A 72,089-nucleotide genomic window follows, 5' to 3' on the forward strand; every position below is an offset into this window, starting at 1 on the left:
GTATATACATACACACACATATACATACATAGTTATATATATATATATATATATATATATAGAAGAGTATATATATATATATATATATAATATATATATATATATATATATATATATATCTCATATATGGACATTTACTATTCTCTAAAAATTCAAATACAAGCTACCACCCTGTTTAAAAGCTTTCAGGTCTGCAGGTTCACTTTTGATTCGGGCCATATTTATTTATGAAAGGTAGAATTTTGGCACCTCTTGGGCCTGAGGAGCCTGCGGTTTATTTTTATCTTACAGAAGTGGGCAGTCTTCTTGACCTTTAAAATCCCATGACATGTTGATCGTCAGAATGCAGCTGCTCTGCTCATACCTTGTTGTGTGTGTCTGAAAGCCTACTAGAATGGAAACAAGTCCTCTTAGGTGAGTATTACTAAGGTCCTTCTAATTATATGAATATATAGTATACATACATACATATATATATATATAGAGAGATATATATATATATATATATATATATATATATACATACACATATAAATTTAAATATATATATATATATATTTATATGTGTATATATATGTAATATATATATATATATATATATATATATATATATATATATATATAAGAATATATATATATATATATATATATAGGTATATATATATATATATATATATATAGATATATATATATATATATATATATATATTATTATTATATATATATATATATATATATATATATATATATCACTGTCATAGAGGACCTCAACAATACAGGAGGTTGGAAGGGAAGATTCCTTATTTACAATCTTCCGGAGGCCAGTCGGCCTCCATCTTGAAGGGTCCGAATTTGGTCCCTTCAAAATGGAGGCCGACGGGCCTCCGGAAGCTTGGAAATAAAGAATCTCCTTTTTTGAGCCTTCTGCAGGACTGAGACCCTTTATGGAAGTAATAACACTTTAAACATTTTCTTTGTATATTTTATATTATATAATTTGTATTTTCTATATTGTATATTTTATATTTTATAGATATATTATATATATATATATATATATATATATATATATATATATATATATATATATATATATATATATATATATATATATATATATATATATATATATATATGAGAATTCTCTGTAGATAGAGGTGAATGGCGCAGTGTGTATAAATGGGGTATAGTTGCTGTTGATGGCCATGTGTGTAGGTTTATGAATAGGCTAATATTTTATAAGTTTTATTGCCCTGGGGGATCCATCCTTGAAACAGCAGGTAACCTATAAGTGTGGCAGTGACCAATGTGTTCCTTCTTCTGGGACCACCTATGCTAGAGGAAATATATATATATATATATATATATATATATATATATATATATATATATATATATATATATATATATATATATATATATGACAAAGTTACTGACGAGAAGTGAGGCCACTTCGCGTGGCTTAAATTATGGCCAATGCATTGTACTTGACGTCAGCGTTGACTTGAGGGAGGGTGGAGAAAGCACTGACCTCAAGCAGTTTGCAAAGTCCGTGGTTCGATCCCCACCGGCTGGTTCGATCCTGGCTGGCCAGTCGACCTAGCTATGAATGAGCCTTTGCCCTTGTTGGGGTCAAAGAAAGGGGCGTATAGAAACTTGCTGAGAACGGGAAGGCTTTTCCCTTCTGGCACTACCCCCTCCAAAGAGGAAAAGGGCATGTGGTAGTATGTATATATATATATATATATATATATATATATATAGAGAGAGAGAGAGAGAGAGAGAGAGAGAGAGAGAGAGAGAGAGAGAGAGAGAGAGAGAGAGAGAGATATCATTTGTCCATTCCTCAACCTTTTTCAGTTTCTGTTCCCTTGTGATGTATAAAAAGAATTACATGTTTTTTTAAAGAAAATTATATTGGTAACGTCCTGCCCTGCCAAGCTTACAGTCCGTGGGGCCCATTATTCGTTTTCCGAAAAATGAAATTTGTAGCGTATCAATCAGAAATTGTTCAACTCCCTAACTGTTTAATAATGTGACCCATGCAGGGACAGCGCCACAAGTCAAGCTACCTATCAGAAGTGCCTGATTTGTAGCCGTATCTGTTGCTGAGACAGATCAGCTGAACATTAAGGTATGACGTTTACCATTTAGAAAGAAGATATTGATAACCTAGAAACTTGAAAACCCGAATGATCTGAGAGAAGGTTACTATGTAAATGTTTGATAGCTGGCAAAGGAGAAGCGAAAGAGTGACTGTACTGCAGTGTGTGTTTCCCAGGGTTCGACGTGCTGCTGCTGGGCCGTGTCCGTACGTTATTAAGAGGTTAATGTGAAAGCCCTTTGCACAGGGTTAATTCATGAGCCAGTAGTTTAAAAGAATATGAATGCAGCGATGATCGTTGTTTTATGTTTTATCTGGAACCCCCTCCCCCAAACACATACACGCATAAACACATATAATTTATATTTAAATTTATATGCACTATATATACCCGTTCCAGTGTGTGTTCTTTCCATATATATATATATATATATATATATATATATATATATATATATATATATATATATATATATCTTCTTGTGTGTGGTTCTTTTGAAAGTTTAGCAGCCATTTAGTACAGAGGGAGTTTGCTGACAAGAGGAAATATGAGGCAAATGAAATATTGATATTGCCTCGAACTGGCCCCTTCCGCCGATTTAAAAGTGATAAAAAGATAAAAGGATTGTATGAAACACCTTTTGATCGGCGAATTGCCTTCCCTATATGCAAGTATGGCGGCGCCCATCGAATATAGGTCAGAGTATTGAAGGAAAAAAGCGCAAAACGGAAGTTGCTAACCAGAATCCAGTCGTGTCTGCAAAATTATTTTTTTCTTCTAGATACGTCTTGGCTTTGTATCTATCATATCAGTAATTCAATTATCAGTATATTTATGATATAAAATGAAAGGAAAACTAAGACGTTTCGTTGAGATCAAGTGCGGTATATTTTTGTAGGTGGCAATGTTTTCTTCTTCTTGCGTTTGCTCGTTGGACATCGTCGTCTCGTATCTGTCCCAACTGTGTTATGGAGTTTTTTTTTTCTTTTTGCCAAATTTGCCCTTCAGAAATGTGCCTAGAATAAAAACAGTTAGATATTATCGGAGATCTTTCGGTTTGCATCGTTGTCCTCTTGGAATTAACTTGCAAATATGTATTTGACAGGTTGAAGTTATGTAAGAAAAGTTGAATGAAGTTGCAGAATCCATTTAATGGCCCCAGAAAAACGACGAACTTTGATAAGATATTCCATTTTTATTAGTTTTTCGTCAGAGTGCATTCCTCATGATGGTGGCTGCTATTCACGTGTTAATAAAAAGATTTTGTCGAATTAGTTTTTCTCTTCAAACATTATGTAAAAATTACTTACATGCACTTTTCATTAATTTATTTTCATTATTTGCATAATGTTGCCTATATTGTATTACATGTGCAATGTAAAAACTTTCAAAACAATAATAAAACATTCATTTATGGTGACAAGAACATTAATCCTAACAAATTGCTACGAAATAAAAAAAATCCCAAAATCTTTCTTAGGTAGGCTTAGTGAAAATCTCGTTTTCTATTGGTAATTATACATAAATTAAGTTGTAATTTGCCATTATTTATCTGAATGCCTTATATCTTGCCATGCATAGTGCTTATGAGATTGAAACTACGGTAAAATGCTACAAATTAAGGAAATATTCCCCAAAATCCATTCCGAAAATTCCCGTTTTCTGTTGAGATGTGGTTTTGCCGGCAGCCGCGTTTCATACTCTTCATTGTTGACTATGAGGGAGAGACACCAAGTGAGAGACAACAAATTTGTATTTCGTCGGTTTTGGATCATTTGCGATATAGTTTGAAGTGTGAAAGAGCCCTAGGGAGGGACCTACTATCATGAAGTGATGGAGGATCGTGAATGCACGCCGAAATGTCTTTGGGTAAGTCTAAAATAAGGCTAATAAGTACTCGAATCGATGCTCCGTTGGGTCAGGGGAGTTGGTAAACATTACGCTCATCCCTTCCATTATTTCGCTCGCCATTTCTTTTCCGAGCTGCTTATTTACAACTCTGTGGTCTGAGCATGCTCCCAGAAGAATGCCATTGGAGATGTGAGGGGAGAAAATGGCGTTGAATGCGCTGTTTCGACAAAATTAAGGTGATATCGTTATAGGTCGGGAAATTTTGTTTGCTTGGACGTAATGGACGTGGTGGGGGTGAAGAGATGCCCGGGGCCTCACTATCATCTTTTTCCATTTTTCTTTCAATTGGTCTTCCAGTGCGGGCCGCTTGGGCGTCGCCATGTATGATTTAGGTGTGAAAATGGCCTTTTGGTGGCCAAATTTAGGTGTAACAAGCGTCAGACATGAAGTAACCTGGCTGTCTTGCCTTTCAATTTCTCTCCCCCATTTCTCGACGTCGGATGATTCCCACTATCCCACACCATGTCCATCTATATCTCTCTCTCTCTCGATTTCTCTCTCTCCCCCCCTCACACTTTATTTCCTATGCCTGCCGTTTTTACCGAAGGGATTTAACGGTCATGGCGTGAAACACAGAAATAACAATGAAATTTGATTGGTTGTTTGACATTTGGCAAAGTGTCAAATGATAGATTGTCATTAACTTTGGAAATGCCCAGGATGAAGAATTGAATGATGGATAGGCCTGGATGAAAAGGATAATTTAGAGGGTCTGGAAGATAATGTTGTGAAAACGTCAGACTTTCATTGTTTGGGTAGGACTAACTTGCTTGTGGGTGTTTATGAAAACTAGAGTTGATCAGTGTCCTGAACACAGTTATAATATATTTTAAATTTTTCTTATTTTCTCTAAGAATGAAAGTCCAGGTTTTATCCATGGTACAGCCTTTGTGATTTATCATAATCTTAAAAATGTTCTTCCAATTTTATTTAATAGGGCTTTCTCAGTTTGTTTTTGACAGACTAGTCACATTAAATAGCATAAACTAAGGATTTTTACATAATTTCAATCTATTATAGACTAGGAAATAGCCCAGAAAACCAATTTATCCTCTAAGATAGGTAAATAATAGCCACACTTGGGTGTTTGTAACCTAACAGTTGACAGCAAACTATTTGACATAGCTGAAAATTTACCAGGAGAGATTAATTTAAAAATAAATATGTTTGCAGTACAGTTTGCTAAATATTCTTGTTATACTGTAAGTTAATGATAGGCCAAGTGGAAATGCTTCTTAAGTTCCTGCATTTTACATTTCTCTCCTCTGCTGTTTATTTTATAGGTATATAATGACATTACTGTATTACATCCTGAGACACTACTAGGACTCTTCTGAAGGATTCATCCAAAAATGAGAACTCTTACTTACCTGACAGTTTTCTAAATTTGTTATGCCCCAATTTGCTTTTCTCATTTAGAGATGGTTCCTTCTGTTAATCTTAACAAGTAAGAGGTGCAACATGGGTGGATTAGTCTTAAGGCCACAGTAGTTATGGCAAAATGAGGTTTCCATTATAGCTAGATGATGTAACAGTTTTCTGCGTGAAATGTAATTGGTAACCTAACTTAGCATCAACAAAAACAATGCTTCAAACTTTTTTTATATATGTAGTAACAGTGACAATAACTGTACAGTATTTCAATATAAAAATGAGTTGAATCTCAGTGTCAGTCTACCTGGGTGTTGTTGTCCGTAATTTCTGTGATATAAATTGAGCAACTGGTAAATCTTGCAAGTTCAAATAGGTCTGTGGAAATCTGTTTTAATAAATGTGTGGTACTGTATACTGTTGATCTGTCAAGGAACATAGACATTATTGTGCATCCTAGGTTAACTTTCAATTTGCTTTTCTTATTTGTAATTTGTATGAAGTCTATTCTGTGAATACATAGACATCAAAAGTTGACGTGCATTTTGCGTGAATTGTTTTGGTAACACGTTATATGAATTGTTATGGTAATTCTACAAAATAGGGCCACACAAAGATTTACGTACTGAAGTTTAAGAAACAAGAAGTAAACATTGATTTGCGTATGTGCATAAAAAATGATAAATCCCTTAAAACCATCCAACATCTTAATTAAACATCACATAATCCCCACGTACACAACAATCTTGGGGACCACACTGGGAAACTTAGGTTTTTGGTAGAAAACCGAAATTAGAATGCAGTGCTTAAGTCAGAATGGTAAGAAATGCATTAGTATTAACACAGTCAATCAGAATAATACATAGCCCACGAAACAGTTTATAAAGCATGAAAATATAAATGACAGTTATGTAGCTGCATCGTAACAAACTGGGTAGAAATGAGCCATTTTCCCCTTAAATTATAGTTCTGACCTAATAAAATTAGTGTCTACTTTAACTTTTTCTATACATTTGCTGTACCATGCAAAACAGAAACCGTGAGGTTTGGACTACTGATATATTTGTAAAGATGCATCCCTGGTATCAAATATTCATAAGGTCCATCACGTGCCATAGCTAATATGCACAATTAATTGACAAAGAAAGACCCATCTCCTCTTGAACTGAAAACAGTATTCCTCCCATTTTTATCCTTGGCAACCTTGTCTGGTAACATGATTGGTCAGGTGATGGGAAACAAAATGAACGAAAGCCGATTTTTCATGGACTTGACGACACAATAGATCTAAATTCAAGAGTCTGAAAAAGAGCAAACACATAACTCCATGGGTAATAAAGTGTCAGTTTGCCAATTGACATAGAAAAGCATCACTAATATGGGAGGCAAGTATTTTGTGATTGATTTTTCAGGTCATTTTGATTTCTGGAAATTATGTAACTTCTGTCATTCTTGTTCAAATTCTCTGAAGTACTGTTAGATAAAAAAAAGTCTTCAATGTTGTACCTTCATGGAGACCTTTCTGTTGAATTACCATTGTTTCATGTTTTACTAATTATTTAGGAATTAAAAGGTAAATTTTTTCATTTCTTTTTTATTTTTCTTCTTGTTATTCCATGCATTATTACTATTTTAATAAAACACCCATTGTATAATGTATGTGCATGCTTATATTGTTTTGAGGAATTTGCTTATTTGCAGTACTACCACAATGCATTAGGCATACCAATTCTGTATTAGCCTAGTTTAGAATTATGTATATATTAGAGTATCATTTTATCACATTCATGTATGGGACCTCAGAAACTCTTTAAGAGTTGTGCAAAAGATGTAAGTCTGTGTAAAAAGAAAGTTTCACATGAAAGGTTGATGATGATTGTATGAAACGTGTGAATCCTGCTGTATACTGATAGTTTCCCCATTGGGGATTTTGACTATAGGGCTTCCTGGCCCTACTCATTACCCCCATTTGTTGTTCATTTTCTGATGCTGTTAACATTTATGAAGGTTGGGGTGTGTGTGTTGCTAATTATTAGTTTTCACATGCTAAGTAGCCACAGTGGAGTACAGTACTTATGATTGAATTAAATATATGAGATGCTACTAATTAGATGATGGTTACTTCATGTCATATTGGGCATTGTAATACTTCACAGTGAAACCTTGTGTTTTGTGAGAACTTTGCCATATTTCTCAATTACAGACTCATAACTGTCCTGCACACCCTATGGCTTTTGGCCCCTCTGTGATGTAAATGACAATATTTGATCCTATTCATGTATATGGAATGGGTCATGTATAACTACTGTACTGTGGAAATGCAGGTTAGAACTTCACTTGAGGATTCATATTTGTAGTGAGTGCAGTGACCATCCTGAACTATTTACTGTATGTTCATATTCCTTGTCTGTTTTTTTGTTACAGTACCAGATTAAGCTATGATTTTGAAAAAAAAGATTGCAGAAGGAACTTACAAAATTCTCATATTGAAGAACAGTTGTTGAGAGTGCTGCTGTGTTGACTGATCTTTTAGACATTTTAATCTCAGTAGCTTTTGTACTTTATGGCATTAATGTTGTTATTACACTATAAGTTCTTCATTCCATAGGTTACTATTATTGTTTCCTTTTGCAGGTGCGGTGACTGGCATTAAGATGGAGCAGTTCAGTGTCCTGGATCCTCGTAAACAAGAGCTCCTGGAAGCGCGGATTGGAGGAGGCAGGGTAATGGACCCCCATTTTTTGCTTTCATCAGAGCGTAACGAGCATGTGGAAAATGTGAAAATTGGCTCTTGTAATACCCAAATTACACCTCATAGTAGTTCAAGTGCATTAGGAAGCACACCTGTCATGAAGGAAGATCCTAACTCTCCTGCATTGAGGTTAGAATCCTCCTCATGTGGGTCTGGTTCACAGACCCACTGTGCCTCTGTGCCAAGTAGCTTAGGCATTGGGTATACTGCTCAGCCCCAGGACAGTGTGCAGCTTACATCTTTGTCAGAACCTCGTTTAGGCCCTAGTGATTCCGCGTGTAATTCCAAAGTTAATTCTACGGCTGGGGCAACCCATGGTCTTCCAGGGCAGCGGCATCAGCAGCAACAGAAGCAGCATCATCATCATCATCCGATGTATGTGATGGGAGCAGAAAATCCCCCCGGCACTCAAGAGGTAACTCATGCCATCCCTGAAAGTGGCTACAGAAACATTGAGGCCTTAGGCACTGGTGCCCCACAGTGCAGTGTACCTGACAGTGAAGGCCATCATTCCCTTGAAGCGGTCAAGGCCCGTTTGCCTCAGCCGTATGATATTCATTCTATCTCATATAATTTTTGTGAATCCCAGAATAAGTGTCCTGTGGTAGGAATGGTTGACTTGGATCAATCAGACAACAACCTCTCAAAGCTGCAACAAAGGAAGACATCAAAAGCCATGTGGTCCCTTACACCTCCCAGGGGTGGTGGTCGAGGGGGTTCCAGGGTGACTGGGGAAGTGGCGAGGTTAGGAGCCAGGGCAGACCTCCCTGCACACCTGAATCTAGAGGCAGGGAGACTAGAGAAGGTTAGACATGTGGTTCATTGAGAAAAAAAAAAGTAAAGAAAGAAATTTGAATTTGATTGGTTCAGTGAAACTGGTGAGGACAGATGTTTCAATTGATTTCTTTTATATTATGTTTTAAATTTTGTATGTGCTTTTGTAAATCATTTAAGTGAATTGTTTGAAGGTCTCTGTCCTCACTGTCACTTGGACTGACCCAATAGTTCTATCTGATTGGTAGTCATGTAGGTGTTGTGTAAAACCATTGGCATTTTGAAAGACCAGTTACTTGAGCTCTCTTGAGTTGAAATGGAAAGTTATGGCACTTAACATGAACTTGCATAAAGATTCAGAAGGTGGGAGGGATGGATGGCCCTGGATCTTGTAACTGCTGCCTTGATTGGTCCTTTGGAAAACTTTTTTTTGTGTTGCTGTCATTCAGTTTTGGTATACCCATAGTAAATTGCATTCATGATGTTCATTTTTAATGTCCTCTGATACAGTCATATAATAAAAGTGGTAATGTTAAAATTAGACATGCCCCCAGTGGATTTTGTGATTGCTTAGAAGTATAGGTTAAAGCCATCAGTTGTGTTGTGGTTGCCAACTTTGTTTTAGTCATGGTGGTGTGCCCTTTTGAATGCAAAGCTTTGGGGATAATTTTTCAAAATGGTGTACTTTTTATGGGTTTCCTTGTGAAATCATGAAAATAAGTTATTTAAACATTTTAATTTTTTAGGTTCAAGTAAGAGTGATAAATATTTCTGGGAGTGTTGATGCTTGAATCAGTGTGGTGAAACAATGATAATTATGAATTTTTTGCCAGGTATTTAAGTGTTCATGCACAGTAAATAGTATGATACGAGACATAATAAGGAAGAAAAATGTTGCTGAAAGGTAGCTCACATGTTGATATTCTTGGCAACTATGATATGCTCCATAATAGATGAACTTACAAAGGATACATTGCTGAGTGCAGACACCCTAGTTTTCCACTGGACCAATTTCAGATGGCAGAGACTTGCCTCTGCCGTATTTTCTCTAAGCACATTTTAAGGATGTTGTAGCTCTGAGGAGGAAAAATAATGTTCCGACTGTCAAGATATTTTTTTTATCATGCTGGGTTTGTGTACACTATATGTATGCATACAAACATATAACCTTTATACCTCTATATAGTCAGCAGGGTTGTGTCAGGGAGGTTGGCAATGGCAATAACATTTCTTTTCAACTGTAAGAATGCTGATTTTCCATAATATATGTAATGTATTGAGTATTTTTGTTTTTTATAATCTTGCTGCCTTCAAGTACTGTATCTAATGTATTCTCTCTCTCTCTCTCTCTCTCTCTCTCTCTCTCTCTCTCTCTCTCTCTCTCTCTCTCTCTCTCTCTTTGTTGTGTCTTATTTCTCTTATGAAAATGTGAGACATTCAGTAAGCTTGTAAGCTTGTGTCATTCAGGTTCTTTCCATAATTTTATTTTTTCAAAGGGTTACTTTTTCATGGTAGACATTTGTTGCTTTGCAGTTACAGTTGATTATTTGTATCTTTGCCTTCCTACAGTTTGTCTTTGATCTAAATTTTCCTATTATTTTTCAAACATTTTATTATGTGCATTTTGTTTTCATCTGTGTGATTAATCATTCATCCTCTCCATATTTATTATATATTTCAACAGTTACACAGTGTATATTTTTTCAGTTAATTTAGTGTATCATATTGTCAGTGACAGTTTTTTTTTTACATTTTGATGAATACTTTTTTCATCAGGTCCATGTTAACTGCTTATAATCCATGAAGTTTATATGTTGAATTGTTGGGATTTAGATGTTTTTAATTTAGAACATTCGGTTTTAGTGAACTTTATCCCAGGTATAGAAACACTACCAAATAGTGTACCTGGAAAATCTGTCTAGATTAATTGAGGTGAGCTTTATCTTCCATCATTTGAGGACCTCTTAGCTCAATGGCTTTTATAGCTATTCATGATCTGGGTATATATGCTGTTTAAACTTTTTATGTAGAAGAAATCATAGTAAAAATATGAAATGAATTTCAAAGAAAGATTTTTTTATATTAAGATGTAGAAACATTTCTACAGCTTTGTTAATTGAGAGGGATTTCAAAAACAACTCAAATTGGGGGAATCTGGTCACAACCATTGTCTGCAGCTGTTATTTTTGTCATTTTTTCATGCTCAACATTTTCTATCATGTTATCATTGGAAAGAAATCTTGATGTTTTTATTACTTTCTCTACTTGTACATTGTGTATCCTACCACAGACTATGTTCCTATTTTCACATTTTTCCCACCACAGACTTTGTTCCTATTTTCATGGTGTATTACTACCTCCACCAGAAGTTTACTGGTGTGCATCCACTCCACCAGAAGTTCATATTTTCATGGTGTATCATTTTCATGGTGTATCACCACCTCCACCAGAAGTTCCTATTTTCATGGTGTATTACTACCTCCACCAGAAGTTCATATTTTCATGGTGTATTACTACCTCCACCAGAAGTTCATATTTTCATAGTGTATTACTACCTCCACCAGAAGTTCATATTTTCATGGTGTATCACTACCTCCACCAGAAGTTCCTATTTTCATGGTGTATTACTACCTCCACCAGAAGTTCCTATTTTCATGGTTTATTACTACCTCCACCAGAACTTTGTACATTGTTAGCTATTGTTCTCCCTCACCTGTTCTCTTTGGTGTCTTCCCTCAAGTTGCTCAACATACTGTGCTAAACTTGTTCTCGCTGTAGGTTTCGCTCCCATGTTCAGGAATTTCCTTTTCAGCCTATGCCTTTTGAGTATAGAAGATTAGCATATTGGTCTAATGGAACTGCATTTGTTCCTTTGGGAATACAAGCTCCCACCTTTTATGTATGTGTATTCCTCAGTGCGAACTAGAATCAGTTGTTGAAATTTGGTAACAAGTTTGTTGACTGGTGGTAGGTGGGGAACCCCCACTCCCTTGCTGTAACCAAGCACTTTTTCCTATGGCTGCCATCGAGTGAGGACATCTTGCTGTGCTTTTGCCAACTGCTGAGTTGAAACTTACTTTCGTCATTTTTAGTGTATGGGTGTGTTTATGTTTTTGTTGACAGATTCCAGTAAGGAAAGTAAGCAGGTGTTTAGCTTTTTTATGTCTTTGGTGGTAGTGTAGCAGTTTTTTTTTGTTTTGTATTGCTGCTGGGAGTGTTCTGGTTGGTCTCCTTTGCAGAGGATAGGTTCAGCAACAGCACGGGAAGGCCAAAAGGTGTTTATTAGTTGTTTGGAAGGGGATCACTCTGCCTTTGATACTGCCAAATATTTTCTGCTCCTTCTTCCTGGACAGACTGCCCTCACTCTGTCTCTCCCTTGTGCAAGGGAGTTATGTTCGTAAGTTAAGTGACTAGCTGTGCTCACTGATAGTAATAACCAAGGTGCATGTGGTTTGCCATCTACTACCAGTACTTTACTGGGGGCTTTGCTGGAGTACTGGCAGATATTTTCACTCATTATTGTGAGTGATCTGTCTTTTGCTGCTGTTTCTACTAAGGAACTCGGTACTTTTGAGCCTCCTGTAGCCTCATGACTTGTGGTGATACCCGGATGGTATCAAGTAGAGGCCATACTCCGTTGATGCTGCTTTCTAGGAAGAGTAAAACTTGTGGACAGATTGAAGTGAAGAACGCAGTGGCATATCTTCCTCTTCCTCCCCATCATCATCATCTCCCTCTTCTCCCTTTGTTGGAAGAAGAAGCCCTTTCACAAGGAGTTCTGTCAGACTTTGGGGGATGGCAGTGGTATTTGCTCTTCTGTCCTGATATCCTTGGTAGGTAAGGGTGACAAGTTGAGATGGATAAGAGGCATTCTGATTGCCAGGACACCTTGATCAGCCATGTAGTATCTTTCCAGTTCTATGGAGCAACAAAGGGAACCATTGCCAGGACTTTAGGGGCAGCCTCTCTTTCCATGTCAGGTGGCGGGACGATCCTTCCCTCTCTCCCAGACCTTCCTCTAGAAAAAGCCCAGCACCTTCCCAGCCCCTGCAGTCTTGTGTCCCCAGGATGTACAGACTACCTTTCAAGGAATGACTCCCCAGACCTACCTTCCAGGATTGCTGAAAGCGCAGATGTTTAGCAGATGGTGAAGAATAGCACACTGGAAGTTGTAATTGAACACACTTTCTTGTAGAGGAAATGGCTGGTGACTGGAGACTAGTTGTTGATCTGTCAAAACTGCACATTCATTGGTGGGTGCCATCGCAGAGAGTAACTTCATGCATTCAGTATGTCTGAAAGATGGGTAATTTCAGGTGGCACCCATCATTTCTTCAGGAAGTACTTCCTTTTTCCAGTGAGATCACCTGTTTAAAGCCCCGTACTTGAGACTGTCAACAGTCCCCATGTGTTCATGTGAGTGTTCCCCCTGGTGTTGGCTTTCAGGGTATGTGCTTGCTGCGTTACTTGGACGACTGGCTAGTTCTGGTATCCTCGAAGACACAGTTGCTATAAAACGAGAATGCTGCCTTGCATTTTATTGCTCCCCGGTGATTGTGATAAACTGGGAGAAGTCATTGCTTGTGTTCAAGCAGCAGACAAAGCACATGGGTATGCCGATAGATACGGCAGGATTGAGTGTTTATCAGACTTTTTCAGTAGCTTAGGGGAGTTTCAGCATCGTTCCTTTTTGCAGTAGGAATTACCCTCAGCTTACTTCAGTGGTAACTGAAGCAAGCAGCATTAGTCAGTTCAAAGTGACACTCCCTCCTAGTTTGTTCCTTGGAGCAAGGAGGTCAGGGAGAGCCTTGCTTGATGGCAGGATGACAGGAACCTCTTTTTGGAAGTTCCCTTGAACTCCATCTTCCTGAGATGCTTCTGTTTTTGGATGCATCAGCAGAGGGGAGGGCACACACCTGTGTAGTCTGTCTGCCTCAGGCATATAGACTGAGGACAAGCCTCATTTGCTCATCAACATCTTGGAAATGCAAGTGGTGCTACTAGTCCTGCAAGCATTCTGGTATTCTGTGATGGGTCACTCTGTAGTCATGATGAACAACAACACAACCATAGTGGTTTACACCAACAAACAGGGTTATGATTTCCCTTTACTCCTGTCAGTTGGCAAAGCAGATGCATTAGTGGGTGTTTTACCTTGGTGTCAAGCTGTCAGCCTAGACAGGAAGTTTTAGTGAACCAGGTCAAATTCCAGGGCTGGTTAGTCATGATAGATTGGTCCATAATTTCTGGCAAAAAGTTATTAAAAGTTTCTGTGTACTTCAGTTATTTACCACTTGGTTACAAGAATCCCCTAGTGATCTGTTCCTTTGTTTCAGACCTCAGGCTGCCTTGGAAAGCACCTTCCAGCAGTCAGTAGGACATCTGATTGTCATTGCTTTTCCTCCTCTCAGTATGATTTGCTGAGTAATCATATGAGGTTTGTCACCATTATGCTAAATCTTGTGGTCAAGGTGCGCAATAATTCCTTGTGGCCCACTCTTGTGTTCTCTCTCTAGTTGGAGATACTTTGCGGCATGCCACAGACTTACTCATCCATCTTTGTCAAGACAGGCTCTTCTCAGTCCCTTTGGTGAAATGTATTGCTCTGCCTTAAGCCAGGTCTGACTGAAGGGCTTGGACCTCTCTTTCCTGGTAAGAGTGCCTAATCATGCTCATAGGAGACTTGAACAATCTTGACCATCTTGTAAGCTTAACCCTTCAAAGTAGGATGTGACTCTCCAAAGTCTGAATGAGGCATCAAAGAGCCCTTGGAAGAGACTTCAAATGGAGATCTCACCCTCAAGACTTGTTTTGCAAGCCTTAGCAATGTCATAGCCTTTTGAAAAGCTAGTGTTTTTACGTGGTTTTTAAGAGCTGGAGATTACTCTTATTCTGATCAAGAGTTTGTGGCAAACTTAGAACAGTCGTCACTTTCTGACAAGAGACTAGCAACTCGTGGTCCCCTACTTCACAGAGTTTGTGAGTAGAGAGCCTGGTGCGAGTCTACAGCACCGTCTTTTAAGAACCTTGACCTCTTAGGCCAGAGTGTCAGGATCTCTTTGTATCAACAGCAGGTACAAGAAGGTGGGGTTCAGAACACCCTTTTTTTTCTGGCTTTGTGAAATAATCAAGCAGCCATACTGTTCATCCTGTGAGGGGATGCTTTTCCAGCCTTGGTGAGAACTCCTGGAGGCAGTGGCCTTAGCCGGTTCCCAGCCATTAATAGAACATTTCACTTCTATTGCATGAGGGTGTATGGTAGCACAAGATTACCTTTTACCTTGTTTTCCACTTTTTTAATGACTTCACCCACAAAGCCCTGGACTCTTCGCTTCTTCCTTCCTCTACAAGGCAGTGGTCTTAGCCTGTTCCTAGCCATTCAGAACATTTCACTCACTGGTAATGAGGGCAGGTGTATGGTAGCACAACACCACCTTTACCTTGTTTTACCCCAAGGGACTTCACCCACAAGTCCTTGGACTCACTCAATCTCTCCTTCATTTCTTCATTCCTCTACAAGGCAGAAGTCAGACCAAGTACATGAAGGATAGGCCACAATGTAGGTAGACTTCACAATTGGACCTCCCAACCATGAATTTCTACTCATGAGGTGTGACTCCCTCTGCCTTCCCTTTTGATAAGGGGGATATGGTTGGTAAAGCTGTTATCTGAACTCATCAGTCTATGATTGACCCCAGATTAGCTCCCCTCCAACCTGTACTACCCTATCTTAAGGGTAATGCTTGGTAATCTGTTTACTTAGAGTGATAGTTCAGATACATCTCACTATGGCTCAAATGTCCTATCACTCTTACATCCTGGCGTGAGATTTTATAGGTCCCAAGGGTCATTACTCCTCTGCTCATGGTCTTCACTAGGAGCTTGTCATTTCTTGGTAGAGATTCAATAAGCCAGTTATTTGCAAAATTATCTTTACTATCTTCCTCTTAAGGAGTGAATCTATTACATGAAGGTAGTTGCTTTTATTCCCATAGGAACAAGTCACAAATTTTTTAAAGTATTTTTCTTAGGTATACAAACCAGGGCCTTTTATCATCCCACCTCAATCCTGGGTTAAGTGACCGATTCCAACTCATGCTGAGGAATTAAAATTGCATAAAAGGCTGTGATTTGCATATCCAGGAAAAATACAAATATAAAAATTTTGATACAAATTTTAAAGACAGTTTTCATGTGTGTTGCTATTTTAGGGTATCCAGTCATGTATGCACAAAGCAGTTGACTTTTCGTATACACTTGGTGATTGTGTTAGGAGTAAACATAAACAGTAGTTTATATATTTTTTAACTATAATTTGTAGGTGCTTTTATACTATGAAGGCTGTGTTTTCTACATCCCCTAGCTTAGCCCTCTACTATTTAATTAATAATGGTATTATAGGGAATAAAAATGCCAAACTGGGCGGCTAGTATGTATGCTGTTTAGATTGACCAGAATTCAAAGGTTGTATGTTGCAAAATGAAAATACATGATCCATGGATCCATGAGATGAAATGCTTTAAAATCTGAGCAGTTATTGAGGCATTAGAAGGAAGTCATTGATCTTGTTAAAATTTGTAGCTGTTAATTTTACCACTTAGGAAAAGTAACTTTAATTTTACCAAGATCATTAAACATGAATTTAATTATCATTTCTAAATCTAGTCGTTTTAGGATTGCCACTTGCAGAGTGGGGATGTGTAAGGAGGAGGCTTAAATGAAAAACAAATAATTTGAAACTAATTTTTTAATGAAAGATAGATATAGCTAGATGGAAGTAATGTATGTACTTTGTAGATTTATTCAGAGATTTGTATAGTGTTCTCGTTTATTTTTCTGGTATGTAGTGATTGGTCTAAGTCTATTAATAGGGAGGTTGGATGTGAATGTTCAGTATCTTTTTACATCATATCTCAGGGTCAGTTTTCGGAGATAAGCTACATTAGTTTTATATATTGTATAGAAAAAATTGTTGATACTGTGTAGTTACAGCACTGAAGATTGTGGATAATACACTTAACCCTACCTTTTTTTTTTTAAAAAAAGCCTTTTCCCCTTGCAGAGGACCTGGGGAATTCTTTAATCTTCAGGTAGTTGTGGGGGATAGATTTTTCCTAGTTAGAAGAGGAATTTTCTGCATTCCTTACTCTGTAGAGACAAGTGCAATATTTTTGTTCTTGCCTTACAAGGCAGAGGCTCCTCTCCCAACTGTTTCCTGTCAAGCAGTATCGTCCCAGAGTCATTAATGTTTTGTATGGCTCCTCTATAGCATTCAGGATGATTTCTTTCACTCATCCTCTGAAAGGAATGAAAACTCATCCAAAAGTCATCAGATTTTGCAAAATTTATCCTTTCCAATGTCTCAGCTGTGTTAGCTTGACTTTATGAATAGACTGTCATTATTCCATTCACATTCTGCTCTCCAAGACTGTGACGAACTCCCTTACCCCCTTTTTTGTGAAGTTGTAAGACTTTCTGTCATCTCTTCTGGTGGTGGTTCAACCTATTCTTTTGTGGAAGACAGACATAGAACAACCTGAATTTGTGGTTTTTGTTTCCTCCTCAGTGCCTCTGTCAGGTCGTATGTGTTGTCCAACTAGAATGGGAACTTGGCACCTTCCTTTCTGACCCCATGTCTGTTTCGAGTGGAATCTCTAGACTTTTTGCAAGGGACAAACCTGGATTCCACTTGTTTTTTGGTACACAAAGTTTGGAGTTATACTATTCCAATTGAGAAGTAACTGTGGGTTTAGGTATTGAGAGCAGGATCTTGACTGACACGGTTCCCTCTTCTTATAAGGGAACGTCTATAGACCCCTGGCCTTCTTTTTTTTTTCTGGTCCTAAGGTAGATGCTTAAGCATTATATAGCTTTCATGCTCCTGACAGGCTTGCATTCTGCCTGAGGTGTATTGCTTAGCAAATTTGCACATTTGGTATCAGGTCTGCTCTATTAGCCTTTTGAATCCCTATGTCAGGTTGTCTGAGATTACAAATGTCAGCTTTCTCCTGCATAGGTAAATGACTGGGAATCTGACTTTTCTTAGTGAGAGTTTGACTGTTACCTGTAGGTGAGTGGGCAGCACCTCGCCCTTCACCTATCTGCCAGCAATTAACTGCCATGTTACCAGGCTTCAGTTACTGTTTCCAGCTGCTGTTAGGAATACCCCTGTATACAAGGCATCATGTTTGGTTATGTAGGAAAAATACAGATTATCTTCAAAATGTCTTAAAAAAAAAATAGTGCTTTATTGAACACCTTCTTATATGTTTTTTTAGGGAATGTAGGTTTTAATGTAGGCCCATGATTTTTAAAACATTTATTTGATTATCTATTTTAGTGTCCTTTTTTTTTCTGTGATTTCGGGGAATGTTATATACTTAAAGTTTTGCACCAGTGCAACCCTTGCCATCTCTAAAATTACACCATATATTGTAAGGTTTGACAGTTTACTTTGCCATCTAATGCCTCCTTGACTTTTTGGAATAAATGCAACAAATCTAAAATTCTCTTTTTATATTTTCAAGTGCATTTGAGGGTGGTGAGCTTCACAGGAGAGAATTTTTTGGTAAATCCTGCACACAATGTAGTCTCTTTCTTTAGACAGAAAATATGCTGTGGGATGATGCTTTATGTTTGTCCTAGGAAGTTACATACATGACTATTTATATAATAGCATTGGAGAATTTTAATGATCTACAGGTCTTACTAAGAACATAGCCATCATTTATGTATTGTGTTGTATTGTCTTTGATTTACCATTTTGTGTTATTAAGAAATTAAGTAACCTGCATTGCAGAAGCTTCATGTAAAGTAAAAGTACAGTATGGAAAAGATCTTTACACTTATAATGTCTGTTTTATGTTTCCATTTAGGCAAGTATTTGCTGGTTGAAATTATTGTTCTTGAAACATTTATTCACTTCGATCACAAATTTATTTCAGGTCCACTTAGGGGGGAGTAGCCCTAGCACTCCCACATCTACTCAACCCCCTACTTCCATGTCCTCAGGGTCGGGGACTCAGTCATTGATATTTGAGAGGCAAGACTCCAACTTAAGCACCGGTAAGTATCTTAAGTGTTGGTTGAGATATTTGCAGATTCATTGTTGTCATGATGAAGCGTTTCAGTCTATGAGGTATATTCTTGTAGGTTATTGTCAAAATTATCTCTCTCTCTCTCTCTCTCACATATTGAATCTAGATTTTTGTCATTAAGTTACATTTCCAACCTCTTGTAGGCTCATCTGATCGGGAAGAAAGTACTAGTCCTGAAAAAGCTCAGCAGCGAACACCTTCTGACCGAAAAAGAAAAGTTGAAAGTAATGAAGTTCTAAATCTCAAGGCCAGAGCGATGAAGGTGAGGGGAAAGCAGCCTTAAGATGAGTAGAGCGTCAGATTCAAAGAAAATCAACGAATATTTTAATAAACAAACCGCACCCTTAACGACTAATTCACCCCACAGACATTCTGGCGCGAAAAGTCCATCCCCTCAAACACATTTGGGCCATATGGTGAGTTTTATAAACATATGTCTTCAGAGGATTTAGTTTTTTGCTTCATGTTTTCCAGAAGGTTTTATTTTATTTATACATTTGTTTTGAATATATTTAGGGAGAGGAATGATCATTTTTAGTTGGGAAAGGATTTTCAAATTAAAAACTGTTGAAGTAAAATGTCAGTGATTTTTCATTTTTCTCATGAAAATCCTTTTTTTTTTTTTTCCCATGTCAGGAACTAAAGATTGGTTCGTAAAATATTAATAATAATGGGATCAAGAGCTGTTCATGGGGAAGGATATTATTAGTAAAGTTAGGTTCTTCATATTGTTGTACCTTTGTTTCAGACTGGTCATAGTGGTGGTCTAGGCGATCCACTTGTAGGGCTTATGCCCCCTCCTCGAGGTGTGCCAGTGACCCACCGTGCTACCCAAAGTGATATTACGTATCGTCAGGTTGATGAGATGGAGAGTAGGGCGTCTATGGATATGGAGGCAAAGAATTCAAGAATTGATAATTTGCAATGTGTAAGTTCTGTTGGTCATGATACAGTATCCGGTTGCATGTAAACATTATATAACCCTTTCACTGTAAAACTGCCATTGCAGTTTCTACAATTAAACTGTATTTCTTAAATGAGAAGTCATGAATCAAGGATTCTTGAGAAGTGGCATTGCTATGTACCGTATTGTATTCTTGAAGATATGATAAAGTTTTCTTGCTTTAAAAGTGATAGGACCCTAGACATACTGTGGTTTAAGGACTTGAAAATGTTTTAGAAATTAAATGACCAGCAAAACTGATGTCATTGGTAAAGAAGTCACCTGTAACATTTTATTATATCTGGAATAGCTTAGAACCAGTGGATAGAGTTACTTTATAACTTGAATGTTTTCAGTTGAGGTTTACTTCATGTGTAAATTAATTGGTTATTAGAAGTTCATTGTCATATTTTTTTGTTTCAGACAAATGAAGAATTATCGAGACAGCTCCAAAGTCAGAGTAAACTAATTGAACAAAAACAGTTGCAAATAAATAAGTGTATAGAAGTTGTTAAAAAACTTTTAATAGAAAAAAGCAATATAGAGAAAAAAGAAGCGAGACAGAAGTGTATGCAAAATCGGTTAAGGCTTGGCCAGTTTGTTACGCAAAGAGTCGGAGCAACGTTTCAAGAAAATTGGCAAGATGGTTATGCCTTCCAGGAAATCACAAAGTAAGTGTTGTATTTTTTATACTAAATTTGGGGAAAAGTTGGCACTGAATTATTGTCTTTAACTTGTGTAGGTATAGAAGATGGTATTGGAGGTAGCTGACATAGTTAAAGTTGACTGCTGCTGCATGACCTCTTTATTTAAATGGTTGCTAATTGTCTTATTTTTTTAAGTGTTAGAGCAATTCATTCATTACATTCCACTTATTCACAAGATGTCTTATTCCATGTTTCCCTTGAAAGGCCATCTGCATGATCCTCATTGCCTAACTATAGCTTCAGCAGGTATGGTTATCAGACTTTTTCAAACTGTCCACAGACTGACCTAGGTCCTTTCCCTAGTCAAGGCTGCTGAAGCAGCCCCACCCTATAGGTTGCATGACAGGCAACACGTGTATGTTGTCTGGCTTGCACATAGAGAGAGTAGTTTTGGTGAAATACAGTCTGTGCCTTTATACCACTATCTGCACTGCAGATTTCACTTCTTTCCTGCAATGCCAAAAGTTATCTCTTCCTTCTATTGAGGGCTCCAGGCTGGCCCTCTGGCATGTTAAAGAAGAGGGACTTCCATAGTATATGTAGATCAAGGTGCATTTGTGACCCATCCATCTCAGTCCAGTCTTTGGTAGAACCTCCAAGCTACACTCAGCTCTGAAGGGCCCAGAGCCCCTGTTACCTGCAAAGAGGGTGGGAGGGTTGCGCACCCTTTTGGGGCCAGTAACACTCTGAGGATGCAGCAAACAGGGCTGAATGACAAACTACAGTAGGTCTCTTTTCACAGTACAGTACAGGTAGTCCCTGGGTTACATAAGGGGTTCTGTTCCTGAATCGCGACATAAGTCGGAAAATGACGTAAGCCAGAACACCATATCAAAAAATTGCTTAAAATTAGAAATAAAGTGATGAATGCCTTACCTTTAATCCTTTGGTTGTCTTGAAAACTTCCCCAGTTGATTTACCTTGCTTCTGGTGAGGTGTGCATCCATGATCTTTTAGAATGTCCTCCAAATATGTACAAATACTCTTGCGTCGCTTACAGCACATCTTAAGACTGAAACGACGTAACCTTGGAACATCCGCTGTAACCTTGAGCAGATTTTTTTATGACTATATTTGAAAAGCGCCATAAGCTCGGAACAACATAAGCTGAGACTGACATAACCCTGGGACTGCCTGTACTAGCATTGCTCTTGCCTGCCAAAGACAACCCACAACCACACCTAATTCATGTAGCCAAGAAACAAAGAAATCCACAGGCCTGGGAATACAGGTTCCATGTGCAGGAACACTATTTGTTACATCAAGTAACAAATTTTTTCCGTTTTCCATGGGGAAGGTTAGTCGTCAGACTTCTACCAGGGTTGCAATTGCAGCTGCTATGACATGAAAAACATCCCTGAGTCTGCACTTGATAGCCTCCATACATGAAGGTTCAGGTATTCCAGATGGTTGTGGAACGTGTGGAAGTGGGCTTACTTTTAAGTATCTCCTGAAGAGTTAGTACCATCAGAGTACCTCTGGTATCTGCAGCATCCTTGTAGCCTTTTACTTCACTTCCATTCCTGCTTCCTTTCTTCAGTCATGTTGTCCAAAACTTTGTGCAGCTATGGGGTTTTATCCCAGTTCCACCTTCAGATCCTAGTACTGTACTTCATTTTCTGGATCTCCTTATCTTCCTGTCCAGCCATGCCAATTCCCTTTTTACTATTTTAAGTGCTGAATGGTTGAAAGTGCCCCAGTGCATGGCTTGGCAGCCTAACTTTTCTAAGTCAATCTGAAGGGCAAGGACGACTGTCTGGAACTAGGTTAAGGTCGACGAAAAGTTGTTGGGACCAGAGAGAAATATTGAATCGTCCATGAGTTGATGATGCCCTGAGCTTCACAAAGATCTGCTGGAGAAGACTGAAGGGGTGGGGAAAGTATAGGTTTTAGTTGATCCCAAGATTGTAGCATTCATCTGGACCCTCTGCTGCTGGCTGTGGCCAGGGAGAACAGTGCATTAGAAGCCTGTTAGGTAATGTTGCAGACAGGTTGACTGGAGGAATCTATGACACTTGCCAGGATTGTATTCCTGTTGTGGTTTCAGTGACCACATCTCTTGCTCCTGGAACAAATTGAATATAGAAGCATGGTAAAGTTGAAATAGGTAGACAGCTTGGAGGAAAGAGATTAAAGGAAACATATGAGGTATCTGCCATAGGAAGGTACACTTGTGCCAAATTAAAAATTTTCGGGAAAATAAATCAGAGTTTGGAAGAGTTCCAACAGCCAGTAGTATGTTGATTTTATAGCTGGAACCTTCAATTTGGTGTCAAATTAAAACATTTATTTTAGGTAATGGAATTGTTAAAGTTTTTGTGATTTCAAGTCACAGAAAAGTTTGGTTTCCACTAAAGGAACAGAGGTCACATTTGGCAGACTTTGGCAGGTAAGTTATTAGAACTTTGAGGGAATTCGATTGATTTTTCTGTCATTAAAGTGTTAGGTTTCTTGCAATGTAATTAATGTATTCTACCCATTCTTCCATCTCTCAGCATTAATAATAATACTTTTAAATTATTCAGTAAATCCTTTGGATGCTTTTTTGCCAACCGCAAACAAAAAACTACAAGACTAACTGTGGATAATCATAAACAGTAAGCCAGAACTGTACCATAATTGTACTACAGCAGTAATTAATATTATTAATAACAATAAAAATTTATTGATAGTATTGAGGTACATTCCTGGAATAATGAGAGTAGTTTACAGCACTCTTATTTAAAGGGACTAAGTGGTTTTTGAATCCTGTATTCCAGTTGGCTTTAACATGATTAGTGTATTCTCTATGCCCAGAAAATGTTGCTGAGGGAGAGAGCAGCAACAGGAGTGTTGATCGAGAAGAAAAAATTTTGTAAGGACTTTTAACCCTATTTGCTGTGCCCAAAGGGACAGTTATTCATTCTCACAAGATAGAAGAAAAGTTGATATAGTTGTATCCAACAAAAACAGGATCCAGTTAGATGGTGCAAGACTATGCTCTTATGGCGGACACTTCATATGAAAAGTAAAAGGCAGAAAGGTATAACTAAAACTGAAGGGCCATGCATAGAACCATCAGTATTGTCTATAGTGTGCCCTGCATGGCACACTGAAGGTGTACCCTCTTACGAAACGTAACGATACTTTTTTTTTCTAGACTTTTTTCTGACAAATGGTAGTGGTTCTTGAACTTTGAAGATTATGTAAATTATATTATTACAATATTTCACTGTACAATCATGTTTTGATTTTTGCAGACGGCAAGAGGAACTACAGTCCGAAAGAGAGGAGATAGATCGGCAAAGAAAGCTCCTCTTGAAAAGGAAACCTAATGAGTCAGGTAGCAACACGCGAAAACGGGGCTCAAATAGTCAAAACCAGTCTTTAAATCTTCCAAATGGTCTTGGAGACCATGACCACCGGGACCTGACTATTCAAGAGTATTATGAATCTGAAGAAATATTGAAGGTTAGTTTGGAATGCAGAAAGGTCAATTGTAAAATTTTTCAGTAATGAATATGAGTAACATTAAATTTCCATATTAGCTTTTAAAAGCTGATATAAAGCAGATTTTGTTTTTTAACCCCTACTCTCATATTAGCTTTTATCAGATGATATTTTCATTCTCTGAGTTAGTATGTGGAATAACTATTTTGTACTTGACCATGTGTTCTTATTTTTTATTAACAGTTAAGGCAAACGGCACTTAAAAAGGAGGACACAGACCTTCAGCAGGAAATGGAGAAACTAGAGAGAGCGAGAAATTTACACATTAGGGAACTTAAAAGGATCCATAACGAGGATCAGTCCAGGTAAGTTCATTGTTGTTTTCACCTTTAATTTTCTTTGATATCAGTGTTTGACTCCATAATTCTCTTTGTGGTTTGAGTCGATTCTCTGAGGTTATTGCCTGCTGTTAGTTGCCCAGGGTCAGTAGTTGTTGCTTTTGGTCCTAAAGGTTGATTTCTTTTGAAATGGAAGAGGTAGGTCATGTAGATACTCAGTTTGGTTTGGACCCTTTGGTGCTTGATGCTTTTAAGTCTGATAAAATCTTTAATTGGATAGAGGTCATTAGCCAATTAAGATTTTCAAGCATTCTTTCGTTTTAACTTCATTTCGTGTTTGCTTTTGGCTTTTAGTCCTGGTGCAACATCCTTGCTCATACAGAACTCAGATTGTTGAAAATAAATCTTACCAATCATATGCAATAGGTCTATTAATATCACCTCGTAGTAGCCTCTTAGGTAACCAAGAAAAACTAGTCCAAGACTATAATGGCAGTATATCAGTCACGTTGAAACTGGTGCTAGCCTAAGAGAATTGAGGATGAGGGATAGGTATCCAAATGCCCTTATCTTTCATAGTTATATATAAAAAGGGAAAAGGATAAAGCCCCCAGGGGGTGGAGTATTTATGTAGGAGTTCAGGTTCATGGTGGCTGAGAAATAGAAATAAAAATGTATTTATATGTAGATTATATGAGTATATATATTGGAAAAACATAGACAAGTAAGGTTATGAAAGGACAGAGGAATGCAAAGTAATACACACGATTTGCTAGGACATGAGAAGAATTGCTAAAAATTGGGAAGGTATATATTTTATTAAAAAAAAAGTACCTTGCATTGTATAGAAATTCCCAGTATGGTGTGAGTAGGATTATTGAATAGATGAATTGTAATTTATTTAGAAAGGTTTGTTATTCTTTAAATTATTATTCCAAGACAAGTGAGAAACAGTTTGAGTTATTTAAATGATAAATTGAAAACTAGAGTACAGTGCCGTGAATGCATAGGGCTTCTATGAAATTACACACTCATCATCTTCATCTCTAGCTCCCTCTCACATAATTCTCATCCAAGTAGTTCTAGATTGTTGAACTCCTCTGGCTCCCAGAGGAGCCCAGCTGATGTCATCATGTAGTGTTCTTTCAGTAGTTGTATGAAGTACAGGTCGAAGACACATCTATTTCCCTCTCATCATTTTCTCATCTATATATGGAACTTATATATCATCATAAATAGTATTATTTCTAACTCTATCTTGCCATCAGACTTACAATATTCTTAAAGCTTTAATCTTGAATTGACTAAATCTTTTAGATCCACTAAGCATTGCATATTTGTAATAGCAGTTGATGGTATTGCAAAAATATTAAAAGTATATAGAATAAATACTCGTACCTCAACTTGGACAGTTTTGGGGGACATTATAAGTTTTGAAGGTGCCTTGTAGGCGATTAACTTTAGTAAAGAATGTATCAATACATGAAGGAATAACAAAGTTGAAGAAAGTACTGTTTGCATTGCATGTGAGTGGATATGTTTGCTGATTTTGTTAAGCAGGTACCTACCATTTTGCTCTGCAATTTGGTATATCCATATTAAAAGAGTAATGAACATTTCATCCAAGTGCTCATGTGTGTTTGTAGGCTTATTACAGATATAAAAATATTAAAACTATTGTTATCCTGTATGGCATACAAAAATTTAAGAAACCCTAATACAGTCTTTAAGTTACTTCCAAACTCAGGGTATCATATTTATTGGTTGAAACCATGGGGAAATATGTCATGCACTGTATATACTGATTTTCAGTACACAGTTATAATAATCTTTAACTTGTCAAAAATGGAGTAAAATAATGATACACAACACAAGAGAAAGGAAGTAAACAAATATTATAGATAGATAATCATACTTCTGCTTGCAGAAGCTATGATTTACATATACTGTAACTGGCAAATGAACTAAGAATATTTACATGTGAATTTTGTGATTTTCACTATATTATTAATGACAAATGTCATTACTACTGTAGTGAAAATAATTTAATTTAGTATGCAACATATGCTTTAGTTCAGCGGTCAATTATATGCAAGTTGTAGCCTTGGTAAGTAATTGGATTATGTTTTATAACTAAACTTGCAGTCAATCCTATATTCTGTGTTATAAGAAGTCTACATACAACACAGTCATGTCAAAAACTGAATATGGTATACTAAGTCCTTGAATGCAGAGGATGCACAGCAGCACTTCCAGTCAAACATCTCTGCAGTGGTTGTTTAATTTTTAACAGACAACTTATATCAAATGTTTCAAATAACATATTTGATGGCATAAAAGATGCACAGGCTTGTAACACATACCCATTTTTCAGCAGGGCATATTCAGGAAGACAGTTTTTAGTGCACAGATTTTTAATCTCATCCAAAATTCTAAAAACCAAATTTTTTTTTTATTTTCGGAGGGTAGGGCGTCAGTCATAAGGTTTGTTTGGCACATCAAAAGCTGAACCAGTCACCCAAGTTTGGATGTGACATGGCAGAACCTGTCAAATATGCTGTCAGAATGTGTGAGAGAAGTTTGCCCCAGTTATGTTGATACACAAACATTATCTATTTACAGAGGTCAAATAGTGCAGTTATATTTAAATTAATGATATTTTAATGATAATTTAAATTGTATATTATAATCATGTGCTGCTTGTCTTGTGATAATGTTTGCATTATTAAAATCACTAGCTGGATTGAGTTTTGCCATCATCATTGCCATAATTGCTAAATTAAGCATAATTCAATTTGAGAGATGCATTTTTTGTTAATTAGCAAAGCTGGGCTAAACACTGCAGCTTACTTTTATTTATAAATATAGTAAAGTTGTGATTTTGCCAGTCTGAGAAGTTGTCTTCATTATCACCAAAACATTTTGCACCCTGCCCATTATTCATGAATTCAGCCACAGCTGCAAACCGCAGCTTAAATCTAGTGGTATACTTTCTTAAGACCCTTTTCCCCATTGTGTGAAAGACAAATAAAAGTTTTTATTTTATTTTTACACATGGAAGTCCTGTTTAGAAATTAGCAGTTTGGCTGTTGACACCTGTAGTGCAACTTAATAAAACTAAAATAGTTATGGCAACTAATATCATCGGCAAACAGCTGTTTCTCAACTTGGTTTGTTTCGTCAGTACTTGCTCTTATCCCAGTTATGCTCGAAATAGTAAATTGTTTTTAGTGATAAGGAATAGCAGGTTTGTTAAGCATGGGTGAATGTGTGATGGTTCTCATATGTATAGCGATTCATGCTCTGTGAATCATGTACAGCCTTAATGTTTACCAGGTTATTGTTTTACCTTTTATTTCCTTTCACTTATGGGTATGTAGTTTCCAGCTGATTACTGATAGAAGTGTGTTGAGGTATACTTAGGTATGATGGTGGATCAGCTGGAACCAGCAAACGTAGTTTTAGATAATTCCTTTTACAGTACCAGTTATAATAATATGTTTAGTAATAAAAATTATAATAATAATGGCATAGTTTAAGTAAATGATATTGTTCTGGAGTTAGGCTAGGTATTTGAAATCTCTGAGGCAAAACATAATGATTCAATCCATTGAGGCAAGACAATTAGTTCAGATTGATAGGTTCACCCTTACTAACATGAACTTAGCCTAAAGACCATCTGGGGTAAAATTAGCCTACTATAGTGTGATTTGGGTATAATATTAGTCTACTGGGGGCCTCACCTTCACATATCAGATCCAGGGGTGATTTTTTGAGCAATTTTTTTTTTATCAGATCCAGAAAGAAGTTTTGTCAGAATTTAACTTTTCAGTGTTGAGCAATTTTTTTTTTTTTTATTTTAAAGTGTGTCTTATATGCCATCATATATAGTAAATCCATGAAAGAAGTTTTGTCAGAATCTTCAACTGGTTTTTTCAGTGATTTTTCATTTCCCTTTACTTTGTAGTCTACTTTGTTTTTGGGAAAAATGTTTTATTAGGGAATAAGGTGATACTATTTTTGTTGTTAGCTTAGGTAAGTCAAAAAGTTCCAGGAAGTCATAATTCCTTGAAGAACAAACATATCTACTTCATCTAACTCTTTGGCTTAGCTGTTTAGTTAATAAAATTATAATGAGGATAAAGTGTTTTGAGTTTTGGGAACATGAAAAAATCTGAAGGAGCAAGATCAGGACTATAAGGACTTCCTCTCAATATAAAAATTATAATGAGAACAAAAATTCACGGTGCAATAATTTTTACAGTCCTCTGCAAAACACCAGTAGTAGTTCCCAGTGATTGTTTTTGTCCTTCTTCAATCAAAACCTCCTTGGAGTTTCTTCCATGTCTCTTAGGTCATTGCTTTGATTGAATTTTCACCTGGGTCATTAGATGATCCAGATTTCATCTCCAAACTTCATTTTTGTTATACTGTAAATTTTGCTTTTAAAGACAATGAATTTTGGAAATGTGAATCTGTTTGGTTAAATCATCACATGTCATTTAACCCCAACTGGTTGAGAGCATAATTGTTCATTTTTTGCAGTGATGGTCTTCCTCCATTGTCATTTGAGGTCCTCCTGACCATCCTTAAATCGCTTTATCCAATCATAAACCTGATTTAGATGGAGAAGAATCTCCATAAAACTTGTTGCAAAGCTTCAATAATTTTTCCTGTTTTTTTGGTCAGGAACTTGAGCTCTCATCTCAAAAATTTTTATTTTCCATGGGTTCAAGAAGTTACTTTTCTGAAGCAGATGTTAACACCAGGGTAGCAAGAGGATGACTGAGGTAACAAGTCTATATGGATCACTACATCACAGATAATTGTTTACTTTATTTTTTTTCATTCCTGTGTTACATCATTCAACAATTTTTCCTGAACTTTTTGACTTGTATCTTTGTGAAGCTTGGTGAAGTTTTTATTTTGATACATCTCTGTACCATATAATCTTTGTTATATGTTGTAGGCTTTTAGACCATTTTGTATTGGACTTATGTACCTGTTGAGGTAATTTTTTGTGGAGATTGGGTAATACAATCTGTCTTCATTTGTATCTACATCATTCTCCATCCTGTGTGGCTAGTTGAGTTCTTTCTTGTTCCATGTAACCTCCCATCCATCTTGGCCACACTGTCATTGAATCTTTTTCTGTGCTGCTGTTGTGGAGTAGAATGAGATGCTGAAGTATTATACATCCCTGCAAGAGGTTGCTGTCACCAGTAGTAAGGCAGAGAGCTCTTTGGGCTCTAGTGAAGATTCTTCGCAGCATCCCCTTAGCCTGTGCTGCATTCCATCGATTCTTTTTGGTCTCTTCCCACCTAGCAGTAAAACTTTAAATTTGTTATCACTATTTAAGAACAAATCCCTCTGACCAGCAGTATGAAAGTCATCATAGAATTGGTCACTCTTGTTTGACCCATAGTTATTTATGAATAGCCCACTTGATGTAGTCCCTCAATCTTCAGACTTCAGAGTAACACTAACAGGAAAATATTTTTTGTGTGAATGTCCAAAGTGTACCAATTTTTGAAGCAGATAAGTTATATTATTTTTCAGAATTCCATAATTTTTAGTTAACCCACTTATAAAATTTTAAAGAGCTGTACTTTGATGAGGGAAGTATAAATCTTTGTAACAAAGACTATTCCTTTGGGCTAGCCATGTGAGAACTAAATAAATTAGCTCTGGGGTCTAGTTACAGTACTATGTGGCAATAAACAGTAACCCCGTAACACACCAGATGAGTTGGCAGTCTGGTCTTCTGATAAGTTAACAAAGGTTCTGTAGTTTAACAGACAATTGAACACTTGATGAAGCACAGCTTTAGTAATATGTAAAATTTTTGGCCTAAACTTAAATATAATTTATATTTTATCACTTAATGTAAGGTGTATCACTAAAATACATCATGTCTAAAAGGGTAGCCTAGCAAAAACTGCCATAAGTGAGCAAGTCATCAAAGTTAAAGTCTGTGGAGTTGAAGAGTTGCTTACAGTAAGCAGAATATGTGAAAAATTATTGTAAAATTCCCCCTTCCCCCTCCTCTCCCCCATTCAAGCTTCTACTGCCTTTAAAATTCTTGTTCTAGCTGCTTCTGTTGATTTCTCCTCTGGGGAAGCTTGTTCCTACTACCCCTTCTAAAGTTGTTTTGTTGCTTTTGCCTTTGCTTTTCCACTTTGGTTTTTTACCCATCGGCTTTTGATTGTCCAGGGTAGTTGCTTTTGGCCTTCGTCCAGGCTCATTAATCTCTTGTACTGTTGTATACCACAAGCTCTCATGTGAAACCAGTTGCTGGTACATCAAAAGAATTTTAGGTAAATATTAGTGCTCATCAAGGATCAGCATTTGGCATGTTAATAGAATAGTAAAAGGTTAGGTCTCAGATAGCTAGAGTGTGTAGATGACCTATTTTTGAAAGCAGAATTCATGAAAAATGCCCAAATGCTTTTAAGGTAAAATTCAACTCCTTGGTTTGGTTGAACTCTTTTTTTTTTAGTAAGTGGAAAATTTGAATAAAGGACAGAGGGAGCACAACCAAGCCTTGTGGATGCTGTTGTAGAGTTGAAGATTTTACCTAGGAATATGTATCTTAACTTAAATGATGACGTTGACCGGGATGATCAGAATTGCAAAGTGTAGTTGGTGTTTTTAATCATATGAAAAGTTATAGGAGATAGATTATGTAATGGAGGAGGGCTTTTCGGTTACCTGAGCAACACACGGGAAAGTAAAGATAGTATTGACAGAGCATTAAAAAAACAGTAGTAACTCTGTTTAAAATCGTTTATTTTTCACTCCACTTGAGACATTGATACAGAAGAAAATGAAGAAGATTCTGAAGGTGATCAACACAGATGTTGTATGTTGGAAAGGTAGTGCAGTATCACAGGTTGGGAAGTAAGTGGCTGAGATGTTTAGAATCATAATCTGTAGATTGAGGTTGCATAAATGGTGAAAAGGGAGGGAAGTTGTAGATTTTATGGGAACTCAACTCCTAACCGGTGGGAAGTGACATGATTCAAGCAAAAAGTGCAAATGACAGAGAAATGTACAGGATTCAGGTAGAAATGTATGTGATAGAAGAGAGTAGATGATTCAGGGTAAAAAGGTTGGGGATTCAGGCAGAAAGTTCACAGTGTAGTACTGTAGGCGATTCTTGTGAAAGCGTACTAGGTAGAACAGAGTAGGGAATTCATGCAGAAATTGCACAAGGTAAAAGTTATGGATTCCTGCGGAAAGTACACAAGATAGGGGTAACAAAGAATCATTTAAAAATGCACATTATGTAAGAATAAGGTATTCATGCAGAAAGTGGCCAAGATAGTGATTAAGGGGTTCATACAGAAATTGCAAAAGATGCAACAGTGAAGGAAAGCTATTAGATGTTTAAACCTGAAGAAAAGGAAATCTTGATTTAAAAAACACTTCAAGGTGACACCTTCTGTCTGCCATCTGGTAGGAAGGGAAACCTAGTGTTCTCCATCAGCCTCAAGACACTTGAATGTTGGAGATAATAGGCCTCCCAAAGTAGGTTGGTAGCATGTTGAACATTTTATACAGGAGGTCAACACTTTGTGTTTTGACTGGAAAAATTACTGTCAAGGCCTGTGAAGTACTCTTCATTTTTGAGTGTAGAAAGAAAAGTTATCTTCTTATTATGTTCGTGACTCAAGATAAAAGATTGTTGATTTAACCATGTAAACAAACTTGCAGTTGACCTCAGGAATCTGGTGCAAGCAGCAGGTAGTCACAGTGAGACCCACAGTCTCCAAGAGCAAGTATTGAGAAAATGCATTAGCTTTGTGTGAGGCTGTGAGGTTTTAGGATCTTTAGTTTCCTTCTCTCCATAGCACTGTGGGTATTCATTTCAGTAATGTCCTTGGCAGCAATCTTGGATTGGGATGAGTTGTTATCCAACACCATAGGTGGTTATTGCTTGTGTTCAGAGCTCGTCATATGAATGAACAAGAAAGGCGACATGTTTCCCTATAGGCAATCATTTACGGCAAAAATGCTTCTACCACTTAGACCACTCCAGTTTAGATAAGTAACATCTTGTTTCAAGAAACTTCTTACAGCTTCCAAATACGGGAAGAATCCTACAGCTAGTGAGTGGCAGTCAGTCTTGAAAGCTCTTCATAACAGGAATTGCTCGTTCTTTGGTATTTCAAGTGTGGATTGGTATGTAAACCTATAATTAAGAGCCAAGGTCTGTAGGTTTACCAGCACCATATCCTTAGTTAAATTGTAGTAGTTGTGACACAATCCTATCTTCACAGCTTATATAGACTGCAGAACAAATGGGAATTCAAATCAGATACCTTGGGACTTGACCTTGCATGTTTTGTTCTGGACATGTAAGAAACATGAACATTAATTTAATGCTTAGGCTAGATCAGCACTCTCTGGTTACAGTTGCACCCTACAGTATGCAACTCTGTGTCCCCTGGGGGGTGGGGGGGATTAGCGGTTTTTCATTTGGGTAGTTCGTGACAACAGAATTTAACATTATGTAACAGGCTTCTAACTTGCCTTCTCCCCACAGTGATGGAACTCTTACAAGGCATGGGCTGTTAACTTTCAATGTTGGGCTAAGAACAATTTGTCAAGGCTTAGCTACTTAGGCCCATGCCTAGTTATTGACAGTAGCTAAGAATAGGATTATTACAAGCTATTGTAGCATTACTGTTAAACAAACCTGTCGAAATCTAATCTCTTCGACTTAAGTGAGAACATTAACTGATCCCAAATTGCAGTTTAGTTAGCATATAGCCACGCATAACCCCCTGTTATGTATTGTATCTGTTTGAAACAATACCAAGAAAGCTAACCTACAAAAAGATTTTCAGTTGACATTATTTGCAGCAAAATAACCCTATCTAGAATCTCCAGTAATTAAAATACAGCAGTTTCCTGATGACTGACCCTCTTTGCACATAAAAAAAGTAGTGAAGGCTTTGCAGAGCACCATCTAAACTTTTCCCATAGGGCTGATGGCCACAAAAACAACTCATAAAACTTCAGTAAATAGTGTCAATTATAGGAGTACTTTTAATTAAAAGTAGGGATACATAAGTAAAAGCCTTTAGATGTGGTGGGGTTTTGACTGAGGTATTGTGTAAGGTCCTGGTCTACACAAGCATTTTATTTAATTTTCTTTTGAAAAATTTTGAACAAGTTTTTAAGGGATTAATTTAAGAACAAAATTAAATAGGTGTGAAGAGGTGTTGAATACAATGGTTATTAGAATGTTTTTATAATTATTATATTGGCTGCTTCAGTTTTGCTATACATTGGTCCCACTGTATGGATATCCAGCAATGACCAGGTTTTTCACTTTACTTTCAAAATGTTCTTAAATTTTGCTATATTAGTTTAAGAAATTTCAAATTTTTTTATAGAATGTGAATGTAATTGCAGGAAGAATGTATTAGGTGGGGGGACACCGGCAGTCACAAATGTGTAAGGCCCTGGGTGGAATGTAAATAAAAGACAGTATACTGTTATTAAGTAATCATGGCTACCGTTTTTGGTGAAAAATTGTTTGAGTAATGAACACACTTCATCTCATTATTTAAGTTTGAGCATGAAATTTAGCTTTCCAGAATTGTTTAGAAAATCTGTATACTGTATAAATTGTTCAATAGCTACTAGGTGTGTTTGGCTACTTTTCTATGAACATTTCAAGTGATTGCATTAGTAATATGTGAAATGTACCATTACGAGTTTTATCCTGAAGTGGAATTACTCCCCTCTGAATGTTTGACCAACATCTTTGTAACTGTGAAAGTGTTGTGGTAACTTGATATATGATATAGAAAAGCTGAGGTGAAAGGAAAAATTTCTTGCTCTCTCTCCTTTCTGAGTAGACAAAATTTTTTCCTATTTTTTCCTTAGCTTCTGGTTGAAGACAATATTAGGCAACATTTCTAGTAGACTGTACTTATTAACTGGGAATATAGGTCACTTGCTCTTACAGATATCTGCAATGCTTCACTCACCTTTAGCTTTTAACCCTTCCTAAAAGACACACACACACACACACATGCAAAAGCTGGGATTTAGAATTAATCTCTTCTTACCTGTTTTATTTGCAGAATTCTTCAATCCCAGTCTTCTCCACGCAATCCTCATGACATGTGAGTAATTGGAAGGGCATTAGAAAACCCCCCCACTTCATCCAATATCTTTTTTTTTTATTTTGGTCTTCAACCATTCCCTGGTTTGTTAGTGTTTGTCTTTTTTCTGGTTTCTTCTGTTAGTTTTCCAATTCCTGTGTGTTCTTTTGCTATGGTTGCTGTGTTAGATATGGACTACCATCATCTGCTTGTATGAATTCCATAAGTACATCAGGTCTTTTATTAAACCATAGCTCTCTTAATTAGTTAAGAATTCTTTTAACAATATCTTGAATGTTTAAGGTTAAAGTCTTCCATGTCTTGGCTTTATTTACATTCTGAGTATTATATTTATTGTATTTTCATACACAAACTTTACAAGGTAGCTGCGTATTAGTCGGCTTTTTTGGCAGTACAGTATTTATGTTTTGGTTTGATTAAGGTTACAATAATCTGATTTATTTCCTGTTAAAGGAAGCATGACATTTGCTGTATATGGAATTGTGTTACCATATCTTTTATTTTCTAAACATTTTTTTAGTCCATATTGCGTGGAGTACTGCTTTTTTTAAGATAGGCACTGAAGCTTGACAACATAATTTTGCTGTTGTTTTTTTTTTATGGTAGGCACATCTAAATAGTACTTATTTTGAATCTTAAGCTTTTAGCCTAAATATTTTCCAGGCTCTGAATGTTTGCTTTGTCATGAATGCATTTCTTTTTTTCCTGAAAGTTTTAAAGTGAAAAATGTCAGTAATGATTGATAAGTGGGCTAGAGGACTTCTGTTTTTAGTTTTCTCTTCTTATTTCAAATGCAGCTCCCATTCTAGATTACTGCTCTGTGCTTTTGTTACTTTGTGTGTTTTCTAATTTGAAGTATTATAATTGCTTTACTGCTTGTGTGCAATACTTTCCTTTCTAGTATGTTGTTTTCACAACTGACCTGGCCAGTTTTGCTCCAGTATTAAGTGTGTTGTGTTTGTACCAGTGGCAGTACTGCTAGTCATTTTACCAACTGAAATGCTATAATATGGTACAAGAAAAGAAGTTAAGCTTTGAGATTAAGGTTTAAAAAGAAAATATTACTGTTTGCACTGATTGTCAGTTATTTTTCAGTACTTTGGTTGTAAAATTCAGTTTCCCCAGAAACTAGGATCTTAAGAACTTGTAATAGTTGAGAAATTTTTTGGAGTGATGGAATTCTAGATTGTTTATATTTTTTACAACCTTTTTACCTTAAAGGGCTTTGTAGGTTGGGTCCTATTCACACATTGTCTTGCTTGGTGCACTGTAGAAGGTACTAATGCTCATTTATATATTAATATCTTTGACCCCCAGGTGTATTACTGTCTGTCATGGACTTATCATACTTTACCTGTGGTTTTTTCCCCACTCACTGCACTGATTGTAACTTGTCAGTGAAGAGCAAATCCTTCATGCAGTCTCCATAATAGAAATGTGATTCAGAGGTCTATTAAATAGAAATGTTATTCAGTGGTCTTGTTAAACTACAAAATAATACAGACATTACCCCAATGTGAGGTATTGTTCACAGTGTGCTATGTGGTGCACTATGCATTGCTGAAGGTTAAGGTTCCTTTCAACATGAAATGTGCCAGTCTCTTTCTTTTGCTCTTCATTTGTTTCCCCTACTTTGCTGTCCATTTTGTCCTGCTCCAGTGCTTCAGGTCAGCCCCATGAGAGTATGAGAACTGTGACTGTGTCAGAAATAAAAGTTTATAGTCATTGTTTCCTTTGGTGGGAACCTAACAGCAAATATCAATACTACATTTAAAACATGTCATTACTTCACACAGTCACTTCATAACCATCTGGTAAACTTAAAATAGATTAGGTGTATATGATGAAAAAGATTTAAAAATATCAGATAAGGTTATGGCTGATGAGACCCTGAACATTTTAGGTGTTCATTACAGTGAGATCTTTTCTTAACTCTGGCACATGTAAGATGTTTATTGTATTTTTGGCAGTATGTAATTGTGATTTATATGCTTGTCAGTTTAATATATTCTTTAATTTTAGTGAAGTTACTTATGCTAAGTATCACATCTCTTCCCCTTAACCATGAACATATGGTAATGCTGTTATCAAGGAATAATTATACTGTATATTGTAAAATATATCCCTTAAAGGGAACTTATTGACTTATTAACACTCTTCATAAATGTTTATAGTTTTTCTATTATAAGACTTAATTTGCCTTTTAATAAAGAAACTATAAGACATTGTACAGTTTTATATATTGCTTAGAGGAGTCATTGGATAATCTTGACCCCCTTTTAACATTTCATATGAAACAAACAAAAGTCATTTGGAATGTTGCTTTTACCATTGAAGTTGACCTGATCATCAAGTGTGTTAATGTAAGATTTCATTTAGGGACACTGTTTCTTACTTGCTGCACATGCAAAATAATTTCCCATGTATACAGTATCTGACTATTTGTGTGATTGAATAACTGTCAGTTATGTCTAGTTTTACAAGCACGATTACTTTTTGTGGGGCTTGTGAACAGGTTTATTTTTTTATTTAAATACAGGTCAGATGATTATTAATTATATGTTACTTTTTATATGTTGGTTGTCATTGCAAAACTACCACACGGAGAGAGAACACGACCTGTGGAATTGAATAATGTTCTTTACAAGCAGTTCTGTCAATAATATTACTTGAAAGTCACTGATGGATAGTTTGTAATTACAAAGAGAATATGTATTCTCTGATGGCATTTTTTACTGTAAGTAGCCGGCAGTGTTCTATTTAGAAAATTGCAACAAAGGGACCCACGGTGCTTGGTTGGCCAAGTTCTCTCTCTGTGATTAAAGAGTTCCTGCACTACTGTTCTTAGTTTGGTTTTGAGGAAAATGATTTTTGCTGAAACCCAACTCTTTCTCAGGAGGTGGTTTGGTGGTATCAGCCAAGCTGCCAGATGCTTGCATCTTTCTAAACCCCTGACAGAGTAAGCACACATTTCATGTTTAGTACAGTTCTTGTTTTGATCAAAATTATCTTGACATAATCAAAGCGGCTGCATGCGCACACCCTCAAAGGTTCTCAGGAGAGGCAATGTAAGTGGCAGGGAAGGAGTTGGTAAAACAATCCAATAATTATGTATAAACAGAAAGTAGGTAGAGCTGCTGTTATGTTGCAGTGGTTTTTTCTTTTATACAGAGGTATTGGTGTTAAATTGTTTTCTCTTAACCTGCTTACCGCAATTCTTGTTTCTCTTATTGCTGCCTGCGCATGTAGCCGTAAGAGGACTTTGTAGAGTACTCTTGATTATTCTTCTTTAAGTTATGTTGATTACTCAAGGTAAAATAACATTGTCACATTTCAAGGTAACTGAAGTTAATGTGATTCATTACCTTTTTTCATTCATACACTAATAAGGAAAAAAGGAGGAATCAAAGAGAATGGACATTCCAGTTTTGTTTCTTTATTGTATCTAATTTCACAATTGTAGAAAGTGTAGGTATTGCAGAGTATTCTTTCCATTACATTGTGAGGCGAGCTGTGTGCAAGTGACTTAGAAAATGCAAAAGTATTGAAAGGAAATCAGAGAGGAATTATTGCTGGTGTAGTGGCACAAATTAAAGGAAAACCAAAGTCTTGCATCAGTATATGAGTTTAGTAGTTTGAAGTGACAAAAACTATTTGTTACTATCAAAACTTAATGTTTATATACTAGTGATTTATTTAGATCGTGGTTTGTAGGAAGTCTTATGGAGAACACCATATCTCTGTTAAGTAATTGGTATTATTTTGAAAATTACAACTCTGTGATGTGTTATTATAGTACAGCAAGTAATTCTTACTGATACGCAGCACCTGTAATTAGTTTAAACGGCTCAGAGCAGGCAATAGGTTGTACTGTACCATACATGTGTTACTGACATGCCTAACATTTTACATTTTGTGTAGGAAGCAAAAATAAGAGGGTGTATGGTGAAATAAGAGTTTTTTTTTTCTTTTCCAGGTTCAACAACCATCCTGTGCTTAACGACCGGTATCTCTTGCTCATGCTACTAGGGAAAGGGGGATTTTCAGAGGTTCACAAGGTAATGTGTGCGTTTTTATATGCATGATGTACACCCATACTTAATATGTGGGTCATTCAAAGGCATGGCCTCCTTTCTTGTGGGCTTCAATTTTTTATTATACAATACATAGAATAATTCTTATGTTGTATAATGCATAGAATAAAAAAATTATTCAAGAAAGGATTGTAAAATCATTTGGCAGTTGCAGTGTTGATATAAAATATAGCATATAGAGTTTTGAGTCTTTAGAATTCTTGAACGAATTATCTACAAATAAAAAATACTAAAAAATGTTAAATAATTAAAAAAAAAAAAAAGTCATTGTTGATACAGTACTGTATTTCATATTTTTTATGCTGAGTGTTTATTTTTATATTTGGAATAGTGTATAAATGAATAACGTACCTTTTATTTTGTATGGTAGTCAAAAGAGAGCATCACTACCCTTATAGCTCAAGAAAGATCATAGCTTTGTATTTTCCTTGTTTACAAGGTCTAAATTACATTTTAAAGTACCCAGTAGATATACAGTAACATGCTCTTATTTTGTGATATTCAATTAAAATTTTTCTTCCTTGTCCTTTTCAGGCCTTTGATCTAAAAGAACAGCGATACGTAGCTTGTAAAGTCCATCAGTTAAATAAGGAATGGAAAGACGATAAAAAAGCTAACTATATCAAGTAAGTACTGTTTCTGCATGTAGTTTAAAATCTTGTGTTGATTACAGGTAATGAGAGTTTACGTGATGCTATATATTGCCAATATGTGTTTTTATTTTTTAAAACGACTAAATTTTTTTTTTCCACAGACATGCTATTAGAGAATATAACATTCAAAAAAAGTTAAATCATCCGAGGATAGTCAAATTATACGACGTATTTGAAATTGATGCCAATAGTTTTTGTACAGTTCTTGAATATTGTGATGGGCATGACCTTGACTTCTACCTGAAACAGGTTTGTAGATGAGACGTTACACTTCTGAAATGATCAAGTCTGAAAAATTTCATTGTATTAAACCATAAATTAGCAAAAAAAAAAAAAACTTAAGGAATTGAAACTGCATGGCAAAAATTCCTTTTTATATCAGAAGTTATTACACAAGTGAAGCTGTGGAAATATATAATATCATACAGTAAATTTAAAGGGACGTTTGTCATCTTTTAAAATCTTTCAGCACAAGACAATTCCCGAGCGAGAAGCTAGGTCGGTAATTATGCAGGTGGTATCTGCGCTGAAGTACCTGAATGAAATAAAACCTCCAATCATTCATTATGATTTAAAACCAGGTTGGTATTTTGATTATTTTTTTTACATATATACAGTATTACAAGTGCTGCAGTTTAAAGTGGGTTGGTGTAAATCACTGCTTAGAAATATAAGTGCTGCAGTTTAGTAAGAGGGTGGTATAAATTGTTGCGTAGATATATGATTGCTGACTTAATTTTGATAAGAGTAATGCAAGTTTTTTATTATTAGTTCTTGGAGTCTTGGTTTTATTATTATTGTTATAAGGTGGTTTACTATAAGAAAAGTGTGTATTATTTGGACATGACAGCGAAATTCATGTTTCAGTTGGCCAGAGGGCCAGAGGGAATAGCAAGCAATTTCTGGATGAAGTAGAAAGAGATTGCTGGACAACTAGTTAATAAAAGTACCATTTTCCTAAAGTAAACAAAGAAAAAATTGGCATAAGGTATATGCTGTTCTCTGAAGCAGTGACATGGGCACTAGAATGAGTAAGTGGTGTTTAGTGGCTGGAAATAAACAGATCTCAAAGATGGGGAGGGTTGAACAATGAGATGGGATGAGGAGTAATAAGCAAGGAGAGTAGTATATTTGTAAGTAACAGGTGAAGACTAGTGGGAAGGCTTAGGAAATTGTGGGAAGAGGTTTAGATGAAGACCCAGACCAGATGTGAATTGTGGCAGAAAGTGCACAAGACGAGAGACTAGAGAGAGAACTCATTTTATGTCTTAACCTGTGTCATGAAGTGTGACACTATAGCTTGTTAAGTCACATGATAAGAGCAATTATGCCCTTTTATATAAAGTCTTTTTATTTTCATTTGCACTTCTGAGCTGTCCTTGAGAGCTATTACAAAAATATTTTTCTCCACAGGGAACATCTTATTAACTGACGGTAATATCCTAGGTGAGGTCAAGATCACTGATTTTGGCCTTTCAAAAGTAATGGATGAAGATAGTTACCATCCTGATTATGGGATGGACCTCACTTCTCAGGGCGCCGGTACCTATTGGTAAGTTGAAATAAATTTTCACAATAATTTTGGATATTTTAGTCTTAATACTTCCTTGTTAATTAAAGAACATTAATGCATACATGTACTTCCTGACGTGTAATTGTGGTGAACTACTTAGAACTTCTGTTTGTCTTAATTGACTGGAGTGAAGGAAGAGGACCTATGTGTTTGTTTTTTGTATATGCTATAATCATAAAAGAATGGTCATTTCAGGTTTCATGGGATTTGGAAAGTTATGAAATTTGAATAAAGTGTATTAACAGTAACTTATCTACTTCATGTAACTATGAATTACCAAAATTGTTGATAGAGCTTCATGTAATTATTTGATTACTGAAATTGTTGATAGAGCTTCATGTAACTATTGGGTTACTGAAATTGTTGATAGAGCTTCATGTAACTATTGGGTTACTGAAATTGTTGATAGAGCACCATGGACTACTGAGATTGGTGATAGAGCTGCATGTAACTATTGGGTTACTGAAATTTGTGAGGGAGCTTCATGTAACTATTGGTTTATTAAAATTATTTATAGAGTTTCATGTAGCAATTGGGATACTGAAAATGTTATAGAGATTCAAATAACAATTGAGTTAATGAAATTGGTGATAGAACTTCATGTAACTATTGGGTTACTGAAATTGTTGATAGAGCTTCATGTGACAATTGGGTTACTGAAATTGTTGATAGAGCTTTGTAAGCTTCTTGTAACAGTTGGGTTACTGAAATTGTTGATGGAGCTTCATGGAACAATTTGGTTACTGAAAGTGTTGATAGGATTCATGCAACAATAGGGATACTGAAATTGTAGACAAAGTTTTGTGCAACTATTGGGTTACTGAAATTGTTGATAGAGCTCCATGTAATAATTGGGGTACTGAACTTATTGATAAAGCTTCATGTGACTAATGAGTTACTGGAATTGTTGATAGAGCTTCATGTAACAATTTGGTTACTGAAATTGTTGATAGAGCTTCATGTAACTATTGGGTTACCAAATTGTTGATAGATCTTCATGTAACAATTGGGGATAGATCTTCATGTAACAATTGGGATACTAAACTTGTTGATAAAGCTTCATGTAACTAATGGGTTATTGAACCAGTTGATAGAGCTTCTTGTAACTATTGGGTTACAGAAATTGTTTTTAAAGCTACATGAAACTACTGGGTTATAGAAATTGTTGTTAAAGCTTCATGTAACTATTAGGTTGCTGAAATTGTAGGTAGAAAATTTAGTTACAGTTATACACATAATCAAGGTAGAGCATATCCTGATTATTATAAAAAAAGTATGTACTGCATTTGAAAATCTCTGTAGGTAAATGAGAGTTTTTCTTCTCCTTGACTGAAGGCCTGAGGGATAAACAAGGTTTTAACTAACAAATGATTTTATCCACAAATTGGAATATTCCTTTCCAGGTTTGGTTTCGAATAAATTTGTCTTTTTTATGTAATTCAGTATACTTATGTACTCATTGGTGAATAAGGATTTTTTTTTTTTTTTTTTTTTTTGTAGTTCAGGTAGGAATCTGATTTGAAGACAATGATCAAATGACCTGGTTTTCTTGAAAAGTAATGAATGTTAGTCCTTTCACATATAATTTGGTAAAGAAGGGCATTAATCTGTTTGCTTTGTTTTTAGTTTAATTTTAAATTAATAATTTACTTGTTTTTTTAAATTTAGGTACCTGCCACCAGAGTGCTTCATAGTCGGCAAGACGCCACCCAAGATTTCTAGTAAAGTTGATGTATGGTCGGTTGGAGTTATTTTCTACCAGTGCCTATATGGGAAAAAGCCCTTTGGTCACAACCAAAGTCAGGCTACGATTCTCGAAGAAAACACCATATTGAAAGCCACTGATGTGGCTTTCCCTCCTAAACCTGTCGTCAGCAATGAGGCCAAAGTAAGTAATCAGAACTAAAAAATATTTTGTCAGAAATCTTGATTGAGGGATTATCTTCAGGAATCATAGCTTTGTTTGTGTATCAAGGATATTTTATGAAATTAAGGGGGGAGGACTTATTGCAGGTGTTCATAGTCTGGGGATTTGTGGAGGATGTATCGTGACTGCTACTGAATTACATGAATTTTTATAGGTGTTGATAATTAGCACTGTAGTATTTTTGATAAATAATTGTGACTGTATAATGCAATCGTACATAATGTTGAGAAAATTATCAAATGGGAGGTTTTGTCATTGTGAAAGGAATTCCCAAAAGTTTTTATTAATCAGAATTTAATCTTGGATTGAAGTAAAGTGAGCATTTGGATCATAGATCTGAGACAAGTTTAGGAGACATCAGTCATAGTAGTAGAAAACTGTATGTAGCAGGATAATGACCAATGGGAATGCCCAGATAATCGTGGCAAAGAGAGCATATGTCACCTGAACCAAAGGAGATTTCAGACAAAGTATTAAAGAGAAAGCAATAGAGAGAAGCATTTTGTGGTGGTAAAAATTAGTCAAAATTTCTTTACTGTCCACCACACTCTCATTCTGTTGTAAGTTATTAAAATGAAATTGTCGGACATTATCACAGTACACGGATGAAAACAATTTGCTTAAGCATGGTACAGACACACAAACTCTTAGCAAAAAGCTGGATAACACAGACAGTTGACATATTGAAGGGGAGGATGTTACAATGTCTAGAAGTTGAGAATGGAAAGAAACAAGTACAGTATTTGTTGGTAAGAATTGACAGATGTGGTTACTGACTATTTTGCTTCTGAGTCTCCTTACTTTTTTAGGAGGAGAGACAAACTCGATTAAAGTATCACTGACTTGCTAAAAACTCGACTGTAGTGTGGTGTCATTTTTTCACACTATATGATCCCTCCCCTTTTTCTAGGAGACAAGCTTGAACGTTTGCAGAATGAGTTTTGCAGTGTTTGTGTGTGGAGTTTGATTAGTCTGGAATATAATTATTCATTCAACTTGAAATGATGAAATCTTAATTTTTGAAGAGGATACAAAACTTTCTGGGCAGGGGTACAGTAATTATTAAATTTGGTTACCGAAATCTACAGTAATGGGTTTCAGTTTCTGAAGTCTAGAACATTTGAAACAACCCATTAGTTTGCCCACCACGAGTCCTTTTTCCTTAGAAGTTACATTCCAATTTTTCCAAAAAATCTAATTGCCTGCTACCAGTTCCAAGGTTCACCTTTGTAGAAATTTTCATAGAAATTAAAAACTTTCTATATAGTAATGCTAACAAATAGCCCAAAAAGCAGACAAACTGAACCAAACACAACCTCTGCAGCAGAGGTCAGTATGATGATGCCTGTTTATAAGTTAGTTGCACAATATATTGATTGGCGTTATTAGAACTCTTAAACATTTCTGCGTAACTGATTTTAAGGGATTTGCAAATGACTTTCATCAGGGTATTCACTAGAGTATTTCTACCAGCACATAAATTGTTAGGTAAAGTTTTAGTATTGTATGCGATATATAATACTTAAAATCAAGTCAGGCTAATCTAGGTAGGTTTTAATGCCTTGATTTTCATTTTTCATAGACTTAACATTGTTACATGACTAAATTTATTTATTGTTCTTCATAATAGTAAAGTTTGGTTTAATGCGGAAAATTGTAACTGGTGAACAATGATGACCTCTTGGTATGCTTCAAGAAGTAGATAAGGGTGCCTAAGTGTGTAACTTGTGTGTTTTATTCCAGCAATTCATAAGATGTTGTCTGGCGTATCGTAAGGAAGATCGGAATGATGTTCTTACCCTGTCTTCGAATCCTTACTTGTCTCCACCACTTCCGAAAAGCGGTCGTCAGTCAGCTAACAGTCAGCAGCAGGCAGCAGCCGCAGCATCAGCTGTAGCCCAGGCTGCTGCCGCTCAACAGCAGCAACAGGCAGGCCTACCTTTCTCAACAGGTTTGCTAGGCCTTGGGAACTTACACTCTTCAACCAGTTCATAATGAAACGTTCCTCACTGTAGGGGGCACGTCCAGCCCCCCCAGCATCCCCCTGTGTCGCCGTCCCCCAAACCATGAGATGAATTCTGTTTGCCCCTCTTACCTTATCTCAAGGTAATTGCTCTTTCCTCCCCCCATACCCGTTGTCAGAGACGCTGTGTGGTTCATCAACCTGTTAGTGATCTATGATTTGATCAACAGCTGCTGTTCATTTTCTCTAGCTTTCAGTTATTCAGTTAAATGTTAATTTATTCTAAACTTACTTTCGTGACAACTGTTGAAATTTTTATTCCTAATGTATGGTTTGGAAAAACTGAAAAATAGCTGTAATGAATGCAGCAAGAGAGAAGTCATTCAAGTCCTATAGATGATAATCCCTCGTTGAAATACCATATGGGTAGGGTGGCAACTTTTGACAAATCATGGTAAAAAGGGAGAAGGCCCCTGTGTACCAGTGAAGGGTGGATGGGGGGTATGAGGCTCAACACAGTTCCCGTGTTCCTACTTTTGCTGCCAGAGCTACCGACCGTCTCTGTCTGGTCCCATGACGAGGGACTGTCAGCGCAACAGTGAATTGTTGTTGTGATGGTGGTGCCATTGGGCAGCTCTTAAGTATATTCCATTTTCAAGTTTTTTCAAAAAGAGCTCTATGCTAGTAACTAAAGCCAAAGGTGACAATATATTGTAAAGTATGCCCACCAACTTTCATAAAAAAAAATGTCGTGTTTTGTGATATTGTAGAGCAGCGATGGTTGGTGTAGTGGGGAGAACAAAAATATGGACACAGCAGATGAGTTCGGATGGTTACAAACAAAGAACTATTGATAGTGTAATGCTCCATTCCGAAACATCAACCATTGCTGGTGGTTTAGGGTTGAGTGGAAATGAAAATTTTCTGTTACTCCCGTAACTCTCTCTCTCGTGAGTGGCGATGGCGAACGGGTAAGACAGTAAGTTGTCATGAGCCACCACTGATGTGATATTGCGTAGAAGGCAAAACCTCTCGTGTTTCCGGCTTAGAGGTGTGCAGGTTGTGGAGATTTTGCAGCAGCAGCAGCAACCGTTTAGCCAGATGTGATATATACATATATATATACACTGTACAGTGTACTCTATACCATTCTAGGAAGAGAAACTTTATTAATAAATTAATTGTCATCTGCTTTCCCAGACAGTATGTGTTACTTGCAGACACTTACATTTTGGGATGCTGCCTTTGGAGGAGAATGAAGCTAAAAGAATAAGTAAAATTGAAGAATGAAACTCTCGTAAAGACTGCAGAAATATCCAGACTGCAGTTCTTCAGGAAAGAAATGTGTAAATTTATGGAGCATTTTCTTCTTGAGCGTCATGTTCCTCAAAATCTGTTTTATCATTATGAACTGTTGGATATTAAAAAACAGTAATAACAATTGTCAGAATCTACTGAAGTGGGAAAAAATTCTGCTAGTTTTCGAACTGCAAAAGGTTGGTGCTACAGATGTTTTGAGAAAAAAAATCATATTGTATCATAATTTTCTCCTGGAGTGAAATCCCAGGAGGAAACAAAGTTGAAAATTCCTTCCCTCGGTGAACAACACACGCATACAAGTAGCTACATTTATGTACATTTTTACTTCAATTCATCTCTGGCCACAAGTGCCATGGTTGCTCTGTGGTCACCATGGCAACCCAGTGTTAGTTTTGGATCACCACAATTGATCAGTAGGAAAGGTATGACTACCTGAGTTTTATATGGAAATCAAACTTACGTTGCACATCTTCAGAAAAATCCAGGTTCTTTTCTTTAAAAAAATAGTTTGAATTTGTGGTGGTCGTCTGTTGAAATTTTAATCAAGGTTGAGAATCCATTTTACATAGTCACATTTGAGCTGAGAAGAAAATGGAAAATTTCTGACTTGTCTATCATTTTTTTTACCATTATAGTTTACAAATGGTTCAGTATACTTGCACTGTGTATACAGTTTATATTTTTTTGATGAGTCTTAGTAATGAGTTTTTATTGAGTTTCTAGTTTATGTTTTTGTGCATGAATAAATTTATATATTTGGGTCTGTATTAATGTTGTAAATTGAAAGTGATTTTGTAGTGGAAGTATGAAATTTAGTTGTAAAATTGATTTGGGTAACAAACACCAGGTGACAATGCAATAGTTGGTATATTGGATACCTTCTGTAGTTGTAAAAAAGTGAAGGTTAAAATTCAAAGTCCGGTTACGAACATAAAAACCTAGCCTGCTTAGCCTCGCAGAAGCCTCGTGTGTGTATATACATACTGTATATATATAAATAATATATATGTCTGTCTATATCTATATATATATTTGGTCTGTGTTTTAAGGCTACTTAAGAACATTTAATTCTTGTGGCTGTCTCTCCTACACTTCCCCTTTTGCCTTTGTAAAGAATGACAGCTCGACTAAAATGGGCTAACGATTGTCTCTCACCAAGTCAAGGTTTAGTTTGTTTATCCCAATTCAAGGTTTGGAGTCATAAAATATGATAATATTGACAAGCAAAGTGAAGTAGAGAAATATAGAGCATGACACTAATATTAACATTGAGATCTTCTGTATGTCATACCGAGCGTTCTTATCCATATAAAGTATACTGGAAGCAAATCCATGTGGGGTATTAGATATTCATTGGAATCAGTTGTTTTTTAACTTATTCACTTGACATGATGTATGGCACAGTACTTCAAAGGTGACATTAATACTCTTGTCTGTTTTTAAACTAAGCCATTTGGCATTATTGGTTTTATTATGAAATATAGATGATTATAATTGCTTTTGGGATAGCTAGACTGTTCTTGATGATGAATGACAATCAGAAGTGCCCCATTATCGTGAAAGTTGCATTTGAAAGGCTCTTGACCATTGGCTTCCCTTTATTTATATGTTGCAAATTTTAGAATATTGGGTGGACTACATCTCATGGAAATCCAGAGGTGGTTGCGCATGGGTTTGGGAGATCTGGTGATTTGGCCATTCTGCATGTGTAGGTTATGCAGATATTAATCTATATGGAAATGTACTCTTGGATATTTTTATTTACCCCATTGTACTGTACTGTATATAGGACTATTTCAGTCTGGGACGTTGAGTGACAGGCGCATGCCACTTCATTTGCTTTGTTGTGGTAAAGAACCGAGTCTTCCATTTCAGAGGAGTTACGTGGAATCTGTTAAGTTTGCAAAGAACGTTGCTGTTATAAAAAGGTTTCTATTTCCTAGGAAGATAGTTTCAAGATTAGAAATGTTTCATTGAAAATTTTTCTGTATTGATTTTTTTCTCCCAACTTGCAATTTTTGTTTTGTACATATACTATTCAATAATTCAATATTTGTTTTATTGCTAACCAAATTAAATTTTATATTAAACCATTACCTATGAAAATAGTGGAGTCAAGTGAAAAATAAAATCATAAAAAAGGAAATCTGGTGAGAGCGGTACAGTCCTGGTTTGAATGAAGGGCTTCATGTTTTAAAGTTTGTGTTTTAAATTGTAGAATCTTACCCTTGGTTAAGGAAGGTATAGCAGTACTACATAGCAAATTCTGCCATTCCTCACAGGGGTTGGTAACATGCAGGTAATAAGGAGGTTCAGGCACTGGTGAAAATTAATTCGAACTTTGAGATGTGCTGAAAGTTACAGTATAGGAATTAGTTTCTTTATAACAATTATTATCTAGTCAGTACAGCTGCTGTGGCTTTGGTTACATTTTTTTTTTTTTTCTTTACTACTACAACTTACTTGTCTCTACTTCTCTCTGTTAGATTGAAGAGATTCTGATTCATGGAAAGTTAACATGAATTTATTAGATATGTAACTCCCTTTTCTAGGTATTAGCAAGGGAAGCTGTATTGGGGTTACAGTACTAGTTTAGTCACCAGATATTAAATTTGTTTCTAAATTAAAAATACTGATCCTTTTTGTGCCTATCTATGTTGTGTATGTATATATATATATATATACACTTTATTTAAATAATTTCTCATGCTTACTATGAATTTTTAGTTGCCTTTCATTTAATATAATCGATGGCACTTTTAAGGACTTCACAGAGCCTCAATATATGAACTTTTACTTCAAGTAAAATCCTACATTATAATCTTAGCAATTTCTAATTGAATTTAGGTGTCTATAACAATTTCTTATTGAATTTCGTCTGTCTAATTACATTTTTTTATCTTGCAAAAACTACCTCGTCAGCATCCCCTACATTCTGTGCCTTCTGTTGGAACTGATTTGTACCTACCTTAAGATATGTTGTATCCATCATTAGTTCCAACTTGAGGTGATTGTAACTTACTGTTTCTAGGAACAACAAAATTCTTTTACTTTACTACCCTCCAGATTAACCAGCTGCTTTAATTACCTCAGGACTTTTTATCCCTCATGCTGTTTGTGCAGTTCATGTTAAAGCAGCACAAGTGTAGTCCTAAGACGTGTCAAAAAGAATTTGCCGCTATCTTTTTTCTTTGCCTCTTCTCCGAATCCAGGTGATGCTCACTTGTACTGGTGTGGATTTTGTTATGACATTTTTGTGATGGTGATACTTTTCCTTCTTCCCTCCTCATTGACGAACATATCAAGTATAGCAGACATATTTCTCTTTTGTTTGTGTTAAGGACAAAACAGTGGTAAAGCTTCACTAGTAAAATTTGAACGATTTAGGATGTACAGTAATGGCATAATTAATCTGAGGGAGTCTTGTCAGAATCTGAAACCAGTCAGGGATGTTCCATTGTCTTCTTCAGCTCACTCCGGTGTCGTCTTATTTTTTTTATTGATTTTTTTTCTTTAGGATTTTTATTATAAGATTGGTAAGTTGCAGGCAATGTGATAGTTATGCTCTATACATGTAAAATTCTATAATGTTATGTATAATGTAATAAGATACATGAATAAAAGTACTCAGCCATTTTATGGCTGATTTAATCCTTGGAGTATAGATTCCTTTATGAATTTGTTTCCTTTATTTTCACCACTGGAAGAATCCTCTAACCCACCCTTCAATCCCTGGAGGCAGATAAATGGCCACATTTGACCTTGGATGATCCGTCCAGGGTGTCGAAATTTATGTCATTTTTTGTGTGACTGCTGCTTACTAGCAAAAGTGGACACTGAAGGAGGTGCAAGTTCAGGTGGAGTAGCTAGAGCTGCATGTTTATTGTTAGATAAACATCTCGGTTCCCACAAGTGACGAGGGTTTGATTAAGTGGGTGGCAGGCTGTGGAGTGACGAGTCTTGTAATAGATAATTAATCCACATTGAACCCACAATGAGGTTAGACATACATCAATACAGGTGAAGTATAATGCATTTCACTTTCTCCTATTTGGGAACAGAAGACCACGTTAAAAATGTCCCTAGTTTCAACCATGTTGTGGTGAAGTTCCTGTATGAATATAGACTACAGCATCAAAGCACCTTTCAAAAGTTGAGAATCCTGAAACTTCCCATCTCCTACAATTAATCTTATTAATTTTTTTCTTTTACTTTGGCTGTATCCCATTTGACTGGATTAAGTTTGTTGCAGAGCCAATGCCCAACCCTGAAACTGCAAAGAAATTTGTTTCAGTGGCTTGATTAAACTACTGACCTTTGAAACTCAATCAGTCTCACCATTTCGGGTCGTTAACCATATGGTTGTGTATAGTTGTCTGATGGTTCAAGATGTTACATTGTTTATCATAACATGTAAAATAGTTATTTTGACAGTATCTTGTAACCTAAGCAATCCCTGATCTGAAGCCATAGGGTAGGATTTTTTTTTTTCTTAGGATACATTTATGCAACTTTTTTTAGCAAGCGTAACATTCATGCAGTTTTTTTTACCGGGGATACATTCATGCAGCTTTTTTTTAAGCAGGGATACATTCATGCAGCTTTTTTTAGGGATACATTCATGCATCCAGTTTTTGTTTTTAGGAGGGATGCATTCATCAGCCACAATGCCTGTTTGAAATTAAGCTAAAGGATTATTATACGATCATTTAAATACACCCAAGTTGCATTTCTTCATTAGACTATGAGGAGTGCTCCAAAGTACAGGTAATGTACTGTACTTTCTTGTAAATGAGAAAAAGGGACAGCTTTAGTGGGACGGGAATGGACAAAACATGAAATTAAGAATTATAGCTAGGGCTAAATGCATTGCTAAATACCTTTTGAGCTACCTGCACAGTACAGAACTATACAAGGAATACTACAGGTGCTGACTTCCTCCCATGGGGTCTCCAGGTCGAGGCAGGTCATCAAGTATGTGTGGAGTTTGCACATGCAGTAACCTCTTAAACTAGTTCAAGAGAACATTAATTTTGAACCATCCACAGAGTTACGAGATGCACTCTTTTAATAAATAAACTGCCAGAAGATTTTTTCTCAATTTGTCAAATGTGTGCACTGGCATAGTTTACATGTTTATCATAAGATATAATTTACATACTGTATAAGTGACTGACAAAGTTTTACAGTTCAAAACAAATTTACACACATTTACTAATAAAAATTTCATACGCTCTTGATTTTAATTTTAAAATTCTAATTTAAAACATTTTATTTGTAAAACTGCCCACTGAAGCTTTTAAAAGAACCCAGTCAATTTAACATATAGTTTTTCTCTGCTACCAAATATAAAGACAAATCCTGTTCCCCGTTTCATTGTGATGCTTCTTGGTGTATGCGAAGTATCCCTATTGATGCTAAATGTAATGTCCAGAAGGATTAGTGCTACCCAACTTGTAAAGTGAGTTGTAATTACATTTTCACCTCGTTTAAAAATAAATTAGGACAACCCCAATAAGTGTAGAACGAAGATAAGGGTTATGGAGAGATGCTGCGGAACATGTTATGAACTGGATATTAAATACAAAAAAATTCTACCAAAGTAAACAGAATGAACAATGTAAATATTACATGTAAATGATTTTTAATTTCATTTTGACTTCATTCCTATTGTGTTAAAGAATCACATTCCGAGGCGATGGTCCTGTTAGTTATCCACCTTCAAAAAAAATTGCTCCAAGTTCAATGGAAGGCAACTTTTTGGTTTTCATATATCCTGTAATAATATGCTCAGCCTACATGTATTCTCTCTTCGTTCATTACTTTTAAATCCCTTGCTATGATTTGTATTAACCAATTTTTGGGGGGTGGAGGGTTTGACTGAAATGGAACAGATAAGCAGCATTAGCCTGCTAAGAGACCTATTTGCCAACACTACTTGAAAGTAATCCATGAAATAATCGTCGATGACGAATGGAAATAGGCTTCAGTATGGATTTATCTCCCAAAACGACCTAATAAATTTTGATCTCCCCAAAGGTACTAAAAGTGAATGGGCTGTCACTGGGTGTTTTTTTAATATTTTTTTCAACGAGAATTCATGGTGTTCTCGTATGACAAAATCTGACAATAAATAGCAGATTCTATTTACAGTCTACAAGTGTAAGGCTGTAGAAGGTAACACAACCACTCCTCTTACTAATACTGGATTGTAGTTTTCCATGAAGTTCCTGAGGAGGAAAGGAGAATAATTTTTTGACACGCATAAGCAGCAAAAAAAGTGGGGTGGGGTGTAGATTAACTAGATGGGATGCTGATTATTCACATCTAGCACAACTATAACTTTCCTTGAATCTGAGGTAATACATGAAAAACCACCTAATATTAGCATTAAGTGTCCCAGACAGTTGGGAAGAGTGATTATACAATAGTTATCCTGCAATATCGAAACGGATACCAAGATTACGACAGTTTTTCTGTCAGGAGGCCCTACGAAATATGGTGCATAAATTCCATATCCTGGAAAGTTACTGTGTGATAATAGCCATTGCTTTAATATACACCCCATGTTTTTTCACAGTAAGACTTTTAACAACAAAACGGCAAAAATACCCAAAACATGCCTGCCATTTCCAGAAAATGTTATCTAACTTCCTACTGATACTTTTTAGCGAGGTCTACAAGACGCGATTAAGCTTAAGTGAAACACTTAGTTAAAAGAGAGAGAGGAAAAGGTGGCTGAACCATAATTGGCATATGACTGGAAGTTGAAGTTATTCTAGGCCCAAAATCGTAGGAAGATAATCCAAAGGCAGAACCGTACATGATCAGTCAATATTAAAATTACAAACGCTGTACAGCAATATCGGGAACTACTGTGCTATGAAAATAATATCAGGATGAGTGCTTTCAAAGAAAACCGGAAGATATAGTGTTTTGGGAAGCAGTAGCTGAGAAAAACTTCAATCCGTATTTAATATGTAATGGCAGCAGTCAAAACAATTAAACGGCACTATGAAATATTGGAATTATCGCGTTTTTTTTTTTCTTTTAAGGAACCTAGCCAGAGGGCGTTATCCTTGTGATCTGACACAGGAAATGCTTATGAATTCCTCATGCGATCATAACAACAGACGCAACCGGAAGCGTTGCCATTATATCAGGCCTACGGAAGACCCAAGAACAGGAGTGTCAGGAAAACCCGCTCCTATAAAATTCTAGGAACTCTGCAACCAATTATTGCAGTTTATTCACAAAAAATCATAAAAAAGCATTCTAATTCATACTGTTCATGCACCCAACAGTAATGAGTCATTAAAGCTAATGTAGCACCATGGCATTTTTTTTTTTTTTTGCAAGTTTAGGGTATTTTGTCATCTCAACAGTATGACAGTATACTTTGGATAGTAGTATTAAAGTGAATCATCATGCATTATTTACACTTGCAGAAAGATCACGAGAAAAACTGGGGAACAAAATTAGGAAGCAAGAAGACATTACATTATTTAGATCTTCTTGATTAAACTTTTTGAAAAAGTAAAACTTGATAACTTAAGCTACCCTGAACTAATAAAAAATAACTTAATGAACACTATACGAGAGAGAGAGAGAGAGAGGGAGTTTTCAAGTTGAGCGCATTAACCTCACAACTGATCCTTCAACTCCTCGACCAATCGGTGCTTCGAGATGGAACCCGAAGTATTTTTTTAAGTGTCTCTTTTTCTCAAAATACATAAACCTCACGCCTCTTGCATATACACAGATGAAATCACCCTCAAGAAAAAAATGAACACAAAATGTTGCTACTTGGGTATACCTTAGAAATCTACTATCGCCGAGTTTCGTATTCCGTAAGTTTTATAATGGAATATTTTTTACACCTAGATGGCGATAAACTGACTATCCCTTCACTAATGTCCTTCCTGTAAAGAGCTCTTAATACCCCGTTCTGGTGCATGGTGTATGATACTACGTGCTTCGCCTAATGTTAGTCGATTGCTGAGAGTTGCAGTCAGGATGGAGAGAGATGTAAATAACCTCTTCGAAAAACACTGAACGAGCAAGTCCCGCATATCAAATTCACGTTAGAAATGGGAAAAGATGGTTGCGTGCCCTTCTTAGACATTGTTATCAAACGTAATTTCAGTGTAATTGCGCTAAATATAGGAAAACAGCAAATAAAACTTATGAACATTATTTTTATGGCAATTATATAAATATAAATATCTTTTCTCAGTGTTCTCGTGAGCATTACGTGTTGTCAGTCCTGAATTCATGGATAACGAACTACAAAACATTAGTAAAAATTGGTAAGGATTTGTGTTATCCTACTCATATTTTGGACACTGGCTTCAATAAACCTGTGAAGTCATTTCATAATAAAAGTAGCAAGAATCCTAGATTACAAAAAGAAAAAAACTGCTTGCTTTATTCCTTTGGTTTTGGATCCATTAAATAAATAGTGAAAATATTGAGGGTAAATGTAATTTTTGCAAACAATGACACTTTAAAAAATGCTTTAAAGAAACTTTCCACGACAAAGTAGCAATATTTTTTATAAAATTCCATTTATGGACTGTGATTCGTTTGATTTAGGCCAGATACGAATGCTTTTAAAAACTGCTTTAAAACGGCTAAAAAATTAAAATATTAACTAATCCCCCCCACGCGCCAATTCTGCTTAAGATGCCCAGGGAGATTTAAAAGGAACGCTGAAAAACTCGGTACACCGTGTTAATATCCACTGCCTCTCCCTGATTAATCCGGTAATCTAACTTAATATGAAGAGCCACCTCAATTGTCTGACTTACGGTAGTTTTAAAACGGTTATGTAGCCTATCCCTTTTCTCTTTGCTGTTGTTGTCTGCAAAACCGAATCTTCATTGAAATCCATTTTTCCACGACGTAGTTTGCTTAAATATACCATAGAAGCAGATTAAAAGGATCAACGAAGTGAACACTTGCAACAGCGTGCGCATGAACTCTAAACACGCAGAGCAACAATCAAAATAAATGATTCGCGCCTAACTTCTCAGAACAAATTGCATGTTCTCAGAAGTTCACCAACATCTATCATATTTCCTATTAACAGTAGGAAGACTTGGGCGGCTTTCGCTCCGCCTTGTCCGGCGTGGAGACGGTTGAAGCGTAAAACGGAGTATTCCTGGTGATTGTTTGCGTAGTGCTTTTATCACTATACATACTAGATTATTCTAATTCTGAAAGAACTTTGTACTATCTAGGTTACTAGTAATTTTACTTTTACGTAGCTGGCATTATACCAGCACGGCTAGTAAGAAAGGGGTACGGTAGTCTTATTCATGTACGCATTTCTATTTATTCCATACTGAATTCCTATGGCTGCCGAAACTGCATTTTGGGGAACTCCGCGAAGTTGATTTTTTCAGGGGACAGCACAAAATTGTTGTCAGAAAGACTTGACTCATTCTACGAAAAACCTTCCTTTCATAACCTGTTATTCTCGCCGCTTGGAAATAAGGCTGATAACGAAAAAGCAGCAAGCACCCAGCTGAACCCACAGCCCTGGTTAAACCCAACCCTGCTTAACTGTTACAGCCACAGCTGCTCCTTGATCGGTTAACGCGTGTTCTATCCAGAGGGAACCGGTTGCTTTCTGATGGGCTTTCCCAAAGTCCAGCGGCGGTCAATTCTGTTCGTTACCGAGAAGCGTCGGGTAGGGAAGTCCATCTATTCTAAATATTTTAAAGTAATAGTCGTTCAGGACTCATGGAACGCTCCTCCAAAGGATATGTGCGAAAATTTGGAATTTCCATGCGACGGTTTGGAACTGTCGTTGGGCTAATTAAGTGTTTTATGTGGTGGATAAAATTTTTTCAATCTTCATTATATTTCTTAGCAATATTTTTACTAAGTTATGCTGAAGAGAATTGGACGCAAACACATAAAGCTAATTCAATGTTCATATGATGTGTGTGTGTGTATGTGTGTGTATTATATATACATATATAGTTATATAAATATATAGTTATATAAGTGGATCACCTGGGGCTCGGTTGCCCTTTTAATATCCGGTGTGTGACAGATTAAGGGGTTAGGATGCCAGAGTCAGAAGTCTCTAGTTTAAAAATCATGACAACTAACAATCTCTCTCTCTCTCTCTCTCTCTCTCTCTCTCTCTCTCTCTCTCTCTCTCTCTCTCGAGTAAAAACGTTCCTTTTACCCTCTGTTTCACAATGTTTTTTTTTTTTTTTTTTTCCTTTTCAGTTCAGAAGTTAATAACGGCCACCCTATCTCCTTCCTCTGGCACCTCTCCCGGGGTCCCTCCACTCTCTCTCTCTCTCTCTCTCTCTAAACCTAATACTGACAGCTACGGTGGCCAGAATAAGCTTGGATTATGCTCTTATAAATAAGCAGCTAAGCGTAGCCCCAAATGGAATTTCCTCAAAAGACAGAACCAACCTAAGAAAGTTCGTCTTCCTATCCACAATACAGCTCTCCCTCCCCTACCCTGAACTTTCTCATGATTACCCCGTGGAAATCTAGCCTCAATGTAGACAAGCAATTATTCCCTCTATTGACCAAACTTCGTTATTCTCAACTCACTTTAATATTCCCCGATTCCTATAAGTTACCATCTTTCCAGGGAAAGCAAACATCGATTTCCACTCACATTTTTCATTTATATATTTTCCTTATATTTTGTTCTGCATATGCTAATACATGGTAGTGTTCTTTTGCTGTATAGATTGAGTAAATAATAATAATAATAATAATAATAATAATAATAATAATAATAATAATAACAAATGCAATGTGGATCAATTTTTTTTCAGTGGATAACAACGATGGCCTTGCGAGTAATATAATTCACATTTTTTTCCTTTTTTTGTTAATTTTTATTACATTTTATTCATATTCTTAAATTTATGTACAATATGTTAACATACATCAATGCTTCATAAATGAAAATAAATAAAAATATAATTCATATTTAGATAAGCCATCGCACACCACTGGCCACACATTATACCCAAGCAGAAAAAGCTTCGGGACGACCTTATTATACAAAACCAACTGTCTTATACTACATTTCATAAACATATTCTTCTTTCTTTCTTTCTTCTTCTTCTTCTTCTTTCTTCTTCTTCTTTTCTCTCTCTCTCTCTCTGCGAGGACTATGTTAATGGTAAAATGCTGATTCCGTGAAAAACGAAATGAAAATATGTAAAAGTGAATTACCAGAACGTCAGTCCATGAAACTTAAACTGCCTCCACATGTTCAAAGCTAAGCATCTCCCCATTCTTCCAAGAAGCACAGAGAGAGAGAGAGAGAGAGAGAGAGAGAGAGAGAGAGAGAGAGAGAGAGAGAGAGAGAGAGAGAGAGAGAGAGAGACTTGAATAAAATTAATATGAATAAAGATATAGGCCGAGAAGAAAACATTTCGGAATTGCGGAGCAGTTTATAAACTACGTACTCATACCATTGAATCAAACAAAACTTTGTTAAAAATGTATAATATCTGAACTGGATCAACTCGCTTCGTTGAAAACCACGTTCAAATGTAAATACGGGAAGTTGAAAAAAAAAAATGAGCTCCTAACGTGTAAGTATGTGCGACAAAAGCATCACCAGTTGCGTACCAGGGCATCTCTTCGAGAACTTTCACTTTATTTTATTTTTTCTTCCTTTACAAGAGTTGTGCAACGCTTTGCAGCTTGTCTCTGGACTCTAACGGTTACTCGTTGCTATATTCATAAACATGCAACTTTATATCGTGTGTTACCAACAGTAGTTTATCGTGAGAAGAACGCTAAACTGTTATGTCATGTAACTATGTAAATAAACGATTACTTAACTTGACCCATACTAAACTGCGCCATACGGAAATCAAAGAAATAGTTTCAAGAGATGGCATTAAAGTGTAAACTTTAGAAAAAAAATTATTAGGTTATAATATTTGCTGAGAGAGAGAGAGAGAGAGAGAGAGAGAGAGAGAGAGAGAGAGAGAGAGAGAGAGAGAGAGAGAGAGAGAGAGAGAGAGAGGTCAGAGGGTGGGGCACCAGGTAGAAAGGAACAGTAACTTAATCTACCATACAATGGTGGGGAATGCATTGCCCTCACGTAACATTTGTGATCCACCACTTAAAGCTCCCGTAGAGCATAAAATGGCCGACTTGACGGGACCTCACTTAATATAAATATAAAAATCATCGACACCACATTGTGAGGGCGAAGCCAATTGGTTGAAGTAAGGAAGCAGAATGAATGAGGCACTAAAGGTTTATTATGTGCTACGTACTATTACATATTTATTTATCAAAATATTTGCTGACAACCCGGAAAAGCTGAAAGACTAGGATATACAATTACAAGTTAACTACTGCACTTCTCTTAGGAGCTTGGAAACAAAACATAGTCTATCACTCTAAATGTAAGTGCTACGACTTGGCAATCGACTACCTGAGTTTCCTAAACACTGCAGCCAAGTACCGATTGCCTATAACTGTAACGTTGAGATCGCATAAGTATGGTTAGCTCTTACTTCTTTTACTGCAGGGGCGTCATTTGGGGTGGGGCTGGGGGCGCACTTGACCCCCACAAGACACCGATGACCACACCCCTCCCCCCCCATGACTTGGTTTGCTCCTTAGCCACTGAAAAATAAGGTAGAACTATAGGGTAGCTCCGCGTCGCCGACGGCACTATAACTTGACTTTTTCTACAGTTTTTTGGTTGCTAATTATAAATTTACCTTTTATTTTTGGCGCTCGAGTCTAATTAACCTGTAATTAACCCCCGATGTCCATCCAACAAGGGGTTTCCCTACGCGATCTTCACAAGACAGAGCACGGGTACGTCTGTTTCGAACGGTTCATATACGGTCCGTCAAGTGCAATAACTTGTTAAAGTATGGGTAACCCCACCCCGGGCCAGTACTAAACACGGCGAAGGGACATTCCATTTGGCCGACAACAAACAGATGCACCGCCAGTATCAGAACCCCTAGAAGTGTAGAAAAAAACAGTTGAAAAGGTAAAAACAGGCGCGGAGCTAATATATAGAATTACCAAAAATAATAATACTAATAATATGTGGGTGAGTGTGGCACACCTGTTTGCTGCTTTATTAACTCAATATATAGCTCTTATATGGCTTTAAAATGCTTCAAAATGCGCACAGATTTCCAAAAATTTCTCGGGAGGGCTTACAGCGAGGCCTCCTCCCCACAGGTGATAGGGCTCGCTTCGCTCGCCACCTCACCCATACCATAAGTTCTAAACCTTGCCCCAAGTCCCCACCCCCAAGAAAAATCTGCAATGACGCCACTGCCTGAGTTTTACAGTTTCAACAAACAGTATATCGATAACGTTTGTAGGCAAAGCCGTTAAAATATGCCACATGGGTCTCATATTGCATCAATCTAAACTATAGAAAATAACCTATAGTCTACGGTCGTGTAAGGTGAACCTTTGTGACTGACTATGGATGTAAACCAAAAATTACCATGGGTGCACGTGAAAATAAAAGGCAATAAAACTGACGATGAAATTTTGGTATTATTTTATAAGTTGCCAATACACGATATGAAATTGTAACCTACATTTCTGAAAAGATCTCTACATCAAATTACGACTTACAAGGTAAGACAATACCAGCCCCCCGCCCCCTCCATAACCAATACGGCAAAATTGTAACCAGTAAACACCCCTGGGCTAGGTGGTATTATTTTATATTGGCAACTTATAAAATTTTACCGAAATTTTGCATCTTAAATAACAAAGCTTTACCTGTAACAAATCATCTAGCATGCCATGGGTTAGGCTACTGCGTTTATAGGCCTAGTCTCCTAACCCATGTTGTGAAACGATTAACTATGTGGTACGTTGATTTTGGTTAACTAACCTCAAAATTTTCCTCATTAGGCTAATTTACTTGCACTGCCATTTCAAGCACAACGTCTGAGAAGCCAGTCACCTGAAATAACATATCACAAAGCACAAGCACTATCAGGTACACGTCGAAGAGACTGTTTACACTGTTAAAGAAAGGAACAACTGATATTTGATAATGAGTTGACGTTTGTGCTGCAACGGAGCACACTGCATGACAACATTGAGCTACTGCCATGTGATGTGAGTGTTGCTCAGATGGATAAATGTATATTTAAATTAAACCTTAATAGTAAAGTAGAATTACACTTTTTCTTTTGTGAAATACAAATCGTGTAAGATGATGACGTGTCGTACAGTAAGTAGCTTTCTTTTTAACATTACTAACCATTGTTTCACTTGTCTATTGTGATTACCACTTAAAAGAAATCGTCTAATTGGAAAACCAGTGCAAATTAGTGAACGTTTATACGAAACGTGCACATGAAGGTAAGCAAAATAAGTATTTTGGAATCCACTTGTACGGAGTTGATGAAACAAATTTTCATTCCAATCGGAGGTATTCAGTAGCAAAATATTAGCAAAGCTCGGGTGCAGTGTCAGCCGTCATCTAGGGATAAAAAAATATAAAAAAAGTCATTGAAAACTCACTGTGGTTGAAAGATGTTAACAGAATTTAACTTAAATTAGTGCATATTGCAAGATATAGAGCTTGAAGTTAAAACCTAACAAAGTACAAAGCATGATTATTAGTGGGTCTAGTACACTGCATTCCACTACCTGGATCTTTTCAATGACAATGTTCCTCTGACTGCATGTATCTAATTCAAAATTTTATGTCATACTTGATAGCACATTGACTTTTGAGAATCGTATCCCGTCTGCCTTTTCTTCAAATACGCAAATAATGAGTATTTCTAGATGCTAGGAGACCTGTCTGCCCCTGGGAAATGTTTGTATTATTTACTCCGCCATGTTGTGAATGTTGTTCCCGAGTTTGGTTTTCAACGGTTGAATCGCGTCTTGGGTATTGGGTGAGTTATGTTATTCGTCTTCTCTTAGCACAAATCCATGGCATTGCCGTTCGATTAGCTCATTGCGTATGTTTTATAAAATCTGTCATTATTGTAATCTTCCTCTGCATTCAGTTCTACCTAGACTGTACCATCCACTGCACAGTACTAGATACGACTGTAATTCTAACAGTTTTGCTTTTCATTTTGTGAGGTTCAATACCATACACTTTAATATCAATTTTGTCCCCAGCTGTGACAAAATTACTTATTTAAGTGTCTAATCATGTTTGGTGCTCTGTATTATTCCTGTTTTATAGTTTATTTTTAATTTCGCATGTGCTTTGTAGTATTCTGCTTTTCCTGTATGGGGTGCAGCTAGGATAATAATAATAATAATAATAATAATAATAATAATAATAATAATAATAATAATAATAATAATAATGTTTTTAAAGTGATTGCTAATAGATTCACAATTTCGTGAAAAACAATCTGAGTATTAAAAATCCACAATTATATAGTAAATATATTACTATGTAAAAAGAACCAAGGACTTTCGAACACCTGAAAGGTGTTCCTCATCAGTGTTAACGTTAAAACGCATTTTAACGTTAATTGATGAGGAACACCGTTCAGGTGTTCGAAAGTCCTTGGTTCTTTTTACATAGTAATATATTTACTATATAATTGTGGATTTTTATTACTCACAATGTTTTTACAGTTAAGTATACCCTAGTAAAATTTAACCAGACCACTGAGCTGATTAACAGCTCTCCTAGGGCTGGCCCGAAGGATTAGATTTATTTTATGTGGCTTAGAACCAGTTGGTTACCTAGCAACGGGACCTACAGCTTATTGTGGAATCCGAACCACATTATAGCGAGAAATGAATTTCAGTCACCAGAAATAAATTCCTCTTATTTTTCATTGGCCGGTCGGAGATTCGAACTCGCGGCCAGCAGAGCGCCAGCTGAGAACGGAACCCATACGCCCAACGAAGAGCTAATAATGTTTCTACTATATATACCTAAACAGCAAGGTTATGATTTACTCGTCAATCTGAGATCCAGTTACTTATAACGAAAACCTTAGTTCAAAACTTTACAAACATTTTTAAAATCATATAGGCCTATTTGTATCTCATCGGATAACCTACAACCTCAATGCCTTCCTAGGTTGATTAACTAGGCTAACCTAACACAATAACAAAAGTAGAACAGTTTTAAAATCAGTTTGACACATAAAACCACTTTTTCAAGAGGCTAGAGGGTAAATAATTTTGTTTGGGGCAACCAAAGAAGTTTCAGCAAAACTAAATATTTCAAATAAGCTACTATTCTAATTATATGCCTAATCAATATTTCTGATTCTTTCTCCTGTCTCATGAAATCATAGAATTCACATGTTTGCTCATCAAACATAATACCTGTCCACAAACTGAACTGACGTTTAAAACCGGGACCCCATTAGTATAGTTCCGTAGTCGATGAAGGTTGTCATTCTCTCTCTCTCTCTCTCTCTCTCTCTCTCTCTCTCTCTCTCTCTCTCTCTCTCTCATCATTAGGAGATTACTTGCTAAAAGTTTTGGCTTATGATAATCCTCTTCAAGTGTTTAGATAACTCAGAATTTAAATGCTTTCGTGATTTTTCACTCGTCTGTGTTGGAACGGAATGTTATTCTGGTGTATCAACTACCTAAGTATCGTCCGTTAAGCAGGATTTTCTCCCCTTTATACGAGAGATTCTTGAAGTACGGCTTTTTATTTAGTTTTTTTTTTTATCAGCCGTCCTTTGAGGTTGATCGAGCCTTACAGAATGATAATTGTGAAGGGAACTCATAATTAAAGAAACAGAGAGGGATTTGGTGGAGGGGGGCCTGTTTTGAAAGGAAAGGGGCAATTGTGTTTTGTAGAGCAATTAGTATATCCTGAGGGAATGATTTTTAGCTGAATGGGAAGGGATTTATCAGACATAACAATGCTGCTCTTTTTTACTCCAAACCTCCCTTGGGCCGCCACTCTAAAGTGGTTTGACTGTACTTTCTGTTAAGGACAGAATTTTGTCACTAATTCACACGTGTTGTTTTTTTTAAACTCTCAAGCATAAAGCCATAGCAACTTAATATCAAATTCATTTTGCTTTGGGAATAACACTCCCACGGGGCATTATATATGGGTGCTCCTACCCCGGCAAGGATTCAAACTATACCTATAGGGTTTGATGCAGAGGTAGACAGTTGGCTTATTTACTACGCTATCAAGATACACACGCACACACACACACACACACACACACACACACACACATATATATATATATATATATATATACTGTATCTGTATATATATCAATGGTTCTTAACCTTGGGGTCGTCAGCAATTTCCAGGGAGGGCGCAAGCCCTAGGGAAAAATTAAAAATTCTCCAATCATATTCATTATTCTCGTAATATTCAACCATGCATTCAAGATCTAGTAACTAAGAAGCAGTGATAAATATCTCACTACGTCATACCCAAAAGGATACAAAATCCCTTCTCTTTCCCTTTTTTTTTCATTTTCCTTTAAATCCGGGAGGGAATTTTACTCAAAGATGCAATGGGGGCGTTGAGGGAAGTCCCAACTCTTAGAGGGGGCTTGGTTATAAAAAGGTTAAGAACCACTGGTATATATATATGTATATACAGTATATGTATATATATATATATATATATATATATATATATATATATATATATATATATATATTAGTTTGTGTGTGCATCTGTGTGTATGTGTTTCTGTGAATCACACTTTACAGGACAGAACAATGGGTATAGAAGCAGTTCTGTCAGCTGTGTCGATCAGCCGTGAAGAAAAAATACGCGCACTAGCGCTGGGACCCCGACCCCCATCCACATCCACTACACACACACACACAGACCCATACACGGTCAAGCACGTTTGCTCTCGAACAATAAACGTTTGGGATGTTTGATGTTGAAATCGGAAATCGCACATTTCTCTCTCTCTCTCTCTCTCTTAGGAAGACTGAGTCAGGGGTGTTACAAAGCCGTACGGCCACAGTAGGAAAAAACAAAAGAGCCGTCAGGTCGATGACCACTCCCTCTTGTGACTACAGACACTTACATACATACTTATGCATGCAGAGAGAGAGTCTTTTTTCCTGTTGTAGCGTTTCCGGTTCTGACATCATAACACAAACGTTTAATTTGTACGAAACACATATGGTTACCGAGTGTACTCGTTTTTTTTTTTTTTTTTTTTTTTTTACAGATTGCGGCTCTCCCACGTGACTGAAGGAAGCGGGCTTTCAAAGCCTTAGTTTAGTCTCATGGCTAGTGCTCCACACACATCTCGTTTCTCATGTTTCTTCCTTGTTTTGTATCGAATTCATTTGATGTTAGCATAAGAAGCTAAATTTGCCGTTAGGGCGAGCTGCTTGAAAGGTCACCGAAAATCCTTATGATCCCTCACAAGATAAGTGATTGGGACAGGTGACTTCCCGTCCAGAAATCATTGACTGATTTTGTTCCTTTGCCGAGATCTCAGGAGTTTCGTCCCCAAACAAAATCGTAGATTTGTTAATTTCATTAAATTACTTAAAATAATAATAGCCGAGACGAGTCATTTGTTTGTAATATAAAACATTTCAAAATCTCATTTTTATCTCTCTCTCTCTCTCTCTGGAGATGTAGGAAAGTTGTGCTACACTGTAACATAACAATAATAATGGTGGGATTTTGTTCACAGAGGAGGAAAATCTGTAACAAAAACATTGCATCATCACTCACGTTAATGTTTACGTCTTAGCTTGGCTGTCTGGTAATCTTTTAACTTAGTATATTCTTTGCTTGTTAGACTCAACTAACTCAAAAAGCGATTTACCCATTGCAAAGAAACATTGGAATTTATGCATTATCAGACAAAAATTACCAGTTTACGGACTTTCTAACGAGAACTATATTTAATTACAAGATACTTCCTTCCAGCATGTCATTAAGACATAATGACTCAAGGACAAAACCTCTCGTTATCAAATCCTTTGTTCTACAAAATCAAAAGAATTGTCTATCCCGCAGTTGATAAAGGGCGCCATATTTTCACTCCCACGTTCTTCCCCTTTTGCCTTCATCACAGAACATCATCTATAATAAAGGAAAAGAAAAAAAGTGTTCGGTATGGTTTTTTTTATTAGGTAATTCGATAACATAGGAACTAGATATCATCATACTTTTTCATCTAGCCAGAGTAATCATTTGTCTCTTTCAAAGGTAAACTTTGAAGAGGATACCTCGGTCTGGATGTATACTTCCAACACACAGAATGAGATATTTCCGATTCTTATGAAGCTTGAGTCCTCGATAGCAACTAGTAGTTAACTAGACGCCACAGGAGCTTATCTGGTGTAGATGTCTTATAATTGTAATGAGTCCCATAATTGAACATTGACGTTTCATCAACGTTATTCTTTCTCTTCATTTTCATATTGCACTGTCACAAAACATGCACCTCGGTGTTGTTAAGTACACTAAGGCACTCCACTTATTCATTTACAACTATTTTTGTACGTTCAACTGATACAGTTTCACAACCAAGTGTAAATACTGCTACTACCTCTAAGCAAATGCTGTGTCTATTACCCTATAATCACAGAATGGTTATTATTTTTTTTTGTCTCTACATTATGTCTTTGCCCTACATTGAAAGAGACAATTTACGCAAGTTATCGTAGAGAATTTTCTCCCTCACGGCAGAGAACACGAATTTCGTCGCATTTGTATCGGTAGCGCAGGTCTCGTGCGTGAAGAAATCACTGCGGTCTCTTGCGACTTCGAAAAACCGATTACGAATGTATTTCGTGGCACTCTGGGCATCTCCCCTCGGTCCGTTATAGTCGGGAAAGTATTTATAGAGGTCAGACGTCGCAATTTTCTTCTGTAGGATGTCCGTTTTGTTTAGGAAAAGGATGATGCACGTTTCCGAGAAACCCGGATACCTCAACGTTTCTCGGAAGAGCTGCAAGGATAGTTCTAGTCGATTCATGCCCTCTTCTTCTTCTTGGCTCCATGTCTGGTCATACTCACTCAGAGCTGCCAAGAATATGATGGCATTGATGTCGTCAAAGAGACGCAACCAGCGCTTTCTCTCTCCTCGCTGACCTCCTACGTCAGTGATTCTGAAAGTCCAATTCCTGTCTGGGAAATCATAAACTGTTGCGGATTTCGTTGGGATACGAAGTTGAAGAACATCCTCTTGCGTGGGCAAGTATGGCTGTTGCGCCAAACGTTCGATAGCATTCAGGTAATAGGCTGTATTATCTGGAATATCAAATTCGTTGGCCCTCTGCCAACATTCTTGAGCAGCGTTGTCTCGCCAGAGGACATGCACGAGATGGGCATGATCCGGCGGCAGAACAGCAGGTTTCATGTCCCCTTCCTCTAAACCCCAGTCACCGTGGGTCACCTGCCCCAGGACATTGGCCGCATGGGCTGCCTCTGGTGACCCCCAAGCCGCCCCCTTTTGCAAGGCAAGAACCAGCTTGTGGACGCACTTAAGGACGTTGCCCAGCACGTGCCGCGTGTACGATCTCAGAGAAGCCGGGGACATCCCACCGTTGTGGATGATTTTCATCTGTCTCATGATGGTAGACTTTCCCGTCTCGGCAGCACCTAAAAGCAAAACATAGACAGTGTCCCTTGAGCATTGCCTCCGGGTAAGTGGAGGACTTGGTACGGGATCATCTGAGCGTCGCGGGCTGAGACCGCAGCTGCAGATGAGTCCGCAGTAACACGAAAAAGGACAAGACATCTTGAGGCTTTAGACGGACGAGATACGCAAACAACAGATATGACTAGAGAAGAATGGACGAGTTGTTTTCCGACGACTTCTAAGCGTGTTGTAATGGACAAAAGGCTTGGATTTAGTTTTGTCTCTTTAGGACGCCGAGGCATCTGTAGAAGAAGAATTTCTCCATCTTGTCTGCTATCTCATGGGTCTGTCAAGGTTCTCACTCCTCCGACCAGTCCCGGTTTCTCGTTCTACCTCGTTTTAGATTCGTCACCTGTCGAAGACAAAAATATTTAAAAATCAATGTATTGTTAAGATTGTCTTATATATTAAAAAACAATTTAACTGCCTTTACCGTAAAATATATCAAAAGTAAAGTAAAATTTTGTTCAGTTCGTAAACTTATTTGTATTTACACACTCACACACACACACACAGTGAAGAGCATAGGCCTACTCGAGAACTAATGCATTTTCACACGCGCTCGAAAAATGAAAGTCAGGGGTATTTGTTAACTAAATCGAAACCTGAGTGTGGTTTTAGAAGAAAAACTACAATTGAATAAAAACTCAAGCCAACAACAACACACTCATATCTAATATATAGGTTATATACATATAATATATATATATATCCTCTCTCTCTCCTCTATATATATATATATATATATATATATATATATATATATATATATATATAGAGAGAGAGAGAGAGAGAGAGAGAGAGAGAGAGAGAGAGAGAGATGCAGCATAGATGAGATCCTCTATCTATCTATCTATCTATCTATCTATATATATCTATCTATATATATATATATATATATATATATATATATATATATATATATATATATATATATGAGTCAACATCCGTACTTGCACCCAAACGTTTCGATCATTTGGTGAAGTTTGGAAAATGTACTTACTTTAAGGTAAACTAAGTAAAATCTCTTTCTCTTCTTCTCTCTCTCTCTCTCTATATATATATATATATATATATATATATATATATATATACATATATATATATATATATATATATATATATATATATAATATATATATGTATATATATATATATATATATATATATATATAGAGAGAGAGAGAGAGAGAGAGAGAGAGAGAGAGAGAGAGAGAGAGAGAGAGAGAGAGAGAGAGAGAGAGAATTTTTTACTTATTTTCCCTTAAAGTAAGTACATTTTCCCACTTCAGCAAATGCCCGAAACGTTTGGGTGCAAGCATGAGTGTTAAAGAGGAAGAATCATCTCTTGATAATTTTTTTTTTTACAGACTTTCCTTCGCACGACAGACGAAACTGACCTCCTATCGCCTTTATTTCTGAACCTTATGGTGTGTGAACTATGTACAACTCCCATTTTGCATATTTTCTTCCTTTTTTTTTGTATTGAAATCATCTTACGTTAACCTGGGCCAAATTTACCGTTAGGACGAGCTATCAGAAAGGTCAACAAATGACCTTATTGTCGCTTACAAGAAAAATGTTTAAGACGGATGACCTCCCGGCCAGAGATCGCGTTTTTTTTTTTTTTCTTATTTTCCTCTGCCGGGAACTATGAGCACGGTACAAGAAACGAAATAGGTTAATATGCGCTTTATCAGGTGGCTTGGAAAAGATTCCTTATGTAGAAAAAATGGTTAAAACTGCACTTTGTAGTTCCATAATTCTTTCTCTGGAGATATAATAATGATAACATACAGTTCACGTAAATGACAAACTAAAAACAAAAACCTCAACACATATACAAGAGGTTAGATACCTTTCGGATTACTCTGCATTAATAATAATAATAATAATAATAATAATAATAATAATAATAATAATATCAAGTTCGTTGCCTCCTGCTGAGGTCCATTGTTTGAGCCCTGTAAAGGTCTATGTGACCATGTAAACGGTTCATATGATGCATAAAGGCGTCTATGGCATCCTTCCTAATAGTTTAGTGAACAACAAAAGATTCAAGTTCTAATCGTTTGTATATTAAACTGTATATAAATACTGTATATACTTATAGGGTTCTCTGCGTATTGGGCGTTATCTAAGACCAAAACAACTTAAATTTAGATCAAAATAAACATACAGACAAACGACATGAATCTTTAAAAGGAAAACCCTTCTACAAGAACAAGATTTCATCATGCACATGACTTCGCCTAGCAATAAATTAAACTTGTTTTACGTCATGAACTTCACAATAATGACGCTGACAAATTTCTTGTCTCTTAGCAAAAGAAAAAAAATTAATCATATTCGGCCTTGCCATTTCAGTTACTTTAAATAATAAAGGAGCATTATCTCTCTAGAGTTAATAAGTTACGCAAAGAACTCGTAATGAAGGTTTTCACTGCCTTATTCAGTCCCGTTATATAAAAAAATACCTCATACATCACTACTTATTTACACTTCACCCACACTCGAATTTACTCTTTCTTGAAGATCCTGTTTCACGTTACAAAGCCACTTACTGACATATAAATGAATTTATTACACTGTGACTTCCACTGCATTGACTCTACGTTGATTAAAACTCCTTAGTCGAGTATTATATGCACAAACAAAGATGGTGGGATGGTTTTGTCTTCTCCCACAAGTTTTTACTCACCGATGGTGAATTGAATGCGTCATTAGGCACTATCCTGGTTCACAAATCCCTTATTTCAACTTTAATTTAACGCACTTCCACGTAATTGCAGCACTATATCCTCATCTCAAAGTATTTCTGTTCAGTGGATGAAATATTATGGAAAAAAATCACCGTAGCGCAACACAGACCGAGAAAAATAAGTACAATTCGGTTGATGTGTTGTGGTGTAGTCTAGTAGAATGACGATGATGAGGTCCGCGAGTTGTTCAGGGACCCAAAGACCAGGCTGTGATAGGATGCTGATGTATGATAACTCACTGACATTTTTAGTATTTCCTACGTTTGGCGTCTCTCGTCTTTTGAACTGTCTGAATTACAGCAGATTGTTAGAGCGTCATTTAATTCACTGGAAACGTGAAAAATAATTAGGAATCAATTAGTTTAATCACTTGGAAAGAAAATACTACATTCAGGCTGACAAAACTGTTGCAAGTGCACGATAACTCCTCTTGGGTGAGGTTACGTGTAATTGTAATGACCGTCTTCTATTGTCTCTTCACGGAGTGGCCGCTGGCTGGAAAAAAGTTCGTGCCAACAAGGATCTCATCTATGTTGCTATATAAAACAAACATGGTTCTGTGAAAAGATAAATAAAGTGAAACTGCATAGTACGAGTCCCGTAATATTGTTTCCCTAATGGCCTTGGTGGTATAGAGCCGGTCGCAATTGAGAAACAACTTTTTATGGTAATGTTCAACCTTTTGAGATTCAACTCCGCCCTCTCGGGAGCAAATCTAGTGTAACTGGTCTTTAGTCCGAGCAGGACCTAAAATGTCGCATATACCCGGTTGCTCATTAGAATTGTTTCAATTTGATTATGATATTCAATCTAGAAACTTCTGGGCTCAATATGGTCAAGGCATGATTGGCAGATCCGGCTGTGACGTCACAGTAAGAACGCCAATCAAGTTGCAAGATTGTATCAGGAACACAAAATGTGAGGGTTGGTTACGTTTGATATGACCTGAAAATTCATATTGGGTTATCCTGCACCGAATTTGTAAGGGTGATAGAAACTGAAAACTAACTTTACATTTTATTATATTACCTTATACTTTAAATATGTTATATTTCTATTAAAACTCATGCCTCCTGCCAAATTATATAAAACTTTTATTGTTACAGAGCAAACAACACCAACTTCACCTTGGTAGCGTTCACAATGTACTGTGTTTGGGTTCCCGACACTCGGAGTCTAGGACTCCCCCCTGAGTCATGCAATAGCCTTCAGAAACGTATTATCCCAAACCTTGTGAAAGATGTACTTTTGGGGTATCGGGGAGTAGGCGAAAGTCTGATGGTTAAAAGGAAGAAAAGCTAGTGTCTCGGAGACTATACCATGTTCGATAGTTAAGAAATTAAGTCCTTCAGTACACATCTTGTGGTTTAAATATCTGTAAGACTTCAAAGGCAAGTTTTCTTCCATTAAGATTTGTCTCGTTCGAGTAAAGAAGCATATCAATCTACCTAAAGAAGTATTTTAGTTTAAAACCATTCTCAAAGTCCAGAATCATAATTATCAGAAACTCAACAATCCTTTGTAGCTCGTTCTTTTGCTGCAAGTTTCACTCACTTGATTTTTATAGCTTGACCAGGTTAGCGCAACGCGCGTGGGAAATTCCATTTCTTAAGCTTCCTCAGCCACATCGCGTGTCGCGCATAACTTACCATACACGTCTACCCTTACGCTTTCTTAGTAACCACGGTTGCAATGTAAACTCTCTCTCTCTCTCTCTCTCTCTCTCTCTGCACACGCGCACACACACACACACACACACACACACACACACACACACACACACACACACATATATATATATATATATATATATATATATATATATATATATATATATATATATATATATATATATATATATATATATGTGTGCTTTGTGTGTGTGTGCAGAGAGAGTTTATATTGCAAACTGTGGTTACCAAGAAAGCGTAAGGGTAGGCTACACGTGTTTGGTATGTTATGCACACCATGCGGTGTGGCTGAAGAAGCTTAAGAAATGGAATTTCCCAAGCGCGTTGCGCTAACCTGGTCTAGCTATAAAAATCAAGTGAGCGAAACCTGCAGCAAAAGAACGAACGAGAAAGGATTGTTGAGTTTCTGACAATTATGATTCTGGACTTTGAGAGCGGTTTTAAACTACAATACTTCTTTAGGTAGACTGATATGCTTCTTTACTCGAACGAGATAACGCAAGAGAAATCTTGATGGAAGAAAAATTACCATTGAAATCTTACAAACATTTAAACAACGAGATATTTACTGAAGGACTCAATTTCTCAACTATCGAACACTGCATATTCTCCGAGACACTTCTAGCTTTCCTTCCTTTTAACCATCAGACTTTCGTCTACTCCCCGATACCCCAAAAGTACATCTTTCACAAGGTTTGGGATAATACGTGTGTGTACACACACACACACACACGCATATATATATATATATATATATATATATATATATATATATATATATATATATATAAATATAAATGAATGAAGTACATTAACACGTACACTCTACTGTACATGCACAGGAAGACATTGCCTTAACAAATATATAAATTTTTAAGGCATGAGTACTTATGAAATTTTACCATGTAATATGAACCAGGAATGAGATGATATTTAGTGC

The 72,089-nt window shown here is 36.6% G+C and overlaps 1 protein-coding gene and 1 pseudogene across 1 annotated transcript; one reads left to right on the forward strand and one right to left on the reverse strand.

Annotated features, from left to right (window-relative positions):
- The first annotated feature begins 3,813 nt into the window (after nt 1-3,813).
- Nucleotides 3,814-48,149, forward strand: Tlk (Tousled-like kinase). Its single transcript, XM_067123161.1, has 18 exons — nt 3,814-3,974; nt 8,022-8,944; nt 18,858-18,978; nt 19,154-19,243; nt 19,275-19,426; nt 19,759-19,938; nt 20,377-20,624; nt 23,900-24,110; nt 24,333-24,454; nt 34,528-34,569; nt 37,466-37,528; nt 38,546-38,627; nt 39,198-39,289; nt 39,418-39,565; nt 39,786-39,897; nt 40,730-40,868; nt 42,558-42,777; nt 44,560-48,149. Exons 1-18 carry the CDS (start codon nt 3,953-3,955, stop codon nt 44,809-44,811), a joined length of 3,219 nt encoding a protein of 1,072 aa, XP_066979262.1. The 5' UTR covers nt 3,814-3,952; the 3' UTR covers nt 44,812-48,149.
- Nucleotides 48,150-65,159: 17,010 nt separating this feature from the next.
- LOC136849760 (guanine nucleotide-binding protein G(q) subunit alpha pseudogene) lies at nt 65,160-70,184 on the reverse strand (annotated as a pseudogene).
- Between the last annotated feature and the right edge of the window lie 1,905 nt (nt 70,185-72,089).

Source organism: Macrobrachium rosenbergii, chromosome 21 (assembly GCF_040412425.1).
Source record: "Macrobrachium rosenbergii isolate ZJJX-2024 chromosome 21, ASM4041242v1, whole genome shotgun sequence".
Taxonomy (NCBI): domain Eukaryota; kingdom Metazoa; phylum Arthropoda; class Malacostraca; order Decapoda; family Palaemonidae; genus Macrobrachium; species Macrobrachium rosenbergii.

What these genes read in the sequence shown, in the direction of transcription:
- Tlk (XM_067123161.1), top strand. Translation starts at nt 3,953, where the DNA reads ATGCACGCCGAAATGTCTTTGG. An exon ending in AAAAAAGCTAACTATATCAA is followed by an intron (nt 39,290 to 39,417) that starts GTAAGTACTGTT and finishes TTTTTTCCACAG; the next exon opens with ACATGCTATTAGAGAATATA. An exon ending in CAGGGCGCCGGTACCTATTG is followed by an intron (nt 40,869 to 42,557) that starts GTAAGTTGAAAT and finishes TTTTAAATTTAG; the next exon opens with GTACCTGCCACCAGAGTGCT.